Genomic DNA, 68,597 nt, shown 5'->3' with positions numbered 1-68,597 from the left:
TTCTCATCGCCTGTCTTTTTTCCTTGATTTCCCTTTTTTCCATGAACTCTCTCTTCCCCTGCTTTTCCCTCGCCTGTCTCTCTTCCCTGGTTTTCCTCTATGCACTTGCATGTGTGTTTCCCCTCTTTTCATCGTTTGTCTCTTTTATCTCTTTCCCCCTCGCCTGTCTCTTTACCTTAGATTCCCTTTTTACCATGAACTCTCTCTGCCCCTGGTTGTCCCTCGCCTGCCTCTTTCCCCTGGTTTCCCTCTTCTCCATGAACTCTTCCTTTCCCTTCTTTTCCCTCTACTGCCTCTTTTCCCTGCCTTCCCTCTTCTGCATTAACTCTCTCTTTTACCTCTTTCCCCCTCGCCTATCCCTTTTCCCTGGTTCCCTTTTTTCCATTAACTCTCTCTTCCCATTTTTTTCCCTTGCCTATCTCTTTTCCCTGGTTTCCCTCTTTTCCATGAACTCTCCCTTCCAGTCTTTTTCCTCGCCTGCCTCTTTTCCCTGGTTTCCCTCTACTGCATTAATTCTCTCTTTTACCTCTTTCACCCTCGACTGTCTCTTTTCCCTGGTTTCCCCCTTTTCAATTAACACTCTCTTTCCAATCGACTCTCTCTTGTCCCTAATTTTCGCCTTTGCCCTCGCATGACTCTTTCCCCAGTTTTTCCGTGAACTGTCTCTTCTCCATCGTTTCTCATCGCCTATTTTCCCTGCTTTCCCTTTTTTCCATAAATTCTCTCTTTCCCCTCTTTTTCCTCGCCTCTTTTCACTGGTTTCCCTTTTTTCCATGAACCCTCTCTTTCCCCTCTTTTTCCTCGCCTGTCTCTTTTCCCTGGTTTCCCTCTTTTCCATGAACTCTCCCTTCCACTCTTTTTCCTCGCCTGCCTCTTTTCCCTGGTTTCCCTCTACTGCATTAATTCTCTCTTTTACCTCTTTCCCCCTCGACTGTGTCTTTTCCCTGGTTTCCCCCTTTTCAATTAACACTCTCTTTCCAATCGACTCTCTCTTGTCCCTGATTTTCGCCTTTGCCCTCGCATGACTCTTTCCCCAGTTTTTCCGTGAACTGTCTCTTCTCCATCATTTCTCATGGCCTGTCTTTTTTCCTTGATTTCCCTTTTTTCCATGAACTCTCTCTTCCCCTGCTTTTCCCTCGCCTGTCTCTTTTCACTGGTTTCCCTCTTTTCCATGAAGTCTCGCTTTCCCATATTTTCGGTCGCGAGTCTCTTTTCCTCGGTTCCCCGCTTTTTCCATGAACTCTCTCTTTACCTTCTTTTCCCTCGCGTGTTTCTTTTCCCTTCTTTTCCCTCGCATGTCACTTTTCCCTGGTTTTCCTCTATGCCCTCGCCTGTCTCTTTCCCCTCTTTTCATCGTTTGACTCTTTTATCTCTATTCGCCTCGCCTGTCTCTCTTATCATCTTTACCTCTTCTGCATTAACTCTCTCTTTTACCTCTTTCCCCCTCGCCTCTTTTCCCAGGATTCACTTTTTACCATGAAATCTCTCTTCCCCTGCTTTTCCCTCACCTGTCTCTTTTCACTGGTTTCCCTCTTTTCCATGAAGTCTCTCTTTCCCTTCTTTTCCCTCGCCTGCCTCTTCTCCTTGCTTTTCCTCTTTTCCATGAACTCTTCCTTTCCCTTCTTTTCCCGCTCCTGCCTCTTTTCCCTGCCTTCCCTCTTCTGCATTCACTCTCTCTTTTACCTCTTTCCCCGTCGCCTGTCCCTTTTCCCTGGTTTCCCTTTTTTCCATTAACTCTCTCTTCCCATTCTTTTCCCTTGCCTATCTCTTTTCCCTGGTTTCCCTCTTTTCCATGAACTCTCCCTTCCACTCTTTTTCCTCGCCTGCCTCTTTTCCCTGGTTTCCCTCTACTGCATTAATTCTCTCTTTTACCTCTTTCCCCCTCGACTGTCTCTTTTCCCTGGTTTCCCCCTTTTCAATTAACACTCTCTTTCCAATCGACTCTCTCTTGTCCCTGCTTTTCGCCTTTGCCCTCGCATGATTCTTTCCCCAGTTTTTCCGTGAACTGTCTCTTCTCCATCGTTTCTCATCGCCTATTTTCCCTGCTTTCCCTTTTTTCCATAAATTCTCTCTTTCCCCTCTTTTTCCTCGCCTCTTTTCACTGGTTTCCCTTTTTTCCATGAACTCTCTCTTTCCCCTCTTTTTCCTCGCCTGTCTCTTTTCACTGGTTTCCCTCTTTTCCATGAAGTCTCGCTTTCCCATATTTTCGGTCGCGAGTCTCTTTTCCTCTGTTCCCCGCTTTTTCCATGAACTCTCTCTTTCCCTTCTTTTCCCTCGCGTGTTTCTTTTCCCTTCTTTTCCCTCGCGTGTCACTTTTCCCTGGTTTTCCTCTATGCCCTCGCCTGTCTCTTTCCCCTCTTTTCATCGTTTGACTCTTTTATCTCTATTCGCCTCGCCTGTCTCTCTTATCATCTTTACCTCTTCTGCATTAACTCTCTCTTTTACCTCTTTCCCCCTCGCCTATCCCTTTTCCCTGGTTTCCCTTTTTTCCATTAACTCTCTCTTCCCATTCTTTTCCCTTGCCTATCTCTTTTCCCTGGTTTCCCTCTTTTCCATGAACTCTCCCTTCCACTCTTTTTCCTCGCCTGCCTCTTTTCCCTGGTTTCCCTCTACTGCATTAATTCTCTCTTTTACCTCTTTCCCCCTCGACTGTCTCTTTTCCCTGGTTTCCCCCTTTTCAATTAACACTCTCTTTCCAATCGACTCTCTCTTGTCCCTGCTTTTCGCCTTTGCCCTCGCATGATTCTTTCCCCAGTTTTTCCGTGAACTGTCTCTTCTCCATCGTTTCTCATCGCCTATTTTCCCTGCTTTCCCTTTTTTCCATAAATTCTCTCTTTCCCCTCTTTTTCCTCGCCTCTTTTCACTGGTTTCCCTTTTTTCCATGAACTCTCTCTTTCCCCTCTTTTTCCTCGCCTGTCTCTTTTCACTGGTTTCCCTCTTTTCCATGAAGTCTCGCTTTCCCATATTTTCGGTCGCGAGTCTCTTTTCCTCTGTTCCCCGCTTTTTCCATGAACTCTCTCTTTCCCTTCTTTTCCCTCGCGTGTTTCTTTTCCCTTCTTTTCCCTCGCGTGTCACTTTTCCCTGGTTTTCCTCTATGCCCTCGCCTGTCTCTTTCCCCTCTTTTCATCGTTTGACTCTTTTATCTCTATTCGCCTCGCCTGTCTCTCTTATCATCTTTACCTCTTCTGCATTAACTCTCTCTTTTACCTCTTTCCCCCTCGCCTCTTTCCCCTGGTTTCCCTCTTCTCCATGAACTCTTCCTTTCCCTTCTTTTCCCTCTACTGCCTCTTTTCCCTGCCTTCCCTCTTCTGCATTAACTCTCTCTTTTACCTCTTTCCCCCTCGCCTATCCCTTTTCCCTGGTTCCCTTTTTTCCATTAACTCTCTCTTCCCATTTTTTTCCCTTGCCTATCTCTTTTCCCTGGTTTCCCTCTTCTCCATGAACTCTCCCTTCCACTCTTTTTCCTCGCCTGCCTCTTTTCCCTGGTTTCCCTCTACTGCATTAATTCTTTCTTTTACCTCTTTCCCCCTCGACTGTCTCTTTTCCCTGGTTTCCCCCTTTTCAATTAACACTCTCTTTCCAATCGACTCTGTCTTGTCCCTAATTTTCGCCTTTGCCCTCGCATGACTCTTTCCCCAGTTTTTCCGTGAACTGTCTCTTCTCCATCGTTTCTCATCGCCTATTTTCCCTGCTTTCCCTTTTTTCCATAAATTCTCTCTTTCCCCTCTTTTCCCTCGCCTCTTTTCACTGGTTTCCCTTTTTTCCATGAACTCTCTCTTTCCCCTCTTTTTCCTCGCCTGTCTCTTTTCACTGGTTTCCCTCTTTTCCATGAAGTCTCGCTTTCCCATATTTTCGGTCGCGAGTCTCTTTTCCTCGGTTCCCTGCTTTTTCCATGAACTCTCTCTTTCCCTTCTTTTCCCTCGCGTGTTTCTTTTCCCTTCTTTTCCCTCGCATGTCACTTTTCCCTGGTTTTCCTCTATGCCCTCGCCTGTCTCTTTCCCCTCTTTTCATCGTTTGACTCTTTTATCTCTATTCGCCTCGCCTGTCTCTCTTATCATCTTTACCTCTTCTGCATTAACTCTCTCTTTTACCTCTTTCCCCCTCGCCTCTTTTCCCAGGATTCCCTTTTTACCATGAAATCTCTCTTCCCCTGCTTTTCCCTCACCTGTCTCTTTTCACTGGTTTCCCTCTTTTCCATGAAGTCTCTCTTTCCCTTCTTTTCCCTCGCCTGCCTCTTCTCCTTGCTTTTCCTCTTTTCCATGAACTCTTCCTTTCCCTTCTTTTCCCGCTCCTGCCTCTTTTCCCTGCCTTCCCTCTTCTGCATTCACTCTCTCTTTTACCTCTTTCCCCGTCGCCTGTCCCTTTTCCCTGGTTTCCCTCGTTTCCATGAACTCTCCCTTCCACTCTTTTTCCTCGCCTGCCTCTTTTCCCTGGTTTCCCTCTACTGCATTAATTCTCTCTTTTACCTCTTTCCCCCTCGACTGTCTCTTTTCCCTGGTTTCCCCCTTTTCAATTAACACTCTCTTTCCAATAGACTCTGTCTTGTCCCTGCTTTTCGCCTTTGCCCTCGCATGACTCTTTCCACAGTGTTTCCATGAGCTGTCTCTTTTCCATCATTTCTCATCGCCTATTTTCCCTGCTTTCCCTTTTTTCCATAAATTCTCTCTTTCCCCTCTTTTTCCTCGCCTGTTTTCACTGGTTTCCCTTTTTTCCATGAACTCTCTCTTTCCCCTCTTTTTCCTCGCCTGTCTCTTTTCACTGGTTTCCCTCTTTTCCATGAAGTCTCGCTTTCCCATATTTTCGGTCGCGAGTCTCTTTTCCTCGGTTCCCCGCTTTTTCCATGAACTCTCTCTTTCCCTTCTTTTCCCTCGCGTGTCACTTTTCCCTGGTTTTCCTCTATGCCCTCGCCTGTCTCTTTCCCCTCTTTTCATCGTTTGACTCTTTTATCTCTATTCGCCTCGCCTGTCTCTCTTATCATCTTTACCTCTTCTGCATTAACTCTCTCTTTTACCTCTTTCCCCCTCGCCTCTTTTCCCAGGATTCCCTTTTTACCATGAAATCTCTCTTCCCCTGCTTTTCCCTCACCTGTCTCTTTTCACTGGTTTCCCTCTTTTCCATGAAGTCTCTCTTTCCCTTCTTTTCCCTCGCCTGCCTCTTCTCCTTGCTTTTCCTCTTTTCCATGAACTCTTCCTTTCCCTTCTTTTCCCGCTCCTGCCTCTTTTCCCTGCCTTCCCTCTTCTGCATTCACTCTCTCTTTTACCTCTTTCCCCCTCGCTTATCCCTTTTCCCTGGTTTCCCTCGTTTCCATGAACTCTCCCTTCCACTCTTTTTCCTCGCCTGCCTCTTTTCCCTGGTTTCCCTCTACTGCATTAATTCTCTCTTTTACCTCTTTCCCCCTCGACTGTCTCTTTTCCCTGGTTTCCCCCTTTTCAATTAACACTCTCTTTCCAATAGACTCTCTCTTGTCCCTGCTTTTCGCCTTTACCCTCGCATGACTCTTTCCACAGTGTTTCCATGAGCTGTCTCTTTTCCATCATTTCTCATCGCCTGTCTTTTTTCCTTGATTTCCCTTTTTTCCATGAACTCTCTCTTCCCCTGCTTTTCCCTCGCCTGTCTCTCTTCCCTGGTTTTCCTCTATGCACTTGCATGTGTGTTTCCCCTCTTTTCATCGTTTGTCTCTTTTATCTCTTTTCGCCTCGCCTGTCTCTTTTCTCTTCCTTCTCTCTTCTGCATTGACTCTCTCTTTTACCTCTTTCCCCCTCGCCTGTCTCTTTACCTTAGATTCCCTTTTTACCATGAACTCTCTCTGCCCCTGGTTGTCCCTCGCCTGCCTCTTTCCCCTGGTTTCCCTCTTCTCCATGAACTCTTCCTTTCCCTTCTTTTCCCTCTACTGCCTCTTTTCCCTGCCTTCCCTCTTCTGCATTAACTCTCTCTTTTACCTCTTTCCCCCTCGCCTATCCCTTTTCCCTGGTTTCCCTTTTTTCCATTAACTCTCTCTTCCCATTCTTTTCCCTTGCCTATCTCTTTTCCCTGGTTTCCCTCTTTTCCATGAACTCTCCCTTCCACTCTTTTTCCTCGCCTGCCTCTTTTCCCTGGTTTCCCTCTACTGCATTAATTCTCTCTTTTACCTCTTTCCCCCTCGACTGTCTCTTTTCCCTGGTTTCCCCCTTTTCAATTAACACTCTCTTTCCAATCGACTCTCTCTTGTCCCTGCTTTTCGCCTTTGCCCTCGCATGATTCTTTCCCCAGTTTTTCCGTGAACTGTCTCTTCTCCATCGTTTCTCATCGCCTATTTTCCCTGCTTTCCCTTTTTTCCATAAATTCTCTCTTTCCCCTCTTTTTCCTCGCCTCTTTTCACTGGTTTCCCTTTTTTCCATGAACTCTCTCTTTCCCCTCTTTTTCCTCGCCTGTCTCTTTTCACTGGTTTCCCTCTTTTCCATGAAGTCTCGCTTTCCCATATTTTCGGTCGCGAGTCTCTTTTCCTCTGTTCCCCGCTTTTTCCATGAACTCTCTCTTTCCCTTCTTTTCCCTCGCGTGTTTCTTTTCCCTTCTTTTCCCTCGCGTGTCACTTTTCCCTGGTTTTCCTCTATGCCCTCGCCTGTCTCTTTCCCCTCTTTTCATCGTTTGACTCTTTTATCTCTATTCGCCTCGCCTGTCTCTCTTATCATCTTTACCTCTTCTGCATTAACTCTCTCTTTTACCTCTTTCCCCCTCGCCTATCCCTTTTCCCTGGTTTCCCTTTTTTCCATTCACTCTCTCTTCCCATTCTTTTCCCTTGCCTATCTCTTTTCCCTGGTTTCCCTCTTTTCCATGAACTCTCCCTTCCACTCTTTTTCCTCGCCTGCCTCTTTTCCCTGGTTTCCCTCTACTGCATTAATTCTCTCTTTTACCTCTTTCCCCCTCGACTGTCTCTTTTCCCTGGTTTCCCCCTTTTCAATTAACACTCTCTTTCCAATCGACTCTCTCTTGTCCCTGCTTTTCGCCTTTGCCCTCGCATGATTCTTTCCCCAGTTTTTCCGTGAACTCTCTCTTCTCCATCGTTTCTCATCGCCTATTTTCCCTGCTTTCCCTTTTTTCCATAAATTCTCTCTTTCCCCTCTTTTTCCTCGCCTCTTTTCACTGGTTTCCCTTTTTTCCATGAACTCTCTCTTTCCCCTCTTTTTCCTCGCCTGTCTCTTTTCACTGGTTTCCCTCTTTTCCATGAAGTCTCGCTTTCCCATATTTTCGGTCGCGAGTCTCTTTTCCTCTGTTCCCCGCTTTTTCCATGAACTCTCTCTTTCCCTTCTTTTCCCTCGCGTGTTTCTTTTCCCTTCTTTTCCCTCGCGTGTCACTTTTCCCTGGTTTTCCTCTATGCCCTCGCCTGTCTCTTTCCCCTCTTTTCATCGTTTGACTCTTTTATCTCTATTCGCCTCGCCTGTCTCTCTTATCATCTTTACCTCTTCTGCATTAACTCTCTCTTTTACCTCTTTCCCCCTCGCCTCTTTTCCCAGGATTCCCTTTTTACCATGAAATCTCTCTTCCCCTGCTTTTCCCTCACCTGTCTCTTTTCCCTGCCTTCCCTCTTCTGCATTCACTCTCTCTTTTACCTCTTTCCCCGTCGCCTGTCCCTTTTCCCTGGTTTCCCTCTACTGCATTAATTCTCTCTTTTACCTCTTTCCCCCTCGACTGTCTCTTTTCCCTGGTTTCCCCCTTTTCAATTAACACTCTCTTTCCAATAGACTCTGTCTTGTCCCTGCTTTTCGCCTTTGCCCTCGCATGACTCTTTCCACAGTGTTTCCATGAGCTGTCTCTTTTCCATCATTTCTCATCGCCTGTCTTTTTTCCTTGATTTCCTTTTTTTCCATGAACTCTCTCTTCCCCTGCTTTTCCCTCGCCTGTCTCTCTTCCCTGGTTTTCCTCTATGCACTTGCATGTGTGTTTCCCCTCTTTTCATCGTTTGTCTCTTTTATCTCTTTTCGCCTCGCCTGTCTCTTTTCTCTTCCTTCTCTCTTCTGCATTGACTCTCTCTTTTACCTCTTTCCCCCTCGCCTGTCTCTTTACCTTAGATTCCCTTTTTACCATGAACTCTCTCTGCCCCTGGTTGTCCCTCGCCTGCCTCTTTCCCCTGGTTTCCCTCTTCTCCATGAACTCTCCCTTCCACTCTTTTTCCTCGCCTGCCTCTTTTCCCTGCCTTCCCTCTTCTGCATTAACTCTCTCTTTTACCTCTTTCCCCCTCGCCTATCCCTTTTCCCTGGTTTCCCTTTTTTCCATTAACTCTCTCTTCCCATTCTTTTCCCTTGCCTATCTCTTTTCCCTGGTTTCCCTCTTTTCCATGAACTCTCCCTTCCACTCTTTTTCCTCGCCTGCCTCTTTTCCCTGGTTTCCCTCTACTGCATTAATTCTCTCTTTTACCTCTTTCCCCCTCGACTGTCTCTTTTCCCTGGTTTCCCCCTTTTCAATTAACACTCTCTTTCCAATCGACTCTCTCTTGTCCCTGCTTTTCGCCTTTGCCCTCGCATGATTCTTTCCCCAGTTTTTCCGTGAACTGTCTCTTCTCCATCGTTTCTCATCGCCTATTTTCCCTGCTTTCCCTTTTTTCCATAAATTCTCTCTTTCCCCTCTTTTTCCTCGCCTCTTTTCACTGGTTTCCCTTTTTTCCATGAACTCTCTCTTTCCCCTCTTTTTCCTCGCCTGTCTCTTTTCACTGGTTTCCCTCTTTTCCATGAAGTCTCGCTTTCCCATATTTTCGGTCGCGAGTCTCTTTTCCTCTGTTCCCCGCTTTTTCCATGAACTCTCTCTTTCCCTTCTTTTCCCTCGCGTGTTTCTTTTCCCTTCTTTTCCCTCGCGTGTCACTTTTCCCTGGTTTTCCTCTATGCCCTCGCCTGTCTCTTTCCCCTCTTTTCATCGTTTGACTCTTTTATCTCTATTCGCCTCGCCTGTCTCTCTTATCATCTTTACCTCTTCTGCATTAACTCTCTCTTTTACCTCTTTCCCCCTCGCCTATCCCTTTTCCCTGGTTTCCCTTTTTTCCATTAACTCTCTCTTCCCATTCTTTTCCCTTGCCTATCTCTTTTCCCTGGTTTCCCTCTTTTCCATGAACTCTCCCTTCCACTCTTTTTCCTCGCCTGCCTCTTTTCCCTGGTTTCCCTCTACTGCATTAATTCTCTCTTTTACCTCTTTCCCCCTCGACTGTCTCTTTTCCCTGGTTTCCCCCTTTTCAATTAACACTCTCTTTCCAATCGACTCTCTCTTGTCCCTGCTTTTCGCCTTTGCCCTCGCATGACTCTTTCCCCAGTTTTTCCGTGAACTGTCTCTTCTCCATCGTTTCTCATCGCCTATTTTCCCTGCTTTCCCTTTTTTCCATAAATTCTCTCTTTCCCCTCTTTTTCCTCGCCTCTTTTCACTGGTTTCCCTTTTTTCCATGAACTCTCTCTTTCCCCTCTTTTTCCTCGCCTGTCTCTTTTCACTGGTTTCCCTCTTTTCCATGAAGTCTCGCTTTCCCATATTTTCGGTCGCGAGTCTCTTTTCCTCTGTTCCCCGCTTTTTCCATGAACTCTCTCTTTCCCTTCTTTTCCCTCGCGTGTTTCTTTTCCCTTCTTTTCCCTCGCGTGTCACTTTTCCCTGGTTTTCCTCTATGCCCTCGCCTGTCTCTTTCCCCTCTTTTCATCGTTTGACTCTTTTATCTCTATTCGCCTCGCCTGTCTCTCTTATCATCTTTACCTCTTCTGCATTAACTCTCTCTTTTACCTCTTTCCCCCTCGCCTCTTTCCCCTGGTTTCCCTCTTCTCCATGAACTCTTCCTTTCCCTTCTTTTCCCTCTACTGCCTCTTTTCCCTGCCTTCCCTCTTCTGCATTAACTCTCTCTTTTACCTCTTTCCCCCTCGCCTATCCCTTTTCCCTGGTTCCCTTTTTTCCATTAACTCTCTCTTCCCATTTTTTTCGCTTGCCTATCTCTTTTCCCTGGTTTCCCTCTTCTCCATGAACTCTCCCTTCCACTCTTTTTCCTCGCCTGCCTCTTTTCCCTGGTTTCCCTCTACTGCATTAATTCTTTCTTTTACCTCTTTCCCCCTCGACTGTCTCTTTTCCCTGGTTTCCCCCTTTTCAATTAACACTCTCTTTCCAATCGACTCTGTCTTGTCCCTAATTTTCGCCTTTGCCCTCGCATGACTCTTTCCCCAGTTTTTCCGTGAACTGTCTCTTCTCCATCGTTTCTCATCGCCTATTTTCCCTGCTTTCCCTTTTTTCCATAAATTCTCTCTTTCCCCTCTTTTTCCTCGCCTCTTTTCACTGGTTTCCCTTTTTTCCATGAACCCTCTCTTTCCCCTCTTTTTCCTCGCCTGTCTCTTTTCACTGGTTTCCCTCTTTTCCATGAAGTCTCGCTTTCCCATATTTTCGGTCGCGAGTCTCTTTTCCTCGGTTCCCCGCTTTTTCCATGAACTCTCTCTTTCCCTTCTTTTCCCTCGCGTGTTTCTTTTCCCTTCTTTTCCCTCGCATGTCACTTTTCCCTGGTTTTCCTCTATGCCCTCGCCTGTCTCTTTCCCCTCTTTTCATCGTTTGACTCTTTTATCTCTATTCGCCTCGCCTGTCTCTCTTATCATCTTTACCTCTTCTGCATTAACTCTCTCTTTTACCTCTTTCCCCCTCGCCTCTTTTCCCAGGATTCCCTTTTTACCATGAAATCTCTCTTCCCCTGCTTTTCCCTCACCTGTCTCTTTTCACTGGTTTCCCTCTTTTCCATGAAGTCTCTCTTTCCCTTCTTTTCCCTCGCCTGCCTCTTCTCCTTGCTTTTCCTCTTTTCCATGAACTCTTCCTTTCCCTTCTTTTCCCGCTCCTGCCTCTTTTCCCTGCCTTCCCTCTTCTGCATTCACTCTCTCTTTTACCTCTTTCCCCGTCGCCTGTCCCTTTTCCCTGGTTTCCCTCGTTTCCATGAACTCTCCCTTCCACTCTTTTTCCTCGCCTGCCTCTTTTCCCTGGTTTCCCTCTACTGCATTAATTCTCTCTTTTACCTCTTTCCCCCTCGACTGTCTCTTTTCCCTGGTTTCCCCCTTTTCAATTAACACTCTCTTTCCAATAGACTCTGTCTTGTCCCTGCTTTTCGCCTTTGCCCTCGCATGACTCTTTCCACAGTGTTTCCATGAGCTGTCTCTTTTCCATCATTTCTCATCGCCTGTCTTTTTTCCTTGATTTCCCTTTTTTCCATGAACTCTCTCTTCCCCTGCTTTTCCCTCGCCTGTCTCTCTTCCCTGGTTTTCCTCTATGCACTTGCATGTGTGTTTCCCCTCTTTTCATCGTTTGTCTCTTTTATCTCTTTTCGCCTCGCCTGTCTCTTTTCTCTTCCTTCTCTCTTCTGCATTGACTCTCTCTTTTACCTCTTTCCCCCTCGCCTGTCTCTTTACCTTAGATTCCCTTTTTACCATGAACTCTCTCTGCCCCTGGTTGTCCCTCGCCTGCCTCTTTCCCCTGGTTTCCCTCTTCTCCATGAACTCTTCCTTTCCCTTCTTTTCCCTCTACTGCCTCTTTTCCCTGCCTTCCCTCTTCTGCATTAACTCTCTCTTTTACCTCTTTCCCCCTCGCCTATCCCTTTTCCCTGGTTTCCCTTTTTTCCATTAACTCTCTCTTCCCATTCTTTTCCCTTGCCTCTTTTCCCTGGTTTCCCTCTTTTCCATGAACTCTCCCTTCCACTTCTTTTCCTCACCTGCCTCTTTTCCCTGGTTTCCCTCTACTGCATTAATTCTCTCTTTTACCTCTTTCCCCCTCGACTGTCTCTGCACTGGTTTCCCCCTTTTCAATTAACACTCTCTTTCCAATCGACTCTGTCTTGTCCCTGCTTTTCGCCTTTGCCCTCGCATGACTCTTTCCACAGTGTTTCCATGAGCTGTCTCTTTTCCATCATTTCTCATCGCCTGTCTTTTTTCCTTGATTTCCCTTTTTTCCATGAACTCTCTCTTCCCCTGCTTTTCCCTCGCCTGTCTCTCTTCCCTGGTTTTCCTCTATGCACTTGCATGTGTGTTTCCCCTCTTTTCATCGTTTGTCTCTTTTATCTCTTTCCCCCTCGCCTGTCTCTTTACCTTAGATTCCCTTTTTACCATGAACTCTCTCTGCCCCTGGTTGTCCCTCGCCTGCCTCTTTCCCCTGGTTTCCCTCTTCTCCATGAACTCTTCCTTTCCCTTCTTTTCCCTCTACTGCCTCTTTTCCCTGCCTTCCCTCTTCTGCATTAACTCTCTCTTTTACCTCTTTCCCCCTCGCCTATCCCTTTTCCCTGGTTCCCTTTTTTCCATTAACTCTCTCTTCCCATTTTTTTCCCTTGCCTATCTCTTTTCCCTGGTTTCCCTCTTTTCCATGAACTCTCCCTTCCAGTCTTTTTCCTCGCCTGCCTCTTTTCCCTGGTTTCCCTCTACTGCATTAATTCTCTCTTTTACCTCTTTCACCCTCGACTGTCTCTTTTCCCTGGTTTCCCCCTTTTCAATTAACACTCTCTTTCCAATCGACTCTCTCTTGTCCCTAATTTTCGCCTTTGCCCTCGCATGACTCTTTCCCCAGTTTTTCCGTGAACTGTCTCTTCTCCATCGTTTCTCATCGCCTATTTTCCCTGCTTTCCCTTTTTTCCATAAATTCTCTCTTTCCCCTCTTTTTCCTCGCCTCTTTTCACTGGTTTCCCTTTTTTCCATGAACCCTCTCTTTCCCCTCTTTTTCCTCGCCTGTCTCTTTTCCCTGGTTTCCCTCTTTTCCATGAACTCTCCCTTCCACTCTTTTTCCTCGCCTGCCTCTTTTCCCTGGTTTCCCTCTACTGCATTAATTCTCTCTTTTACCTCTTTCCCCCTCGACTGTGTCTTTTCCCTGGTTTCCCCCTTTTCAATTAACACTCTCTTTCCAATCGACTCTCTCTTGTCCCTGATTTTCGCCTTTGCCCTCGCATGACTCTTTCCCCAGTTTTTCCGTGAACTGTCTCTTCTCCATCATTTCTCATGGCCTGTCTTTTTTCCTTGATTTCCCTTTTTTCCATGAACTCTCTCTTCCCCTGCTTTTCCCTCGCCTGTCTCTTTTCACTGGTTTCCCTCTTTTCCATGAAGTCTCGCTTTCCCATATTTTCGGTCGCGAGTCTCTTTTCCTCGGTTCCCCGCTTTTTCCATGAACTCTCTCTTTACCTTCTTTTCCCTCGCGTGTTTCTTTTCCCTTCTTTTCCCTCGCATGTCACTTTTCCCTGGTTTTCCTCTATGCCCTCGCCTGTCTCTTTCCCCTCTTTTCATCGTTTGACTCTTTTATCTCTATTCGCCTCGCCTGTCTCTCTTATCATCTTTACCTCTTCTGCATTAACTCTCTCTTTTACCTCTTTCCCCCTCGCCTCTTTTCCCAGGATTCACTTTTTACCATGAAATCTCTCTTCCCCTGCTTTTCCCTCACCTGTCTCTTTTCACTGGTTTCCCTCTTTTCCATGAAGTCTCTCTTTCCCTTCTTTTCCCTCGCCTGCCTCTTCTCCTTGCTTTTCCTCTTTTCCATGAACTCTTCCTTTCCCTTCTTTTCCCGCTCCTGCCTCTTTTCCCTGCCTTCCCTCTTCTGCATTCACTCTCTCTTTTACCTCTTTCCCCGTCGCCTGTCCCTTTTCCCTGGTTTCCCTTTTTTCCATTAACTCTCTCTTCCCATTCTTTTCCCTTGCCTATCTCTTTTCCCTGGTTTCCCTCTTTTCCATGAACTCTCCCTTCCACTCTTTTTCCTCGCCTGCCTCTTTTCCCTGGTTTCCCTCTACTGCATTAATTCTCTCTTTTACCTCTTTCCCCCTCGACTGTCTCTTTTCCCTGGTTTCCCCCTTTTCAATTAACACTCTCTTTCCAATCGACTCTCTCTTGTCCCTGCTTTTCGCCTTTGCCCTCGCATGATTCTTTCCCCAGTTTTTCCGTGAACTGTCTCTTCTCCATCGTTTCTCATCGCCTATTTTCCCTGCTTTCCCTTTTTTCCATAAATTCTCTCTTTCCCCTCTTTTTCCTCGCCTGTCTCTTTTCACTGGTTTCCCTCTTTTCCATGAAGTCTCGCTTTCCCATATTTTCGGTCGCGAGTCTCTTTTCCTCTGTTCCCCGCTTTTTCCATGAACTCTCTCTTTCCCTTCTTTTCCCTCGCGTGTTTCTTTTCCCTTCTTTTCCCTCGCGTGTCACTTTTCCCTGGTTTTCCTCTATGCCCTCGCCTGTCTCTTTCCCCTCTTTTCATCGTTTGACTCTTTTATCTCTATTCGCCTCGCCTGTCTCTCTTATCATCTTTACCTCTTCTGCATTAACTCTCTCTTTTACCTCTTTCCCCCTCGCCTATCCCTTTTCCCTGGTTTCCCTTTTTTCCATTAACTCTCTCTTCCCATTCTTTTCCCTTGCCTATCTCTTTTCCCTGGTTTCCCTCTTTTCCATGAACTCTCCCTTCCACTCTTTTTCCTCGCCTGCCTCTTTTCCCTGGTTTCCCTCTACTGCATTAATTCTCTCTTTTACCTCTTTCCCCCTCGACTGTCTCTTTTCCCTGGTTTCCCCCTTTTCAATTAACACTCTCTTTCCAATCGACTCTCTCTTGTCCCTGCTTTTCGCCTTTGCCCTCGCATGATTCTTTCCCCAGTTTTTCCGTGAACTGTCTCTTCTCCATCGTTTCTCATCGCCTATTTTCCCTGCTTTCCCTTTTTTCCATAAATTCTCTCTTTCCCCTCTTTTTCCTCGCCTCTTTTCACTGGTTTCCCTTTTTTCCATGAACTCTCTCTTTCCCCTCTTTTTCCTCGCCTGTCTCTTTTCACTGGTTTCCCTCTTTTCCATGAAGTCTCGCTTTCCCATATTTTCGGTCGCGAGTCTCTTTTCCTCTGTTCCCCGCTTTTTCCATGAACTCTCTCTTTCCCTTCTTTTCCCTCGCGTGTTTCTTTTCCCTTCTTTTCCCTCGCGTGTCACTTTTCCCTGGTTTTCCTCTATGCCCTCGCCTGTCTCTTTCCCCTCTTTTCATCGTTTGACTCTTTTATCTCTATTCGCCTCGCCTGTCTCTCTTATCATCTTTACCTCTTCTGCATTAACTCTCTCTTTTACCTCTTTCCCCCTCGCCTATCCCTTTTCCCTGGTTTCCCTTTTTTCCATTAACTCTCTCTTCCCATTCTTTTCCCTTGCCTATCTCTTTTCCCTGGTTTCCCTCTTTTCCATGAACTCTCCCTTCCACTCTTTTTCCTCGCCTGCCTCTTTTCCCTGGTTTCCCTCTACTGCATTAATTCTCTCTTTTACCTCTTTCCCCCTCGACTGTCTCTTTTCCCTGGTTTCCCCCTTTTCAATTAACACTCTCTTTCCAATCGACTCTCTCTTGTCCCTGCTTTTCGCCTTTGCCCTCGCATGATTCTTTCCCCAGTTTTTCCGTGAACTGTCTCTTCTCCATCGTTTCTCATCGCCTATTTTCCCTGCTTTCCCTTTTTTCCATAAATTCTCTCTTTCCCCTCTTTTTCCTCGCCTCTTTTCACTGGTTTCCCTTTTTTCCATGAACTCTCTCTTTCCCCTCTTTTTCCTCGCCTGTCTCTTTTCACTGGTTTCCCTCTTTTCCATGAAGTCTCGCTTTCCCATATTTTCGGTCGCGAGTCTCTTTTCCTCTGTTCCCCGCTTTTTCCATGAACTCTCTCTTTCCCTTCTTTTCCCTCGCGTGTTTCTTTTCCCTTCTTTTCCCTCGCGTGTCACTTTTCCCTGGTTTTCCTCTATGCCCTCGCCTGTCTCTTTCCCCTCTTTTCATCGTTTGACTCTTTTATCTCTATTCGCCTCGCCTGTCTCTCTTATCATCTTTACCTCTTCTGCATTAACTCTCTCTTTTACCTCTTTCCCCCTCGCCTCTTTTCCCAGGATTCCCTTTTTACCATGAAATCTCTCTTCCCCTGCTTTTCCCTCACCTGTCTCTTTTCACTGGTTTCCCTCTTTTCCATGAAGTCTCTCTTTCCCTTCTTTTCCCTCGCCTGCCTCTTCTCCTTGCTTTTCCTCTTTTCCATGAACTCTTCCTTTCCCTTCTTTTCCCGCTCCTGCCTCTTTTCCCTGCCTTCCCTCTTCTGCATTCACTCTCTCTTTTACCTCTTTCCCCGTCGCCTGTCCCTTTTCCCTGGTTTCCCTCGTTTCCATGAACTCTCCCTTCCACTCTTTTTCCTCGCCTGCCTCTTTTCCCTGGTTTCCCTCTACTGCATTAATTCTCTCTTTTACCTCTTTCCCCCTCGACTGTCTCTTTTCCCTGGTTTCCCCCTTTTCAATTAACACTCTCTTTCCAATAGACTCTGTCTTGTCCCTGCTTTTCGCCTTTGCCCTCGCATGACTCTTTCCACAGTGTTTCCATGAGCTGTCTCTTTTCCATCATTTCTCATCGCCTGTCTTTTTTCCTTGATTTCCCTTTTTTCCATGAACTCTCTCTTCCCCTGCTTTTCCCTCGCCTGTCTCTCTTCCCTGGTTTTCCTCTATGCACTTGCATGTGTGTTTCCCCTCTTTTCATCGTTTGTCTCTTTTATCTCTTTTCGCCTCGCCTGTCTCTTTTCTCTTCCTTCTCTCTTCTGCATTGACTCTCTCTTTTACCTCTTTCCCCCTCGCCTGTCTCTTTACCTTAGATTCCCTTTTTACCATGAACTCTCTCTGCCCCTGGTTGTCCCTCGCCTGCCTCTTTCCCCTGGTTTCCCTCTTCTCCATGAACTCTTCCTTTCCCTTCTTTTCCCTCTACTGCCTCTTTTCCCTGCCTTCCCTCTTCTGCATTAACTCTCTCTTTTACCTCTTTCCCCCTCGCCTATCCCTTTTCCCTGGTTTCCCTTTTTTCCATTAACTCTCTCTTCCCATTCTTTTCCCTTGCCTCTTTTCCCTGGTTTCCCTCTTTTCCATGAACTCTCCCTTCCACTTCTTTTCCTCACCTGCCTCTTTTCCCTGGTTTCCCTCTACTGCATTAATTCTCTCTTTTACCTCTTTCCCCCTCGACTGTCTCTGCACTGGTTTCCCCCTTTTCAATTAACACTCTCTTTCCAATCGACTCTGTCTTGTCCCTGCTTTTCGCCTTTGCCCTCGCATGACTCTTTCCACAGTGTTTCCATGAGCTGTCTCTTTTCCATCATTTCTCATCGCCTGTCTTTTTTCCTTGATTTCCCTTTTTTCCATGAACTCTCTCTTCCCCTGCTTTTCCCTCGCCTGTCTCTCTTCCCTGGTTTTCCTCTATGCACTTGCATGTGTGTTTCCCCTCTTTTCATCGTTTGTCTCTTTTATCTCTTTCCCCCTCGCCTGTCTCTTTACCTTAGATTCCCTTTTTACCATGAACTCTCTCTGCCCCTGGTTGTCCCTCGCCTGCCTCTTTCCCCTGGTTTCCCTCTTCTCCATGAACTCTTCCTTTCCCTTCTTTTCCCTCGCCTGCCTCTTTTCCCTGCCTTCCCTCTTCTGCATTAACTCTCTCTTTTACCTCTTTCCCCCTCGCCTATCCCTTTTCCCTGGTTCCCTTTTTTCCATTAACTCTCTCTTCCCATTCTTTTCCCTTGCCTATCTCTTTTCCCTGGTTTCCCTCTTTTCCATGAACTCTCCCTTCCAGTCTTTTTCCTCGCCTGCCTCTTTTCCCTGGTTTCCCTCTACTGCATTAATTCTCTCTTTTACCTCTTTCCCCCTCGACTGTCTCTTTTCCCTGGTTTCCCCCTTTTCAATTAACACTCTCTTTCCAATCGACTCTCTCTTGTCCCTGCTTTTCGCCTTTGCCCTCGCATGACTCTTTCCACAGTGTTTCCATGAGCTGTCTCTTTTCCATCATTTCTCATCGCCTGTCTTTTTTCCTTGATTTCCCTTTTTTCCATGAACTCTCTCTTCCCCTGCTTTTCCCTCGCCTGTCTCTCTTCCCTGGTTTTCCTCTATGCACTTGCATGTGTGTTTCCCCTCTTTTCATCGTTTGTCTCTTTTATCTCTTTTCGCCTCGCCTGTCTCTTTTCTCTTCCTTCTCTCTTCTGCATTGACTCTCTCTTTTACCTCTTTCCCCCTCGCCTGTCTCTTTACCTTAGATTCCCTTTTTACCATGAACTCTCTCTGCCCCTGGTTGTCCCTCGCCTGCCTCTTTCCCCTGGTTTCCCTCTTCTCCATGAACTCTTCCTTTCCCTTCTTTTCCCTCTACTGCCTCTTTTCCCTGCCTTCCCTCTTCTGCATTAACTCTCTCTTTTACCTCTTTCCCCCTCGCCTATCCCTTTTCCCTGGTTTCCCTTTTTTCCATTAACTCTCTCTTCCCATTCTTTTCCCTTGCCTATCTCTTTTCCCTGGTTTCCCTCTTTTCCATGAACTCTCCCTTCCACTCTTTTTCCTCGCCTGCCTCTTTTCCCTGGTTTCCCTCTACTGCATTAATTCTCTCTTTTACCTCTTTCCCCCTCGACTGTCTCTTTTCCCTGGTTTCCCCCTTTTCAATTAACACTCTCTTTCCAATCGACTCTCTCTTGTCCCTAATTTTCGCCTTTGCCCTCGCATGACTCTTTCCCCAGTTTTTCCGTGAACTGTCTCTTCTCCATCGTTTCTCATCGCCTATTTTCCCTGCTTTCCCTTTTTTCCATAAATTCTCTCTTTCCCCTCTTTTTCCTCGCCTCTTTTCACTGGTTTCCCTTTTTTCCATGAACTCTCTCTTTCCCCTCTTTTTCCTCGCCTGTCTCTTTTCACTGGTTTCCCTCTTTTCCATGAAGTCTCGCTTTCCCATATTTTCGGTCGCGAGTCTCTTTTCCTCGGTTCCCCGCTTTTTCCATGAACTCTCTCTTTCCCTTCTTTTCCCTCGCGTGTTTCTTTTCCCTTCTTTTCCCTCGCGTGTCACTTTTCCCTGGTTTTCCTCTATGCCCTCGCCTGTCTCTTTCCCCTCTTTTCATCGTTTGACTCTTTTATCTCTATTCGCCTCGCCTGTCTCTCTTATCATCTTTACCTCTTCTGCATTAACTCTCTCTTTTACCTCTTTCCCCCTCGCCTCTTTTCCCAGGATTCCCTTTTTACCATGAAATCTCTCTTCCCCTGCTTTTCCCTCACCTGTCTCTTTTCACTGGTTTCCCTCTTTTCCATGAGGTCTCTCTTTCCCTTCTTTTCCCTCGCCTGCCTCTTCTCCTTGCTTTTCCTCTTTTCCATGAACTCTTCCTTTCCCTTCTTTTCCCGCTCCTGCCTCTTTTCCCTGCCTTCCCTCTTCTGCATTCACTCTCTCTTTTACCTCTTTCCCCGTCGCCTGTCCCTTTTCCCTGGTTTCCCTCGTTTCCATGAACTCTCCCTTCCACTCTTTTTCCTCGCCTGCCTCTTTTCCCTGGTTTCCCTCTACTGCATTAATTCTCTCTTTTACCTCTTTCCCCCTCGACTGTCTCTTTTCCCTGGTTTCCCCCTTTTCAATTAACACTCTCTTTCCAATCGACTCTGTCTTGTCCCTGCTTTTCGCCTTTGCCCTCGCATGACTCTTTCCACAGTGTTTCCATGAGCTGTCTCTTTTCCATCATTTCTCATCGCCTATTTTCCCTGCTTTCCCTTTTTTCCATAAATTCTCTCTTTCCCCTCTTTTTCCTCGCCTCTTTTCACTGGTTTCCCTTTTTTCCATGAACTCTCTCTTTCCCCTCTTTTTCCTCGCCTGTCTCTTTTCACTGGTTTCCCTCTTTTCCATGAAGTCTCGCTTTCCCATATTTTCGGTCGCGAGTCTCTTTTCCTCTGTTCCCCGCTTTTTCCATGAACTCTCTCTTTCCCTTCTTTTCCCTCGCGTGTTTCTTTTCCCTTCTTTTCCCTCGCGTGTCACTTTTCCCTGGTTTTCCTCTATGCCCTCGCCTGTCTCTTTCCCCTCTTTTCATCGTTTGACTCTTTTATCTCTATTCGCCTCGCCTGTCTCTCTTATCATCTTTACCTCTTCTGCATTAACTCTCTCTTTTACCTCTTTCCCCCTCGCCTCTTTTCCCAGGATTCCCTTTTTACCATGAAATCTCTCTTCCCCTGCTTTTCCCTCACCTGTCTCTTTTCACTGGTTTCCCTCTTTTCCATGAAGTCTCTCTTTCCCTTCTTTTCCCTCGCCTGCCTCTTCTCCTTGCTTTTCCTCTTTTCCATGAACTCTTCCTTTCCCTTCTTTTCCCGCTCCTGCCTCTTTTCCCTGCCTTCCCTCTTCTGCATTAACTCTCTCTTTTACCTCTTTCCCCCTCGCTTATCCCTTTTCCCTGGTTTCCCTCGTTTCCATGAACTCTCCCTTCCACTCTTTTTCCTCGCCTGCCTCTTTTCCCTGGTTTCCCTCTACTGCATTAATTCTCTCTTTTACCTCTTTCCCCCTCGACTGTCTCTTTTCCCTGGTTTCCCCCTTTTCAATTAACACTCTCTTTCCAATAGACTCTGTCTTGTCCCTGCTTTTCGCCTTTACCCTCGCATGACTCTTTCCACAGTGTTTCCATGAGCTGTCTCTTTTCCATCATTTCTCATCGCCTGTCTTTTTTCCTTGATTTCCCTTTTTTCCATGAACTCTCTCTTCCCCTGCTTTTCCCTCGCCTGTCTCTCTTCCCTGGTTTTCCTCTATGCACTTGCATGTGTGTTTCCCCTCTTTTCATCGTTTGTCTCTTTTATCTCTTTTCGCCTCGCCTGTCTCTTTTCTCTTCCTTCTCTCTTCTGCATTGACTCTCTCTTTTACCTCTTTCCCCCTCGCCTGTCTCTTTACCTTAGATTCCCTTTTTACCATGAACTCTCTCTGCCCCTGGTTGTCCCTCGCCTGCCTCTTTCCCCTGGTTTCCCTCTTCTCCATGAACTCTCCCTTCCACTCTTTTTCCTCGCCTGCCTCTTTTCCCTGCCTTCCCTCTTCTGCATTAACTCTCTCTTTTACCTCTTTCCCCCTCGCCTATCCCTTTTCCCTGGTTTCCCTTTTTTCCATTAACTCTCTCTTCCCATTCTTTTCCCTTGCCTATCTCTTTTCCCTGGTTTCCCTCTTTTCCATGAACTCTCCCTTGCACTCTTTTTCCTCGCCTGCCTCTTTTCCCTGGTTTCCCTCTACTGCATTAATTCTCTCTTTTACCTCTTTCCCCCTCGACTGTCTCTTTTCCCTGGTTTCCCCCTTTTCAATTAACACTCTCTTTCCAATCGACTCTCTCTTGTCCCTGCTTTTCGCCTTTGCCCTCGCATGATTCTTTCCCCAGTTTTTCCGTGAACTGTCTCTTCTCCATCGTTTCTCATCGCCTATTTTCCCTGCTTTCCCTTTTTTCCATAAATTCTCTCTTTCCCCTCTTTTTCCTCGCCTCTTTTCACTGGTTTCCCTTTTTTCCATGAACTCTCTCTTTCCCCTCTTTTTCCTCGCCTGTCTCTTTTCACTGGTTTCCCTCTTTTCCATGAAGTCTCGCTTTCCCATATTTTCGGTCGCGAGTCTCTTTTCCTCGGTTCCCCGCTTTTTCCATGAACTCTCTCTTTCCCTTCTTTTCCCTCGCGTGTTTCTTTTCCCTTCTTTTCCCTCGCGTGTCACTTTTCCCTGGTTTTCCTCTATGCCCTCGCCTGTCTCTTTCCCCTCTTTTCATCGTTTGACTCTTTTATCTCTATTCGCCTCGCCTGTCTCTCTTATCATCTTTACCTCTTCTGCATTAACTCTCTCTTTTACCTCTTTCCCCCTCGCCTCTTTTCCCAAGATTCCCTTTTTACCATGAAATCTCTCTTCCCCTGCTTTTCCCTCACCTGTCTCTTTTCCCTGCCTTCCCTCTTCTGCATTCACTCTCTCTTTTACCTCTTTCCCCGTCGCCTGTCCCTTTTCCCTGGTTTCCCTCTACTGCATTAATTCTCTCTTTTACCTCTTTCCCCCTCGACTGTCTCTTTTCCCTGGTTTCCCCCTTTTCAATTAACACTCTCTTTCCAATAGACTCTGTCTTGTCCCTGCTTTTCGCCTTTGCCCTCGCATGACTCTTTCCACAGTGTTTCCATGAGCTGTCTCTTTTCCATCATTTCTCATCGCCTGTCTTTTTTCCTTGATTTCCCTTTTTTCCATGAACTCTCTCTTCCCCTGCTTTTCCCTCGCCTGTCTCTCTTCCCTGGTTTTCCTCTATGCACTTGCATGTGTGTTTCCCCTCTTTTCATCGTTTGTCTCTTTTATCTCTTTTCGCCTCGCCTGTCTCTTTTCTCTTCCTTCTCTCTTCTGCATTGACTCTCTCTTTTACCTCTTTCCCCCTCGCCTGTCTCTTTACCTTAGATTCCCTTTTTACCATGAACTCTCTCTGCCCCTGGTTGTCCCTCGCCTGCCTCTTTCCCCTGGTTTCCCTCTTCTCCATGAACTCTTCCTTTCCCTTCTTTTCCCTCTACTGCCTCTTTTCCCTGCCTTCCCTCTTCTGCATTAACTCTCTCTTTTACCTCTTTCCCCCTCGCCTATCCCTTTTCCCTGGTTTCCCTTTTTTCCATTAACTCTCTCTTCCCATTCTTTTCCCTTGCCTATCTCTTTTCCCTGGTTTCCCTCTTCTCCATGAACTCTCCCTTCCACTCTTTTTCCTCGCCTGCCTCTTTTTCCCTGGTTTCCCTCTACTGCATTAATTCTCTCTTTTACCTCTTTCCCCCTCGACTGTCTCTTTTCCCTGGTTTCCCCCTTTTCAATTAACACTCTCTTTCCAATCGACTCTCTCTTGTCCCTAATTTTCGCCTTTGCCCTCGCATGACTCTTTCCCCAGTTTTTCCGTGAACTGTCTCTTCTCCATCGTTTCTCATCGCCTATTTTCCCTGCTTTCCCTTTTTTCCATAAATTCTCTCTTTCCCCTCTTTTTCCCTCGCCTCTTTTCACTGGTTTCCCTTTTTTCCATGAACTCTCTCTTTCCCCTCTTTTTCCTCGCCTGTCTCTTTTCACTGGTTTCCCTCTTTTCCATGAAGTCTCGCTTTCCCATATTTTCGGTCGCGAGTCTCTTTTCCTCGGTTCCCCGCTTTTTCCATGAACTCTCTCTTTCCCTTCTTTTCCCTCGCGTGTTTCTTTTCCCTTCTTTTCCCTCGCATGTCACTTTTCCCTGGTTTTCCTCTATGCCCTCGCCTGTCTCTTTCCCCTCTTTTCATCGTTTGACTCTTTTATCTCTATTCGCCTCGCCTGTCTCTCTTATCATCTTTACCTCTTCTGCATTAACTCTCTCTTTTACCTCTTTCCCCCTCGCCTCTTTTCCCAGGATTCCCTTTTTACCATGAAATCTCTCTTCCCCTGCTTTTCCCTCACCTGTCTCTTTTCACTGGTTTCACTCTTTTCCATGAAGTCTCTCTTTCCCTTCTTTTCCCTCGCCTGCCTCTTCTCTTTGCTTTTCCTCTTTTCCATGAACTCTTCCTTTCCCTTCTTTTCCCGCTCCTGCCTCTTTTCCCTGCCTTCCCTCTTCTGCATTCACTCTCTCTTTTACCTCTTTCCCCGTCGCCTGTCCCTTTTCCCTGGTTTCCCTCGTTTCCATGAACTCTCCCTTCCACTCTTTTTCCTCGCCTGCCTCTTTTCCCTGGTTTCCCTCTACTGCATTAATTCTCTCTTTTACCTCTTTCCCCCTCGACTGTCTCTTTTCCCTGGTTTCCCCCTTTTCAATTAACACTCTCTTTCCAATAGACTCTCTCTTGTCCCTGCTTTTCGCCTTTGCCCTCGCATGACTCTTTCCACAGTGTTTCCATGAGCTGTCTCTTTTCCATCATTTCTCATCGCCTGTCTTTTTTCCTTGATTTCCCTTTTTTCCATGAACTCTCTCTTCCCCTGCTTTTCCCTCGCCTGTCTCTCTTCCCTGGTTTTCCTCTATGCACTTGCATGTGTGTTTCCCCTCTTTTCATCGTTTGTCTCTTTTATCTCTTTTCGCCTCGCCTGTCTCTCTTCAATTCCTTCTCTCTTCTGCATTGACTCTCTCTTTTACCTCTTTCCCCCTCGCCTGTCTCTTTACCTTAGATTCCCTTTTTACCATGAACTCTCTCTGCCCCTGGTTGTCCCTCGCCTGCCTCTTTCCCCTGGTTTCCCTCTTCTCCATGAACTCTTCGTTTCCCTTCTTTTCCCTCGCCTGCCTCTTTTCCCTGCCTTCCCTCTTCTGCATTAACTCTCTCTTTTACCTCTTTCCCCCTCGCCTATCCCTTTTCCCTGGTTTCCCTTTTTTCCATTAACTCTCTCTTCCCATTCTTTTCCCTTGCCTATCTCTTTTCCCTGGTTTCCCTCTTTTCCATGAACTCTCCCTTCCACTCTTTTTCCTCGCCTGCCTCTTTTCCCTGGTTTCCCTCTACTGCATTAATTCTCTCTTTTACCTCTTTCCCCCTCGACTGTCTCTTTTCCCTGGTTTCCCCCTTTTCAATTAACACTCTCTTTCCAATAGACTCTCTCTTGTCCCTGCTTTTCGCCTTTGCCCTCGCATGACTCTTTCCACAGTGTTTCCATGAGCTGTCTCTTTTCCATCATTTCTCATCGCCTGTCTTTTTTCCTTGATTTCCCTTTTTTCCATGAACTCTCTCTTCCCCTGCTTTTCCCTCGCCTGTCTCTCTTCCCTGGTTTTCCTCTATGCACTTGCATGTGTGTTTCCCCTCTTTTCATCGTTTGTCTCTTTTATCTCTTTTCGCCTCGCCTGTCTCTCTTCAATTCCTTCTCTCTTCTGCATTGACTCTCTCTTTTACCTCTTTCCCCCTCGCCTGTCTCTTTACCTTAGATTCCCTTTTTACCATGAACTCTCTCTGCCCCTGGTTGTCCCTCGCCTGCCTCTTTCCCCTGGTTTCCCTCTTCTCCATGAACTCTTCCTTTCCCTTCTTTTCCCTCGCCTGCCTCTTTTCCCTGCCTTCCCTCTTCTGCATTAACTCTCTCTTTTACCTCTTTCCCCCTCGCCTATCCCTTTTCCCTGGTTTCCCTTTTTTCCATTAACTCTCTCTTCCCATTCTTTTCCCTTGCCTATCTCTTTTCCCTGGTTTCCCTCTTTTCCATGAACTCTCCCTTCCACTCTTTTTCCTCGCCTGCCTCTTTTCCCTGGTTTCCCTCTACTGCATTAATTCTCTCTTTTACCTCTTTCCCCCTCGACTGTCTCTTTTCCCTGGTTTCCCCCTTTTCAATTAACACTCTCTTTCCAATAGACTCTCTCTTGTCCCTGCTTTTCGCCTTTGCCCTCGCATGACTCTTTCCACAGTGTTTCCATGAGCTGTCTCTTTTCCATCATTTCTCATCGCCTGTCTTTTTTCCTTGATTTCCCTTTTTTCCATGAACTCTCTCTTCCCCTGCTTTTCCCTCGCCTGTCTCTCTTCCCTGGTTTTCCTCTATGCACTTGCATGTGTGTTTCCCCTCTTTTCATCGTTTGTCTCTTTTATCTCTTTTCGCCTCGCCTGTCTCTCTTCAATTCCTTCTCTCTTCTGCATTGACTCTCTCTTTTACCTCTTTCCCCCTCGCCTGTCTCTTTACCTTAGATTCCCTTTTTACCATGAACTCTCTCTGCCCCTGGTTGTCCCTCGCCTGCCTCTTTCCCCTGGTTTCCCTCTTCTCCATGAACTCTTCCTTTCCCTTCTTTTCCCTCGCCTGCCTCTTTTCCCTGCCTTCCCTCTTCTGCATTAACTCTCTCTTTTACCTCTTTCCCCCTCGCCTATCCCTTTTCCCTGGTTTCCCTTTTTTCCATTAACTCTCTCTTCCCATTCTTTTCCCTTGCCTATCTCTTTTCCCTGGTTTCCCTCTTCTCCATGAACTCTCCCTTCCACTCTTTTTCCTCGCCTGCCTCTTTTCCCTGGTTTCCCTCTACTGCATTAATTCTCTCTTTTACCTCTTTCCCCCTCGACTGTCTCTTTTCCCTGGTTTCCCCCTTTTCAATTAACACTCTCTTTCCAATCGACTCTCTCTTGTCCCTGCTTTTCGCCTTTGCCCTCGCATGACTCTTTCCACAGTGTTTCCATGAGCTGTCTCTTTTCCATCATTTCTCATCGCCTATTTTCCCTGCTTTCCCTTTTTTCCATAAATTCTCTCTTTCCCCTCTTTTTCCTCGCCTCTTTTCACTGGTTTCCCTTTTTTCCATGAACTCTCTCTTTCCCCTCTTTTTCCTCGCCTGTCTCTTTTCACTGGTTTCCCTCTTTTCCATGAAGTCTCGCTTTCCCATATTTTCGGTCGCGAGTCTCTTTTCCTCGGTTCCCCGCTTTTTCCATGAACTCTCTCTTTCCCTTCTTTTCCCTCGCGTGTCACTTTTCCCTGGTTTTCCTCTATGCCCTCGCCTGTCTCTTTCCCCTCTTTTCATCGTTTGACTCTTTTATCTCTATTCGCCTCGCCTGTCTCTCTTATCATCTTTACCTCTTCTGCATTAACTCTCTCTTTTACCTCTTTCCCCCTCGCCTCTTTTCCCAGGATTCCCTTTTTACCATGAAATCTCTCTTCCCCTGCTTTTCCCTCACCTGTCTCTTTTCACTGGTTTCACTCTTTTCCATGAAGTCTCTCTTTCCCTTCTTTTCCCTCGCCTGCCTCTTCTCCTTGCTTTTCCTCTTTTCCATGAACTCTTCCTTTCCCTTCTTTTCCCGCTCCTGCCTCTTTTCCCTGCCTTCCCTCTTCTGCATTCACTCTCTCTTTTACCTCTTTCCCCGTCGCCTGTCCCTTTTCCCTGGTTTCCCTCGTTTCCATGAACTCTCCCTTCCACTCTTTTTCCTCGCCTGCCTCTTTTCCCTGGTTTCCCTCTACTGCATTAATTCTCTCTTTTACCTCTTTCCCCCTCGACTGTCTCTGCACTGGTTTCCCCCTTTTCAATTAACACTCTCTTTCCAATAGACTCTGTCTTGTCCCTGCTTTTCGCCTTTGCCCTCGCATGACTCTTTCCACAGTGTTTCCATGAGCTGTCTCTTTTCCATCATTTCTCATCGCCTGTCTTTTTTCCTTGATTTCCCTTTTTTCCATGAACTCTCTCTTCCCCTGCTTTTCCCTCGCCTGTCTCTCTTCCCTGGTTTTCCTCTATGCACTTGCATGTGTGTTTCCCCTCTTTTCATCGTTTGTCTCTTTTATCTCTTTTCGCCTCGCCTGTCTCTTTTCTCTTCCTTCTCTCTTCTGCATTGACTCTCTCTTTTACCTCTTTCCCCCTCGCCTGTCTCTTTACCTTAGATTCCCTTTTTACCATGAACACTCTCTGCCCCTGGTTGTCCCTCGCCTGCCTCTTTCCCCTGGTTTCCCTCTTCTCCATGAACTCTTCCTTTCCCTTCTTTTCCCTCTACTGCCTCTTTTCCCTGCCTTCCCTCTTCTGCATTAACTCTCTCTTTTACCTCTTTCCCCCTCGCCTATCCCTTTTCCCTGGTTTCCCTTTTTTCCATTAACTCTCTCTTCCCATTCTTTTCCCTTGCCTATCTCTTTTCCCTGGTTTCCCTCTTCTCCATGAACTCTCCCTTCCACTCTTTTTCCTCGCCTGCCTCTTTTCCCTGGTTTCCCTCTACTGCATTAATTCTCTCTTTTACCTCTTTCCCCCTCGACTGTCTCTTTTCCCTGGTTTCCCCCTTGTGAATGAACACTCTCTTTCCCTTCGACTCTCTCTTGTCCCTGATTTTCGCCTTTGCCCTCGCATGACTCTTTCCCCAGTTTTTCCGTGAACTGTCTCTTCTCCATCGTTTCTCATCGCCTATTTTCCCTGCTTTCCCTTTTTTCCATAAATTCTCTCTTTCCCCTCTTTTTCCTCGCCTCTTTTCACTGGTTTCCCTTTTTTCCATGAACTCTCTCTTTCCCCTCTTTTTCCTCGCCTGTCTCTTTTCACTGGTTTCCCTCTTTTCCATGAAGTCTCGCTTTCCCATATTTTCGGTCGCGAGTCTCTTTTCCTCGGTTCCCCGCTTTTTCCATGAACTCTCTCTTTCCCTTCTTTTCCCTCGCGTGTTTCTTTTCCCTTCTTTTCCCTCGCGTGTCACTTTTCCCTGGTTTTCCTCTATGCCCTCGCCTGTCTCTTTCCCCTCTTTTCATCGTTTGACTCTTTTATCTCTATTCGCCTCGCCTGTCTCTCTTATCATCTTTACCTCTTCTGCATTAACTCTCTCTTTTACCTCTTTCCCCCTCGCCTCTTTTCCCAGGATTCCCTTTTTACCATGAAATCTCTCTTCCCCTGCTTTTCCCTCACCTGTCTCTTTTCACTGGTTTCCCTCTTTTCCATGAAGTCTCTCTTTCCCTTCTTTTCCCTCGCCTGCCTCTTCTCCTTGCTTTTCCTCTTTTCCATGAACTCTTCCTTTCCCTTCTTTTCCCGCTCCTGCCTCTTTTCCCTGCCTTCCCTCTTCTGCATTCACTCTCTCTTTTACCTCTTTCCCCGTCGCCTGTCCCTTTTCCCTGGTTTCCCTCGTTTCCATGAACTCTCCCTTCCACTCTTTTTCCTCGCCTGCCTCTTTTCCCTGGTTTCCCTCTACTGCATTAATTCTCTCTTTTACCTCTTTCCCCCTCGACTGTCTCTGCACTGGTTTCCCCCTTTTCAATTAACACTCTCTTTCCAATAGACTCTGTCTTGTCCCTGCTTTTCGCCTTTGCCCTCGCATGACTCTTTCCACAGTGTTTCCATGAGCTGTCTCTTTTCCATCATTTCTCATCGCCTGTCTTTTTTCCTTGATTTCCCTTTTTTCCATGAACTCTCTCTTCCCCTGCTTTTCCCTCGCCTGTCTCTCTTCCCTGGTTTTCCTCTATGCACTTGCATGTGTGTTTCCCCTCTTTTCATCGTTTGTCTCTTTTATCTCTTTCCCCCTCGCCTGTCTCTTTTCTCTTCCTTCTCTCTTTTGCATTGACTCTCTCTTTTACCTCTTTCCCCCTCGCCTGTCTCTTTACCTTAGATTCCCTTTTTACCATGAACTCTCTCTGCCCCTGGTTGTCCCTCGCCTGCCTCTTTCCCCTGGTTTCCCTCTTTTCCATGAACTCTCCCTTCCACTCTTTTTCCTCGCCTGCCTCTTTTCCCTGCCTTCCCTCTTCTGCATTAACTCTCTCTTTTACCTCTTTCCCCCTCGCCTATCCCTTTTCCCTGGTTTCCCTTTTTTCCATTCACTCTCTCTTCCCATTCTTTTCCCTTGCCTATCTCTTTTCCCTGGTTTCCCTCTTTTCCATGAACTCTCCCTTCCACTCTTTTTCCTCGCCTGCCTCTTTTCCCTGGTTTCCCTCTACTGCATTAATTCTCTCTTTTACCTCTTTCCCCCTCGACTGTCTCTTTTCCCTGGTTTCCCCCTTTTCAATTAACACTCTCTTTCCAATAGACTCTCTCTTGTCCCTGCTTTTCGCCTTTGCCCTCGCATGACTCTTTCCCCAGTTTTTCCGTGAACTGTCTCTTCTCCATCGTTTCTCATCGCCTATTTTCCCTGCTTTCCCTTTTTTCCATAAATTCTCTCTTTCCCCTCTTTTTCCTCGCCTCTTTTCACTGGTTTCCCTTTTTTCCATGAACCCTCTCTTTCCCCTCTTTTTCCTCGCCTGTCTCTTTTCACTGGTTTCCCTCTTTTCCATGAAGTCTCGCTTTCCCATATTTTCGGTCGCGAGTCTCTTTTCCTCGGTTCCCCGCTTTTTCCATGAACTCTCTCTTTCCCTTCTTTTCCCTCGCGTGTTTCTTTTCCCTTCTTTTCCCTCGCGTGTCACTTTTCCCTGGTTTTCCTCTATGCCCTCGCCTGTCTCTTTCCCCTCTTTTCATCGTTTGACTCTTTTATCTCTATTCGCCTCGCCTGTCTCTCTTATCATCTTTACCTCTTCTGCATTAACTCTCTCTTTTACCTCTTTCCCCCTCGCCTCTTTTCCCAGGATTCCCTTTTTACCATGAAATCTCTCTTCCCCTGCTTTTCCCTCACCTGTCTCTTTTCACTGGTTTCCCTCTTTTCCATGAAGTCTCTCTTTCCCTTCTTTTCCCTCGCCTGCCTCTTCTCCTTGCTTTTCCTCTTTTCCATGAACTCTTCCTTTCCCTTCTTTTCCCGCTCCTGCCTCTTTTCCCTGCCTTCCCTCTTCTGCATTCACTCTCTCTTTTACCTCTTTCCCCCTCGCCTGTCCCTTTTCCCTGGTTTCCCTCGTTTCCATGAACTCTCCCTTCCACTCTTTTTCCTCGCCTGCCTCTTTTCCCTGGTTTCCCTCTACTGCATTAATTCTCTCTTTTACCTCTTTCCCCCTCGACTGTCTCTGCACTGGTTTCCCCCTTTTCAATTAACACTCTCTTTCCAATAGACTCTGTCTTGTCCCTGCTTTTCGCCTTTGCCCTCGCATGACTCTTTCCACAGTGTTTCCATGAGCTGTCTCTTTTCCATCATTTCTCATCGCCTGTCTTTTTTCCTTGATTTCCCTTTTTTCCATGAACTCTCTCTTCCCCTGCTTTTCCCTCGCCTGTCTCTCTTCCCTGGTTTTCCTCTATGCACTTGCATGTGTGTTTCCCCTCTTTTCATCGTTTGTCTCTTTTATCTCTTTTCGCCTCGCCTGTCTCTTTTCTCTTCCTTCTCTCTTCTGCATTGACTCTCTCTTTTACCTCTTTCCCCCTCGCCTGTCTCTTTACCTTAGATTCCCTTTTTACCATGAACACTCTCTGCCCCTGGTTGTCCCTCGCCTGCCTCTTTCCCCTGGTTTCCCTCTTTTCCATGAACTCTCCCTTCCACTCTTTTTCCTCGCCTGCCTCTTTTCCCTGGTTTCCCTCTACTGCATTAATTCTCTCTTTTACCTCTTTCCCCCTCGACTGTCTCTTTTCCCTGGTTTCCCCCTTTTCAATTAACACTCTCTTTCCAATCGACTCTGTCTTGTCCCTGCTTTTCGCCTTTGCCCTCGCATGACTCTTTCCACAGTGTTTCCATGAGCTGTCTCTTTTCCATCATTTCTCATCGCCTGTCTTTTTTCCTTGATTTCCCTTTTTTCCATGAACTCTCTCTTTCCCCTCTTTTTCCTCGCCTCTTTTCACTGGTTTCCCTTTTTTCCATGAACTCTCTCTTTCCCCTCTTTTTCCTCGCCTGTCTCTTTTCACTGGTTTCCCTCTTTTCCATGAAGTCTCGCTTTCCCATATTTTCGGTCGCGAGTCTCTTTTCCTCGGTTCCCCGCTTTTTCCATGAACTCTCTCTTTCCCTTCTTTTCCCTCGCGTGTTTCTTTTCCCTTCTTTTCCCTCGCATGTCACTTTTCCCTGGTTTTCCTCTATGCCCTCGCCTGTCTCTTTCCCCTCTTTTCATCGTTTGACTCTTTTATCTCTATTCGCCTCGCCTGTCTCTCTTATCATCTTTACCTCTTCTGCATTAACTCTCTCTTTTACCTCTTTCCCCCTCGCCTCTTTTCCCAGGATTCCCTTTTTACCATGAAATCTCTCTTCCCCTGCTTTTCCCTCACCTGTCTCTTTTCACTGGTTTCCCTCTTTTCCATGAAGTCTCTCTTTCCCTTCTTTTCCCTCGCCTGCCTCTTCTCCTTGCTTTTCCTCTTTTCCATGAACTCTTCCTTTCCCTTCTTTTCCCGCTCCTGCCTCTTTTCCCTGCCTTCCCTCTTCTGCATTCACTCTCTCTTTTACCTCTTTCCCCGTCGCCTGTCCCTTTTCCCTGGTTTCCCTCGTTTCCATGAACTCTCCCTTCCACTCTTTTTCCTCGCCTGCCTCTTTTCCCTGGTTTCCCTCTACTGCATTAATTCTCTCTTTTACCTCTTTCCCCCTCGACTGTCTCTTTTCCCTGGTTTCCCCCTTGTGAATGAACACTCTCTTTCCCTTCGACTCTCTCTTGTCCCTGATTTTCGCCTTTGCCCTCGCATGACTCTTTCCCCAGTTTTTCCGTGAACTGTCTCTTCTCCATCGTTTCTCATCGCCTATTTTCCCTGCTTTCCCTTTTTTCCATAAATTCTCTCTTTCCCCTCTTTTTCCTCGCCTCTTTTCACTGGTTTCCCTTTTTTCCATGAACTCTCTCTTTCCCCTCTTTTTCCTCGCCTGTCTCTTTTCACTGGTTTCCCTCTTTTCCATGAAGTCTCGCTTTCCCATATTTTCGGTCGCGAGTCTCTTTTCCTCGGTTCCCCGCTTTTTCCATGAACTCTCTCTTTCCCTTCTTTTCCCTCGCGTGTCACTTTTCCCTGGTTTTCCTCTATGCCCTCGCCTGTCTCTTTCCCCTCTTTTCATCGTTTGACTCTTTTATCTCTATTCGCCTCGCCTGTCTCTCTTATCATCTTTACCTCTTCTGCATTAACTCTCTCTTTTACCTCTTTCCCCCTCGCCTCTTTTCCCAGGATTCCCTTTTTACCATGAAATCTCTCTTCCCCTGCTTTTCCCTCACCTGTCTCTTTTCACTGGTTTCCCTCTTTTCCATGAAGTCTCTCTTTCCCTTCTTTTCCCTCGCCTGCCTCTTCTCCTTGCTTTTCCTCTTTTCCATGAACTCTTCCTTTCCCTTCTTTTCCCGCTCCTGCCTCTTTTCCCTGCCTTCCCTCTTCTGCATTCACTCTCTCTTTTACCTCTTTCCCCCTCGCCTGTCCCTTTTCCCTGGTTTCCCTCGTTTCCATGAACTCTCCCTTCCACTCTTTTTCCTCGCCTGCCTCTTTTCCCTGGTTTCCCTCTACTGCATTAATTCTCTCTTTTACCTCTTTCCCCCTCGACTGTCTCTTTTCCCTGGTTTCCCCCTTTTCAATTAACACTCTCTTTCCAATAGACTCTGTCTTGTCCCTGCTTTTCGCCTTTGCCCTCGCATGACTCTTTCCACAGTGTTTCCATGAGCTGTCTCTTTTCCATCATTTCTCATCGCCTGTCTTTTTTCCTTGATTTCCCTTTTTTCCATGAACTCTCTCTTCCCCTGCTTTTCCCTCGCCTGTCTCTCTTCCCTGGTTTTCCTCTATGCACTTGCATGTGTGTTTCCCCTCTTTTCATCGTTTGTCTCTTTTATCTCTTTCCCCCTCGCCTGTCTCTTTTCTCTTCCTTCTCTCTTCTGCATTGACTCTCTCTTTTACCTCTTTCCCCCTCGCCTGTCTCTTTACCTTAGATTCCCTTTTTACCATGAACTCTCTCTGCCCCTGGTTGTCCCTCGCCTGCCTCTTTCCCCTGGTTTCCCTCTTTTCCATGAACTCTCCCTTCCACTCTTTTTCCTCGCCTGCCTCTTTTCCCTGCCTTCCCTCTTCTGCATTAACTCTCTCTTTTACCTCTTTCCCCCTCGCCTATCCCTTTTCCCTGGTTTCCCTTTTTTCCATTCACTCTCTCTTCCCATTCTTTTCCCTTGCCTATCTCTTTTCCCTGGTTTCCCTCTTTTCCATGAACTCTCCCTTCCACTCTTTTTCCTCGCCTGCCTCTTTTCCCTGGTTTCCCTCTACTGCATTAATTCTCTCTTTTACCTCTTTCCCCCTCGACTGTCTCTTTTCCCTGGTTTCCCCCTTTTCAATTAACACTCTCTTTCCAATAGACTCTCTCTTGTCCCTGCTTTTCGCCTTTGCCCTCGCATGACTCTTTCCCCAGTTTTTCCGTGAACTGTCTCTTCTCCATCGTTTCTCATCGCCTATTTTCCCTGCTTTCCCTTTTTTCCATAAATTCTCTCTTTCCCCTCTTTTTCCTCGCCTCTTTTCACTGGTTTCCCTTTTTTCCATGAACTCTCTCTTTCCCCTCTTTTTCCTCGCCTGTCTCTTTTCACTGGTTTCCCTCTTTTCCATGAAGTCTCGCTTTCCCATATTTTCGGTCGCGAGTCTCTTTTCCTCGGTTCCCCGCTTTTTCCATGAACTCTCTCTTTCCCTTCTTTTCCCTCGCGTGTTTCTTTTCCCTTCTTTTCCCTCGCGTGTCACTTTTCCCTGGTTTTCCTCTATGCCCTCGCCTGTCTCTTTCCCCTCTTTTCATCGTTTGACTCTTTTATCTCTATTCGCCTCGCCTGTCTCTCTTATCATCTTTACCTCTTCTGCATTAACTCTCTCTTTTACCTCTTTCCCCCTCGCCTCTTTTCCCAGGATTCCCTTTTTACCATGAAATCTCTCTTCCCCTGCTTTTCCCTCACCTGTCTCTTTTCACTGGTTTCCCTCTTTTCCATGAAGTCTCTCTTTCCCTTCTTTTCCCTCGCCTGCCTCTTCTCCTTGCTTTTCCTCTTTTCCATGAACTCTTCCTTTCCCTTCTTTTCCCGCTCCTGCCTCTTTTCCCTGCCTTCCCTCTTCTGCATTCACTCTCTCTTTTACCTCTTTCCCCCTCGCCTGTCCCTTTTCCCTGGTTTCCCTCGTTTCCATGAACTCTCCCTTCCACTCTTTTTCCTCGCCTGCCTCTTTTCCCTGGTTTCCCTCTACTGCATTAATTCTCTCTTTTACCTCTTTCCCCCTCGACTGTCTCTTTTCCCTGGTTTCCCCCTTTTCAATTAACACTCTCTTTCCAATAGACTCTGTCTTGTCCCTGCTTTTCGCCTTTGCCCTCGCATGACTCTTTCCACAGTGTTTCCATGAGCTGTCTCTTTTCCATCATTTCTCATCGCCTGTCTGTTTTCCTTGATTTCCCTTTTTTCCATGAACTCTCTCTTCCCCTGCTTTTCCCTCGCCTGTCTCTCTTCCCTGGTTTTCCTCTATGCACTTGCATGTGTGTTTCCCCTCTTTTCATCGTTTGTCTCTTTTATCTCTTTCCCCCTCGCCTGTCTCTTTTCTCTTCCTTCTCTCTTCTGCATTGACTCTCTCTTTTACCTCTTTCCCCCTCGCCTGTCTCTTTACCTTAGATTCCCTTTTTACCATGAACTCTCTCTGCCCCTGGTTGTCCCTCGCCTGCCTCTTTCCCCTGGTTTCCCTCTTCTCCATGAACTCTTCCTTTCCCTTCTTTTCCCTCTACTGCCTCTTTTCCCTGCCTTCCCTCTTCTGCATTAACTCTCTCTTTTACCTCTTTCCCCCTCGCCTATCCCTTTTCCCTGGTTTCCCTTTTTTCCATTAACTCTCTCTTCCCATTCTTTTCCCTTGCCTATCTCTTTTCCCTGGTTTCCCTCTTTTCCATGAACTCTCCCTTCCACTCTTTTTCCTCGCCTGCCTCTTTTCCCTGGTTTCCCTGTACTGCATTAATTCTCTCTTTTACCTCTTTCCCCCTCGACTGTCTCTGCACTGGTTTCCCCCTTTTCAATTAACACTCTCTTTCCAATAGACTCTGTCTTGTCCCTGCTTTTCGCCTTTGCCCTCGCATGACTCTTTCCACAGTGTTTCCATGAGCTGTCTCTTTTCCATCATTTCTCATCGCCTGTCTGTTTTCCTTGATTTCCCTTTTTTCCATGAACTCTCTCTTCCCCTGCTTTTCCCTCGCCTGTCTCTCTTCCCTGGTTTTCCTCTATGCACTTGCATGTGTGTTTCCCCTCTTTTCATCGTTTGTCTCTTTTATCTCTTTCCCCCTCGCCTGTCTCTTTACCTTAGATTCCCTTTTTACCATGAACTCTCTCTGCCCCTGGTTGTCCCTCGCCTGCCTCTTTCCCCTAGTTTCCCTCTTCTCCATGAACTCTTCCTTTCCCTTCTTTTCCCTCTACTGCCTCTTTTCCCTGCCTTCCCTCTTCTGCATTAACTCTCTCTTTTACCTCTTTCCCCCTCGCCTATACCTTTTCCCTGGTTTCCCTTTTTTCCATTAACTCTCTCTTCCCATTCTTTTCCCTTGCCTATCTCTTTTCCCTGGTTTCCCTCTTTTCCATGAACTCTCCCTTCCACTCTTTTTCCTCGCCTGCCTCTTTTCACTGGTTTCCCTCTTTTCCATGAAGTCTCGCTTTCCCATATTTTCGGTCGCGAGTCTCTTCCTCGGTTCCCCGCTTTTTCCATGAACTCTCTCTTTACCTTCTTTTCCCTCGCGTGTTTCTTTTCCCTTCTTTTCCCTCGCATGTCACTTTTCCCTGGTTTTCCTCTATGCCCTCGCCTGTCTCTTTCCCCTCTTTTCATCGTTTGACTCTTTTATCTCTATTCGCCTCGCCTGTCTCTCTTATCATCTTTACCTCTTCTGCATTAACTCTCTCTTTTACCTCTTTCCCCCTCGCCTCTTTTCCCAGGATTCCCTTTTTACCATGAAATCTCTCTTCCCCTGCTTTTCCCTCACCTGTCTCTTTTCACTGGTTTCCCTCTTTTCCATGAAGTCTCTCTTTCCCTTCTTTTCCCTCGCCTGCCTCTTCTCCTTGCTTTTCCTCTTTTCCATGAACTCTTCCTTTCCCTTCTTTTCCAGCTCCTGCCTCTTTTCCCTGCCTTCCCTCTTCTGCATTCACTCTCTCTTTTACCTCTTTCCCCGTCGCCTGTCCCTTTTCCCTGGTTTCCCTCTACTGCATTAATTCTCTCTTTTACCTCTTTCCCCCTCGACTGTCTCTTTTCCCTGGTTTCCCCCTTTTCAATTAACACTCTCTTTCCAATAGACTCTGTCTTGTCCCTGCTTTTCGCCTTTGCCCTCGCATGACTCTTTCCACAGTGTTTCCATGAGCTGTCTCTTTTCCATCATTTCTCATCGCCTGTCTTTTTTCCTTGATTTCCCTTTTTTCCATGAACTCTCTCTTCCCCTGCTTTTCCCTCGCCTGTCTCTCTTCCCTGGTTTTCCTCTATGCACTTGCATGTGTGTTTCCCCTCTTTTCATCGTTTGTCTCTTTTATCTCTTTCCCCCTCGCCTGTCTCTTTTCTCTTCCTTCTCTCTTCTGCATTGACTCTCTCTTTTACCTCTTTCCCCCTCGCCTGTCTCTTTACCTTAGATTCCCTTTTTACCATGAACTCTCTCTGCCCCTGGTTGTCCCTCGCCTGCCTCTTTCCCCTAGTTTCCCTCTTCTCCATGAACTCTTCCTTTCCCTTCTTTTCCCTCTACTGCCTCTTTTCCCTGCCTTCCCTCTTCTGCATTCACTCTCTCTTTTACCTCTTTCCCCCTCGCCTATCCCTTTTCCCTGGTTTCCCTTTTTTCCATTAACTCTCTCTTCCCATTCTTTTCCCTTGCCTATCTCTTTTCCCTGCTTTCCCTCTTTTCCATGAACTCTCCCTTCCACTCTTTTTCCTCGCCTGCCTCTTTTCCCTGGTTTCCCTCTACTGCATTAATTCTCTCTTTTACCTCTTTCCCCCTCGACTGTCTCTGCACTGGTTTCCCCCTTTTCAATTAACACTCTCTTTCCAATAGACTCTGTCTTGTCCCTGCTTTTCGCCTTTGCCCTCGCATGACTCTTTCCACAGTGTTTCCATGAGCTGTCTCTTTTCCATCATTTCTCATCGCCTGTCTGTTTTCCTTGATTTCCCTTTTTTCCATGAACTCTCTCTTCCCCTGCTTTTCCCTCGCCTGTCTCTCTTCCCTGGTTTTCCTCTATGCACTTGCATGTGTGTTTCCCCTCTTTTCATCGTTTGTCTCTTTTATCTCTTTCCCCCTCGCCTGTCTCTTTACCTTAGATTCCCTTTTTACCATGAACTCTCTCTGCCCCTGGTTGTCCCTCGCCTGCCTCTTTCCCCTAGTTTCCCTCTTCTCCATGAACTCTTCCTTTCCCTTCTTTTCCCTCTACTGCCTCTTTTCCCTGCCTTCCCTCTTCTGCATTAACTCTCTCTTTTACCTCTTTCCCCCTCGCCTATACCTTTTCCCTGGTTTCCCTTTTTTCCATTAACTCTCTCTTCCCATTCTTTTCCCTTGCCTATCTCTTTTCCCTGGTTTCCCTCTTTTCCATGAACTCTCCCTTCCACTCTTTTTCCTCGCCTGCCTCTTTTCACTGGTTTCCCTCTTTTCCATGAAGTCTCGCTTTCCCATATTTTCGGTCGCGAGTCTCTTCCTCGGTTCCCCGCTTTTTCCATGAACTCTCTCTTTACCTTCTTTTCCCTCGCGTGTTTCTTTTCCCTTCTTTTCCCTCGCATGTCACTTTTCCCTGGTTTTCCTCTATGCCCTCGCCTGTCTCTTTCCCCTCTTTTCATCGTTTGACTCTTTTATCTCTATTCGCCTCGCCTGTCTCTCTTATCATCTTTACCTCTTCTGCATTAACTCTCTCTTTTACCTCTTTCCCCCTCGCCTCTTTTCCCAGGATTCCCTTTTTACCATGAAATCTCTCTTCCCCTGCTTTTCCCTCACCTGTCTCTTTTCACTGGTTTCCCTCTTTTCCATGAAGTCTCTCTTTCCCTTCTTTTCCCTCGCCTGCCTCTTCTCCTTGCTTTTCCTCTTTTCCATGAACTCTTCCTTTCCCTTCTTTTCCAGCTCCTGCCTCTTTTCCCTGCCTTCCCTCTTCTGCATTCACTCTCTCTTTTACCTCTTTCCCCGTCGCCTGTCCCTTTTCCCTGGTTTCCCTCTACTGCATTAATTCTCTCTTTTACCTCTTTCCCCCTCGACTGTCTCTTTTCCCTGGTTTCCCCCTTTTCAATTAACACTCTCTTTCCAATAGACTCTGTCTTGTCCCTGCTTTTCGCCTTTGCCCTCGCATGACTCTTTCCACAGTGTTTCCATGAGCTGTCTCTTTTCCATCATTTCTCATCGCCTGTCTTTTTTCCTTGATTTCCCTTTTTTCCATGAACTCTCTCTTCCCCTGCTTTTCCCTCGCCTGTCTCTCTTCCCTGGTTTTCCTCTATGCACTTGCATGTGTGTTTCCCCTCTTTTCATCGTTTGTCTCTTTTATCTCTTTCCCCCTCGCCTGTCTCTTTTCTCTTCCTTCTCTCTTCTGCATTGACTCTCTCTTTTACCTCTTTCCCCCTCGCCTGTCTCTTTACCTTAGATTCCCTTTTTACCATGAACTCTCTCTGCCCCTGGTTGTCCCTCGCCTTCCTCTTTCCCCTGGTTTCCCTCTTCTCCATGAACTCTTCCTTTCCCTTCTTTTCCCTCTACTGCCTCTTTTCCCTGCCTTCCCTCTTCTGCATTAACTCTCTCTTTTACCTCTTTCCCCCTCGCCTATCCCTTTTCCCTGGTTTCCCTTTTTTCCATTAACTCTCTCTTCCCATTCTTTTCCCTTGCCTATCTCTTTTCCCTGGTTTCCCTCTTTTCCATGAACTCTCCCTTCCACTCTTTTTCCTCGCCTGCCTCTTTTCCCTGGTTTCCCTGTACTGCATTAATTCTTTCTTTTACCTCTTTCCCCCTCGACTGTCTCTTTTCCCTGGTTTCCCCCTTTTCAATTAACACTCTCTTTCCAATAGACTCTGTCTTGTCCCTGCTTTTCGCCTTGGCCCTCGCATGACTCTTTCCACAGTGTTTCCATGAGCTGTCTCTTTTCCATCATTTCTCATCGCCTGTCTGTTTTCCTTGATTTCCCTTTTTTCCATGAACTCTCTCTTCCCCTGCTTTTCCCTCGCCTGTCTCTCTTCCCTGGTTTTCCTCTATGCACTTGCATGTGTGTTTCCCCTCTTTTCATCGTTTGTCTCTTTTATCTCTTTCCCCCTCGCCTGTCTCTTTACCTTAGATTCCCTTTTTACCATGAACTCTCTCTGCCCCTGGTTGTCCCTCGCCTGCCTCTTTCCCCTAGTTTCCCTCTTCTCCATGAACTCTTCCTTTCCCTTCTTTTCCCTCTACTGCCTCTTTTCCCTGCCTTCCCTCTTCTGCATTAACTCTCTCTTTTACCTCTTTCCCCCTCGCCTATCCCTTTTCCCTGGTTTCCCTTTTTTCCATTAACTCTCTCTTCCCATTCTTTTCCCTTGCCTATCTCTTTTCCCTGCTTTCCCTCTTTTCCATGAACTCTCCCTTCCACTCTTTTTCCTCGCCTGCCTCTTTTCCCTGGTTTCCCTCTACTGCATTAATTCTCTCTTTTACCTCTTTCCCCCTCGACTGTCTCTTTTCCCTGGTTTCCCCCTTTTCAATTAACACTCTCTTTCCTATCGACTCTCTCTTGTCCCTAATTTTCGCCTTTGCCCTCGCATGACTCTTTCCCCAGTTTTTCCGTGAACTGTCTCTTCTCCATCGTTTCTCATCGCCTATTTTCCCTGCTTTCCCTTTTTTCCATAAATTCTCTCTTTCCCCTCTTTTTCCTCGCCTCTTTTCACTGGTTTCCCTTTTTTCCATGAACCCTCTCTTTCCCCTCTTTTTCCTCGCCTGTCTCTTTTCACTGGTTTCCCTCTTTTCCATGAAGTCTCGCTTTCCCATATTTTCGGTCGCGAGTCTCTTTTCCTCGGTTCCCCGCTTTTTCCATGAACTCTCTCTTTCCCTTCTTTTCCCTCGCGTGTTTCTTTTCCCTTCTTTTCCCTCGCATGTCACTTTTCCCTGGTTTTCCTCTATGCCCTCGCCTGTCTCTTTCCCCTCTTTTCATCGTTTGACTCTTTTATCTCTATTCGCCTCGCCTGTCTCTCTTATCATCTTTACCTCTTCTGCATTAACTCTCTCTTTTACCTCTTTCCCCCTCGCCTCTTTTCCCAGGATTCCCTTTTTACCATGAAATCTCTCTTCCCCTGCTTTTCCCTCACCTGTCTCTTTTCACTGGTTTCCCTCTTTTCCATGAAGTCTCTCTTTCCCTTCTTTTCCCTCGCCTGCCTCTTCTCCTTGCTTTTCCTCTTTTCCATGAACTCTTCCTTTCCCTTCTTTTCCCGCTCCTGCCTCTTTTCCCTGCCTTCCCTCTTCTGCATTCACTCTCTCTTTTACCTCTTTCCCCGTCGCCTGTCCCTTTTCCCTGGTTTCCCTCGTTTCCATGAACTCTCCCTTCCACTCTTTTTCCTCGCCTGCCTCTTTTCCCTGGTTTCCCTCTACTGCATTAATTCTCTCTTTTACCTCTTTCCCCCTCGACTGTCTCTTTTCCCTGGTTTCCCCCTTTTCAATTAACACTCTCTTTCCAATAGACTCTGTCTTGTCCCTGCTTTTTGCCTTTGCCCTCGCATGACTCTTTCCACAATGTTTCCATGAGCTGTCTCTTTTCCATCATTTCTCATCGCCTGTCTTTTTTCCTTGATTTCCCTTTTTTCCATGAACTCTCTCTTCCCCTGCTTTTCCCTCGCCTGTCTCTCTTCCCTGGTTTTCCTCTATGCACTTGCATGTGTGTTTCCCCTCTTTTCATCGTTTGTCTCTTTTATCTCTTTCCCCCTCGCCTGTCTTTTTACCTTAGATTCCCTTTTTACCATGAACTCTCTCTTCCCATTCTTTTACCTTGCCTATCTCTTTTCCCTGGTTTCCCTCTTTTCCATGAACTCTCCCTTCCACTCTTTTTCCTCGCCTGCCTCTTTTCCCTGGTTTCCCTCTACTGCATTAATTCTCTCTTTTACCTCTTTCCCCCTCGACTGTCTCTTTTCCCTGGTTTCCCCCTTTTCAATTAACACTCTCTTTCCTATCGACTCTCTCTTGTCCCTAATTTTCGCCTTTGCCCTCGCATGACTCTTTCCCCAGTTTTTCCGTGAACTGTCTCTTCTCCATCGTTTCTCATCGCCTATTTTCCCTGCTTTCCCTTTTTTCCATAAATTCTCTCTTTCCCCTCTTTTTCCTCGCCTCTTTTCACTGGTTTCCCTTTTTTCCATGAACCCTCTCTTTCCCCTCTTTTTCCTCGCCTGTCTCTTTTCACTGGTTTCCCTCTTTTCCATGAAGTCTCGCTTTCCCATATTTTCGGTCGCGAGTCTCTTTTCCTCGGTTCCCCGCTTTTTCCATGAACTCTCTCTTTCCCTTCTTTTCCCTCGCGTGTTTCTTTTCCCTTCTTTTCCCTCGCATGTCACTTTTCCCTGGTTTTCCTCTATGCCCTCGCCTGTCTCTTTCCCCTCTTTTCATCGTTTGACTCTTTTATCTCTATTCGCCTCGCCTGTCTCTCTTATCATCTTTACCTCTTCTGCATTAACTCTCTCTTTTACCTCTTTCCCCCTCGCCTCTTTTCCCAGGATTCCCTTTTTACCATGAAATCTCTCTTCCCCTGCTTTTCCCTCACCTGTCTCTTTTCACTGGTTTCCCTCTTTTCCATGAAGTCTCTCTTTCCCTTCTTTTCCCTCGCCTGCCTCTTCTCCTTGCTTTTCCTCTTTTCCATGAACTCTTCCTTTCCCTTCTTTTCCAGCTCCTGCCTCTTTTCCCTGCCTTCCCTCTTCTGCATTCACTCTCTCTTTTACCTCTTTCCCCGTCGCCTGTCCCTTTTCCCTGGTTTCCCTCTACTGCATTAATTCTCTCTTTTACCTCTTTCCCCCTCGACTGTCTCTTTTCCCTGGTTTCCCCCTTTTCAATTAACACTCTCTTTCCAATAGACTCTCTCTTGTCCCTGCTTTTCGCCTTTGCCCTCGCATGACTCTTTCCACAGTGTTTCCATGAGCTGTCTCTTTTCCATCATTTCTCATCGCCTGTCTTTTTTCCTTGATTTCCCTTTTTTCCATGAACTCTCTCTTCCCCTGCTTTTCCCTCGCCTGTCTCTCTTCCCTGGTTTTCCTCTATGCACTTGCATGTGTGTTTCCCCTCTTTTCATCGTTTGTCTCTTTTATCTCTTTCCCCCTCGCCTGTCTCTTTTCTCTTCCTTCTCTCTTCTGCATTGACTCTCTCTTTTACCTCTTTCCCCCTCGCCTGTCTCTTTACCTTAGATTCCCTTTTTACCATGAACTCTCTCTGCCCCTGGTTGTCCCTCGCCTTCCTCTTTCCCCTGGTTTCCCTCTTCTCCATGAACTCTTCCTTTCCCTTCTTTTCCCTCTACTGCCTCTTTTCCCTGCCTTCCCTCTTCTGCATTAACTCTCTCTTTTACCTCTTTCCCCCTCGCCTATCCCTTTTCCCTGGTTTCCCTTTTTTCCATTAACTCTCTCTTCCCATTCTTTTCCCTTGCCTATCTCTTTTCCCTGGTTTCCCTCTTTTCCATGAACTCTCCCTTCCACTCTTTTTCCTCGCCTGCCTCTTTTCCCTGGTTTCCCTGTACTGCATTAATTCTCTCTTTTACCTCTTTCCCCCTCGACTGTCTCTTTTCCCTGGTTTCCCCCTTTTCAATTAACACTCTCTTTCCAATAGACTCTGTCTTGTCCCTGCTTTTCGCCTTTGCCCTCGCATGACTCTTTCCACAGTGTTTCCATGAGCTGTCTCTTTTCCATCATTTCTCATCGCCTGTCTGTTTTCCTTGATTTCCCTTTTTTCCATGAACTCTCTCTTCCCCTGCTTTTCCCTCGCCTGTCTCTCTTCCCTGGTTTTCCTCTATGCACTTGCATGTGTGTTTCCCCTCTTTTCATCGTTTGTCTCTTTTATCTCTTTCCCCCTCGCCTGTCTCTTTACCTTAGATTCCCTTTTTACCATGAACTCTCTCTGCCCCTGGTTGTCCCTCGCCTGCCTCTTTCCCCTAGTTTCCCTCTTCTCCATGAACTCTTCCTTTCCCTTCTTTTCCCTCTACTGCCTCTTTTCCCTGCCTTCCCTCTTCTGCATTCACTCTCTCTTTTACCTCTTTCCCCCTCGCCTATCCCTTTTCCCTGGTTTCCCTTTTTTCCATTAACTCTCTCTTCCCATTCTTTTCCCTTGCCTATCTCTTTTCCCTGGTTTCCCTCTTTTCCATGAACTCTCCCTTCCACTCTTTTTCCTCGCCTGCCTCTTTTCCCTGGTTTCCCTCTACTGCATTAATTCTCTCTTTTACCTCTTTCCCCCTCGACTGTCTCTTTTCCCTGGTTTCCCCCTTTTCAATTAACACTCTCTTTCCTATCGACTCTCTCTTGTCCCTAATTTTCGCCTTTGCCCTCGCATGACTCTTTCCCCAGTTTTTCCGTGAACTGTCTCTTCTCCATCGTTTCTCATCGCCTATTTTCCCTGCTTTCCCTTTTTTCCATAAATTCTCTCTTTCCCCTCTTTTTCCTCGCCTCTTTTCACTGGTTTCCCTTTTTTCCATGAACCCTCTCTTTCCCCTCTTTTTCCTCGCCTGTCTCTTTTCACTGGTTTCCCTCTTTTCCATGAAGTCTCGCTTTCCCATATTTTCGGTCGCGAGTCTCTTTTCCTCGGTTCCCCGCTTTTTCCATGAACTCTCTCTTTCCCTTCTTTTCCCTCGCGTGTTTCTTTTCCCTTCTTTTCCCTCGCATGTCACTTTTCCCTGGTTTTCCTCTATGCCCTCGCCTGTCTCTTTCCCCTCTTTTCATCGTTTGACTCTTTTATCTCTATTCGCCTCGCCTGTCTCTCTTATCATCTTTACCTCTTCTGCATTAACTCTCTCTTTTACCTCTTTCCCCCTCGCCTCTTTTCCCAGGATTCCCTTTTTACCATGAAATCTCTCTTCCCCTGCTTTTCCCTCACCTGTCTCTTTTCACTGGTTTCCCTCTTTTCCATGAAGTCTCTCTTTCCCTTCTTTTCCCTCGCCTGCCTCTTCTCCTTGCTTTTCCTCTTTTCCATGAACTCTTCCTTTCCCTTCTTTTCCCGCTCCTGCCTCTTTTCCCTGCCTTCCCTCTTCTGCATTCACTCTCTCTTTTACCTCTTTCCCCGTCGCCTGTCCCTTTTCCCTGGTTTCCCTCGTTTCCATGAACTCTCCCTTCCACTCTTTTTCCTCGCCTGCCTCTTTTCCCTGGTTTCCCTCTACTGCATTAATTCTCTCTTTTACCTCTTTCCCCCTCGACTGTCTCTTTTCCCTGGTTTCCCCCTTTTCAATTAACACTCTCTTTCCAATAGACTCTGTCTTGTCCCTGCTTTTCGCCTTTGCCCTCGCATGACTCTTTCCACAATGTTTCCATGAGCTGTCTCTTTTCCATCATTTCTCATCGCCTGTCTTTTTTCCTTGATTTCCCTTTTTTCCATGAACTCTCTCTTCCCCTGCTTTTCCCTCGCCTGTCTCTCTTCCCTGGTTTTCCTCTATGCACTTGCATGTGTGTTTCCCCTCTTTTCATCGTTTGTCTCTTTTATCTCTTTCCCCCTCGCCTGTCTCTTTACCTTAGATTCCCTTTTTACCATGAACTCTCTCTGCCCCTGGTTGTCCCTCGCCTGCCTCTTTCCCCTGGTTTCCCTCTTCTCCATGAACTCTCCCTTCCACTCTTTTTCCTCGCCTGCCTCTTTTCCCTGGTTTCCCTCTACTGCATTAATTCTCTCTTTTACCTCTTTCCCCCTCGACTGTCTCTTTTCCCTGGTTTCCCCCTTGTCAATGAACACTCTCTTTCCCTTCGACTCTCTCTTGTCCCTGATTTTCGCCTTTGCCCTCGCATGACTCTTTCCCCAGTTTTTCCGTGAACTGTCTCTTCTCCATCATTTCTCATCGCCTGTCTTTTTTCCTTGATTTCCCTTTTTTCCATGAACTCTCTCTTCCCCTGCTTTTCCCTCGCCTGTCTCTCTTCCCTGGTTTTCCTCTATGCACTTGCATGTGTGTTTCCCCTCTTTTCATCGTTTGTCTCTTTTATCTCTTTCCCCCTCGCCTGTCTCTTTTCTCTTCCTTCTCTCTTCTGCATTGACTCTCTCTTTTACCTCTTTCCCCCTCGCCTGTCTCTTTACCTTAGATTCCCTTTTTACCATGAACTCTCTCTGCCCCTGGTTGTCCCTCGCCTGCCTCTTTCCCCTGGTTTCCCTCTTCTCCATGAACTCTTCCTTTCCCTTCTTTTCCCTCTACTGCCTCTTTTCCCTGCCTTCCCTCTTCTGCATTAACTCTCTCTTTTACCTCTTTCCCCCTCGCCTATCCCTTTTCCCTGGTTTCCCTTTTTTCCATTAACTCTCTCTTCCCATTCTTTTCCCTTGCCTATCTCTTTTCCCTGGTTTCCCTCTTTTCCATGAACTCTCCCTTCCACTCTTTTTCCTCGCCTGCCTCTTTTCACTGGTTTCCCTCTTTTCCATGAAGTCTCGCTTTCCCATATTTTCGGTCGCGAGTCTCTTCCTCGGTTCCCCGCTTTTTCCATGAACTCTCTCTTTACCTTCTTTTCCCTCGCGTGTTTCTTTTCCCTTCTTTTCCCTCGCATGTCACTTTTCCCTGGTTTTCCTCTATGCCCTCGCCTGTCTCTTTCCCCTCTTTTCATCGTTTGACTCTTTTATCTCTATTCGCCTCGCCTGTCTCTCTTATCATCTTTACCTCTTCTGCATTAACTCTCTCTTTTACCTCTTTCCCCCTCGCCTCTTTTCCCAGGATTCCCTTTTTACCATGAAATCTCTCTTCCCCTGCTTTTCCCTCACCTGTCTCTTTTCACTGGTTTCCCTCTTTTCCATGAAGTCTCTCTTTCCCTTCTTTTCCCTCGCCTGCCTCTTCTCCTTGCTTTTCCTCTTTTCCATGAACTCTTCCTTTCCCTTCTTTTCCCGCTCCTGCCTCTTTTCCCTGCCTTCCCTCTTCTGCATTCACTCTCTCTTTTACCTCTTTCCCCGTCGCCTGTCCCTTTTCCCTGGTTTCCCTCGTTTCCATGAACTCTCCCTTCCACTCTTTTTCCTCGCCTGCCTCTTTTCCCTGGTTTCCCTCTACTGCATTAATTCTCTCTTTTACCTCTTTCCCCCTCGACTGTCTCTTTTCCCTGGTTTCCCCCTTTTCAATTAACACTCTCTTTCCAATCGACTCTCTCTTGTCCCTGCTTTTCGCCTTTGCCCTCGCATGACTCTTTCCCCAGTTTTTCCGTGAACTGTCTCTTCTCCATCGTTTCTCATCGCCTATTTTCCCTGCTTTCCCTTTTTTCCATAAATTCTCTCTTTCCCCTCTTTTTCCTCGCCTCTTTTCACTGGTTTCCCTTTTTTCCATGAACCCTCTCTTTCCCCTCTTTTTCCTCGCCTGTCTCTTTTCACTGGTTTCCCTCTTTTCCATGAAGTCTCGCTTTCCCATATTTTCGGTCGCGAGTCTCTTTTCCTCGGTTCCCCGCTTTTTCCATGAACTCTCTCTTTCCCTTCTTTTCCCTCGCGTGTTTCTTTTCCCTTCTTTTCCCTCGCATGTCACTTTTCCCTGGTTTTCCTCTATGCCCTCGCCTGTCTCTTTCCCCTCTTTTCATCGTTTGACTCTTTTATCTCTATTCGCCTCGCCTGTCTCTCTTATCATCTTTACCTCTTCTGCATTAACTCTCTCTTTTACCTCTTTCCCCCTCGCCTCTTTTCCCAGGATTCCCTTTTTACCATGAAATCTCTCTTCCCCTGCTTTTCCCTCACCTGTCTCTTTTCACTGGTTTCCCTCTTTTCCATGAAGTCTCTCTTTCCCTTCTTTTCCCTCGCCTGCCTCTTCTCCTTGCTTTTCCTCTTTTCCATGAACTCTTCCTTTCCCTTCTTTTCCCGCTCCTGCCTCTTTTCCCTGCCTTCCCTCTTCTGCATTCACTCTCTCTTTTACCTCTTTCCCCCTCGCCTGTCCCTTTTCCCTGGTTTCCCTCGTTTCCATGAACTCTCCCTTCCACTCTTTTTCCTCGCCTGCCTCTTTTCCCTGGTTTCCCTCTACTGCATTAATTCTCTCTTTTACCTCTTTCCCCCTCGACTGTCTCTGCACTGGTTTCCCCCTTTTCAATTAACACTCTCTTTCCAATAGACTCTGTCTTGTCCCTGCTTTTCGCCTTTGCCCTCGCATGACTCTTTCCACAGTGTTTCCATGAGCTGTCTCTTTTCCATCATTTCTCATCGCCTGTCTTTTTTCCTTGATTTCCCTTTTTTCCATGAACTCTCTCTTCCCCTGCTTTTCCCTCGCCTGTCTCTCTTCCCTGGTTTTCCTCTATGCACTTGCATGTGTGTTTCCCCTCTTTTCATCGTTTGTCTCTTTTATCTCTTTCCCCCTCGCCTGTCTCTTTACCTTAGATTCCCTTTTTACCATGAACTCTCTCTGCCCCTGGTTGTCCCTCGCCTGCCTCTTTCCCCTGGTTTCCCTCTTCTCCATGAACTCTCCCTTCCACTCTTTTTCCTCGCCTGCCTCTTTTCCCTGGTTTCCCTCTACTGCATTAATTCTCTCTTTTACCTCTTTCCCCCTCGACTGTCTCTTTTCCCTGGTTTCCCCCTTGTCAATGAACACTCTCTTTCCCTTCGACTCTCTCTTGTCCCTGATTTTCGCCTTTGCCCTCGCATGACTCTTTCCCCAGTTTTTCCGTGAACTGTCTCTTCTCCATCATTTCTCATCGCCTGTCTTTTTTCCTTGATTTCCCTTTTTTCCATGAACTCTCTCTTCCCCTGCTTTTCCCTCGCCTGTCTCTCTTCCCTGGTTTTCCTCTATGCACTTGCATGTGTGTTTCCCCTCTTTTCATCGTTTGTCTTTTATCTCTTTTCGCCTCGCCTGTCTCTTTTCTCTTCCTTCTCCCTTCTGCATTGACTCTCTCTTTTACCTCTTTCCCCCTCGCCTGTCTCTTTACCTTAGATTCCCTTTTTACCATGAACTCTCTCTGCCCCTGGTTGTCCCTCGTCTGCCTCTTTCCCCTGGTTTCCCTCTTCTCCATGAACTCTTCCTTTCCCTTCTTTTCCCTCTACTGCCTCTTTTCCCTGCCTTCCCTCTTCTGCATTAACTCTCTCTTTTACCTCTTTCCCCCTCGCCTGTCACTTTTCCCTGGTTTCCCCCTTTTCAATTAACACTCTCTTTCCAATAGACTCTGTCTTGTCCCTGCTTTTCGCCTTTGCCCTCGCATGACTCTTTCCACAGTGTTTCCATGAGCTGTCTCTTTTCCATCATTTCTCATCGCCTGTCTGTTTTCCTTGATTTCCCTTTTTTCCATGAACTCTCTCTTCCCCTGCTTTTCCCTCGCCTGTCTCTCTTCCCTGGTTTTCCTCTATGCACTTGCATGTGTGTTTCCCCTCTTTTCATCGTTTGTCTCTTTTATCTCTTTCCCCCTCGCCTCTTTTCCCAGGATTCCCTTTTTACCATGAAATCTCTCTTCCCCTGCTTTTCCCTCACCTGTCTCTTTTCACTGGTTTCCCTCTTTTCCATGAAGTCTCTCTTTCCCTTCTTTTCCCTCGCCTGCCTCTTCTCCTTGCTTTTCCTCTTTTCCATGAACTCTTCCTTTCCCTTCTTTTCCCGCTCCTGCCTCTTTTCCCTGCCTTCCCTCTTCTGCATTCACTCTCTCTTTTACCTCTTTCCCCGTCGCCTGTCCCTTTTCCCTGGTTTCCCTCGTTTCCATGAACTCTCCCTTCCACTCTTTTTCCTCGCCTGCCTCTTTTCCCTGGTTTCCCTCTTCTGCATTAATTCTCTCTTTTACCTCTTTCCCCCTCGACTGTCTCTGCACTGGTTTCCCCCTTTTCAATTAACACTCTCTTTCCAGTAGACTCTGTCTTGTCCCTAATTTTCGCCTTTGCCCTCGCATGACTCTTTCCACAGTGTTTCCATGAGCTGTCTCTTTTCCATCATTTCTCATCGCCTGTCTTTTTTCCTTGATTTCCCTTTTTTCCATGAACTCTCTCTTCCCCTGCTTTTCCCTCGCCTGTCTCTCTTCCCTGGTTTTCCTCTATGCACTTGCATGTGTGTTTCCCCTCTTTTCATCGTTCGTCTCTTTTATCTCTTTCCCCCTCGCCTGTCTCTTTACCTTAGATTCCCTTTTTACCATGAACTCTCTCTGCCCCTGGTTGTCCCTCGCCTGCCTCTTTCCCCTGGTTTCCCTCTTCTCCATGAACTCTCCCTTCCACTCTTTTTCCTCGCCTGCCTCTTTTCCCTGGTTTCCCTCTACTGCATTAATTCTCTCTTTTACCTCTTTCCCCCTCGACTGTCTCTTTTCCCTGGTTTCCCCCTTGTCAATGAACACTCTCTTTCCCTTCGACTCTCTCTTGTCCCTGATTTTCGCCTTTGCCCTCGCATGACTCTTTCCCCAGTTTTTCCGTGAACTGTCTCTTCTCCATCATTTCTCATCGCCTGTCTTTTTTCCTTGATTTCCCTTTTTTCCATGAACTCTCTCTTCCCCTGCTTTTCCCTCGCCTGTCTCTCTTCCCTGGTTTTCCTCTATGCACTTGCATGTGTGTTTCCCCTCTTTTCATCGTTTGTCTTTTATCTCTTTTCGCCTCGCCTGTCTCTTTTCTCTTCCTTCTCCCTTCTGCATTGACTCTCTCTTTTACCTCTTTCCCCCTCGCCTGTCTCTTTACCTTAGATTCCCTTTTTACCATGAACTCTCTCTGCCCCTGGTTGTCCCTCGTCTGCCTCTTTCCCCTGGTTTCCCTCTTCTCCATGAACTCTTCCTTTCCCTTCTTTTCCCTCTACTGCCTCTTTTCCCTGCCTTCCCTCTTCTGCATTAACTCTCTCTTTTACCTCTTTCCCCCTCGCCTATCCCTTTTCCCTGGTTTCCCTTTTTTCCATTAACTCTCTCTTCCCATTCTTTTCCCTTGCCTATCTCTTTTCCCTGGTTTCCCTCTTTTCCATGAACTCTCCCTTCCACTCTTTTTCCTCGCCTGCCTCTTTTCACTGGTTTCCCTCTTTTCCATGAAGTCTCGCTTTCCCATATTTTCGGTCGCGAGTCTCTTCCTCGGTTCCCCGCTTTTTCCATGAACTCTCTCTTTACCTTCTTTTCCCTCGCGTGTTTCTTTTCCCTTCTTTTCCCTCGCATGTCACTTTTCCCTGGTTTTCCTCTATGCCCTCGCCTGTCTCTTTCCCCTCTTTTCATCGTTTGACTCTTTTATCTCTATTCGCCTCGCCTGTCTCTCTTATCATCTTTACCTCTTCTGCATTAACTCTCTCTTTTACCTCTTTCCCCCTCGCCTCTTTTCCCAGGATTCCCTTTTTACCATGAAATCTCTCTTCCCCTGCTTTTCCCTCACCTGTCTCTTTTCACTGGTTTCCCTCTTTTCCATGAAGTCTCTCTTTCCCTTCTTTTCCCTCGCCTGCCTCTTCTCCTTGCTTTTCCTCTTTTCCATGAACTCTTCCTTTCCCTTCTTTTCCCGCTCCTGCCTCTTTTCCCTGCCTTCCCTCTTCTGCATTCACTCTCTCTTTTACCTCTTTCCCCGTCGCCTGTCCCTTTTCCCTGGTTTCCCTCGTTTCCATGAACTCTCCCTTCCACTCTTTTTCCTCGCCTGCCTCTTTTCCCTGGTTTCCCTCTACTGCATTAATTCTCTCTTTTACCTCTTTCCCCCTCGACTGTCTCTTTTCCCTGGTTTCCCCCTTTTCAATTAACACTCTCTTTCCAATAGACTCTGTCTTGTCCCTGCTTTTCGCCTTTGCCCTCGCATGACTCTTTCCACAGTGTTTCCATGAGCTGTCTCTTTTCCATCATTTCTCATCGCCTGTCTTTTTTCCTTGATTTCCCTTTTTTCCATGAACTCTCTCTTCCCCTGCTTTTCCCTCGCCTGTCTCTCTTCCCTGGTTTTCCTCTATGCACTTGCATGTGTGTTTCCCCTCTTTTCATCGTTTGTCTCTTTTATCTCTTTCCCCCTCGCCTGTCTCTTTTCTCTTCCTTCTCTCTTCTGCATTGACTCTCTCTTTTACCTCTTTCCCCCTCGCCTGTCTCTTTACCTTAGATTCCCTTTTTACCATGAACTCTCTCTGCCCCTGGTTGTCCCTCGCCTGCCTCTTTCCCCTGGTTTCCCTCTTCTCCATGAACTCTTCCTTTCCCTTCTTTTCCCTCTACTGCCTCTTTTCCCTGCCTTCCCTCTTCTGCATTAACTCTCTCTTTTACCTCTTTCCCCCTCGCCTATCCCTTTTCCCTGGTTTCCCTTTTTTCCATTAACTCTCTCTTCCCATTCTTTTCCCTTGCCTATCTCTTTTCCCTGGTTTCCCTCTTTTCCATGAACTCTCCCTTCCACTCTTTTTCCTCGCCTGCCTCTTTTCCCTGGTTTCCCTGTACTGCATTAATTCTCTCTTTTACCTCTTTCCCCCTCGACTGTCTCTGCACTGGTTTCCCCCTTTTCAATTAACACTCTCTTTCCAATAGACTCTGTCTTGTCCCTGCTTTTCGCCTTTGCCCTCGCATGACTCTTTCCCCAGTTTTTCCGTGAACTGTCTCTTTTCCATCATTTCTCATCGCCTGTCTGTTTTCCTTGATTTCCCTTTTTTCCATGAACTCTCTCTTCCCCTGCTTTTCCCTCGCCTGTCTCTCTTCCCTGGTTTTCCTCTATGCACTTGCATGTGTGTTTCCCCTCTTTTCATCGTTTGTCTCTTTTATCTCTTTCCCCCTCGCCTGTCTCTTTACCTTAGATTCCCTTTTTTTACCATGAACTCTCTCTGCCCCTGGTTGTCCCTCGCCTGCCTCTTTCCCCTAGTTTCCCTCTTCTCCATGAACTCTTCCTTTCCCTTCTTTTCCCTCTACTGCCTCTTTTCCCTGCCTTCCCTCTTCTGCATTAACTCTCTCTTTTACCTCTTTCCCCCTCGCCTATCCCTTTTCCCTGGTTTCCCTTTTTTCCATTAACTCTCTCTTCCCATTCTTTTCCCTTGCCTATCTCTTTTCCCTGGTTTCCCTCTTTTCCATGAACTCTCCCTTCCACTCTTTTTCCTCGCCTGCCTCTTTTCACTGGTTTCCCTCTTTTCCATGAAGTCTCGCTTTCCCATATTTTCGGTCGCGAGTCTCTTCCTCGGTTCCCCGCTTTTTCCATGAACTCTCTCTTTACCTTCTTTTCCCTCGCGTGTTTCTTTTCCCTTCTTTTCCCTCGCATGTCACTTTTCCCTGGTTTTCCTCTATGCCCTCGCCTGTCTCTTTCCCCTCTTTTCATCGTTTGACTCTTTTATCTCTATTCGCCTCGCCTGTCTCTCTTATCATCTTTACCTCTTCTGCATTAACTCTCTCTTTTACCTCTTTCCCCCTCGCCTCTTTTCCCAGGATTCCCTTTTTACCATGAAATCTCTCTTCCCCTGCTTTTCCCTCACCTGTCTCTTTTCACTGGTTTCCCTCTTTTCCATGAAGTCTCTCTTTCCCTTCTTTTCCCTCGCCTGCCTCTTCTCCTTGCTTTTCCTCTTTTCCATGAACTCTTCCTTTCCCTTCTTTTCCCGCTCCTGCCTCTTTTCCCTGCCTTCCCTCTTCTGCATTCACTCTCTCTTTTACCTCTTTCCCCGTCGCCTGTCCCTTTTCCCTGGTTTCCCTCGTTTCCATGAACTCTCCCTTCCACTCTTTTTCCTCGCCTGCCTCTTTTCCCTGGTTTCCCTCTACTGCATTAATTCTCTCTTTTACCTCTTTCCCCCTCGACTGTCTCTTTTCCCTGGTTTCCCCCTTTTCAATTAACACTCTCTTTCCAATAGACTCTGTCTTGTCCCTGCTTTTCGCCTTTGCCCTCGCATGACTCTTTCCACAGTGTTTCCATGAGCTGTCTCTTTTCCATCATTTCTCATCGCCTGTCTTTTTTCCTTGATTTCCCTTTTTTCCATGAACTCTCTCTTCCCCTGCTTTTCCCTCGCCTGTCTCTCTTCCCTGGTTTTCCTCTATGCACTTGCATGTGTGTTTCCCCTCTTTTCATCGTTTGTCTCTTTTATCTCTTTCCCCCTCGCCTGTCTCTTTTCTCTTCCTTCTCTCTTCTGCATTGACTCTCTCTTTTACCTCTTTCCCCCTCGCCTGTCTCTTTACCTTAGATTCCCTTTTTACCATGAACTCTCTCTGCCCCTGGTTGTCCCTCGCCTGCCTCTTTCCCCTGGTTTCCCTCTTCTCCATGAACTCTTCCTTTCCCTTCTTTTCCCTCTACTGCCTCTTTTCCCTGCCTTCCCTCTTCTGCATTAACTCTCTCTTTTACCTCTTTCCCCCTCGCCTATCCCTTTTCCCTGGTTTCCCTTTTTTCCATTAACTCTCTCTTCCCATTCTTTTCCCTTGCCTATCTCTTTTCCCTGGTTTCCCTCTTTTCCATGAACTCTCCCTTCCACTCTTTTTCCTCGCCTGCCTCTTTTCACTGGTTTCCCTCTTTTCCATGAAGTCTCGCTTTCCCATATTTTCGGTCGCGAGTCTCTTCCTCGGTTCCCCGCTTTTTCCATGAACTCTCTCTTTACCTTCTTTTCCCTCGCGTGTTTCTTTTCCCTTCTTTTCCCTCGCATGTCACTTTTCCCTGGTTTTCCTCTATGCCCTCGCCTGTCTCTTTCCCCTCTTTTCATCGTTTGACTCTTTTATCTCTATTCGCCTCGCCTGTCTCTCTTATCATCTTTACCTCTTCTGCATTAACTCTCTCTTTTACCTCTTTCCCCCTCGCCTCTTTTCCCAGGATTCCCTTTTTACCATGAAATCTCTCTTCCCCTGCTTTTCCCTCACCTGTCTCTTTTCACTGGTTTCCCTCTTTTCCATGAAGTCTCTCTTTCCCTTCTTTTCCCTCGCCTGCCTCTTCTCCTTGCTTTTCCTCTTTTCCATGAACTCTTCCTTTCCCTTCTTTTCCCGCTCCTGCCTCTTTTCCCTGCCTTCCCTCTTCTGCATTCACTCTCTCTTTTACCTCTTTCCCCGTCGCCTGTCCCTTTTCCCTGGTTTCCCTCGTTTCCATGAACTCTCCCTTCCACTCTTTTTCCTCGCCTGCCTCTTTTCCCTGGTTTCCCTCTACTGCATTAATTCTCTCTTTTACCTCTTTCCCCCTCGACTGTCTCTTTTCCCTGGTTTCCCCCTTTTCAATTAACACTCTCTTTCCAATAGACTCTGTCTTGTCCCTGCTTTTCGCCTTTGCCCTCGCATGACTCTTTCCACAATGTTTCCATGAGCTGTCTCTTTTCCATCATTTCTCATCGCCTGTCTTTTTTCCTTGATTTCCCTTTTTTCCATGAACTCTCTCTTCCCCTGCTTTTCCCTCGCCTGTCTCTCTTCCCTGGTTTTCCTCTATGCACTTGCATGTGTGTTTCCCCTCTTTTCATCGTTTGTCTCTTTTATCTCTTTCCCCCTCGCCTGTCTCTTTACCTTAGATTCCCTTTTTACCATGAACTCTCTCTGCCCCTGGTTGTCCCTCGCCTGCCTCTTTCCCCTGGTTTCCCTCTTCTCCATGAACTCTCCCTTCCACTCTTTTTCCTCGCCTGCCTCTTTTCCCTGGTTTCCCTCTACTGCATTAATTCTCTCTTTTACCTCTTTCCCCCTCGACTGTCTCTTTTCCCTGGTTTCCCCCTTGTCAATGAACACTCTCTTTCCCTTCGACTCTCTCTTGTCCCTGATTTTCGCCTTTGCCCTCGCATGACTCTTTCCACAGTTTTTCCGTGAACTGTCTCTTCTCCATCATTTCTCATCGCCTGTCTTTTTTCCTTGATTTCCCTTTTTTCCATGAACTCTCTCTTCCCCTGCTTTTCCCTCGCCTGTCTCTCTTCCCTGGTTTTCCTCTATGCACTTGCATGTGTGTTTCCCCTCTTTTCATCGTTTGTCTCTTTTATCTCTTTTTGCCTCGCCTGTCTCTTTTCTCTTCCTTCTCTCTTCTGCATTGACTCTCTCTTTTACCTCTTTCCCCCTCGCCTGTCTCTTTACCTTAGATTCCCTTTTTACCATGAACTCTCTCTGCCCCTGGTTGTCCCTCGCCTGCCTCTTTCCCCTGGTTTCCCTCTTCTCCATGAACTCTTCCTTTCCCTTCTTTTCCCTCTACTGCCTCTTTTCCCTGCCTTCCCTCTTCTGCATTAACTCTCTCTTTTACCTCTTTCCCCCTCGCCTATCCCTTTTCCCTGGTTTCCCTTTTTTCCATTAACTCTCTCTTCCCATTCTTTTCCCTTGCCTATCTCTTTTCCCTGGTTTCCCTCTTTTCCATGAACTCTCCCTTCCACTCTTTTTCCTCGCCTGCCTCTTTTCACTGGTTTCCCTCTTTTCCATGAAGTCTCGCTTTCCCATATTTTCGGTCGCGAGTCTCTTCCTCGGTTCCCCGCTTTTTCCATGAACTCTCTCTTTCCCTTCTTTTCCCTCGCGTGTTTCTTTTCCCTTCTTTTCCCTCGCATGTCACTTTTCCCTGGTTTTCCTCTATGCCCTCGCCTGTCTCTTTCCCCTCTTTTCATCGTTTGACTCTTTTATCTCTATTCGCCTCGCCTGTCTCTCATATCATCTTTACCTCTTCTGCATTAACTCTCTCTTTTACCTCTTTCCCCCTCGCCTCTTTTCCCAGGATTCCCTTTTTACCATGAAATCTCTCTTCCCCTGCTTTTCCCTCACCTGTCTCTTTTCACTGGTTTCCCTCTTTTCCATGAAGTCTCTCTTTCCCTTCTTTTCCCTCGCCTGCCTCTTCTCCTTGCTTTTCCTCTTTTCCATGAACTCTTCCTTTCCCTTCTTTTCCCGCTCCTGCCTCTTTTCCCTGCCTTCCCTCTTCTGCATTCACTCTCTCTTTTACCTCTTTCCCCGTCGCCTGTCCCTTTTCCCTGGTTTCCCTCGTTTCCATGAACTCTCCCTTCCACTCTTTTTCCTCGCCTGCCTCTTTTCCCTGGTTTCCCTCTACTGCATTAATTCTCTCTTTTACCTCTTTCCCCCTCGACTGTCTCTTTTCCCTGGTTTCCCCCTTTTCAATTAACACTCTCTTTCCAATAGACTCTGTCTTGTCCCTGCTTTTCGCCTTTGCCCTCGCATGACTCTTTCCACAGTGTTTCCATGAGCTGTCTCTTTTCCATCATTTCTCATCGCCTGTCTTTTTTCCTTGATTTCCCTTTTTTCCATGAACTCTCTCTTCCCCTGCTTTTCCCTCGCCTGTCTCTCTTCCCTGGTTTTCCTCTATGCACTTGCATGTGTGTTTCCCCTCTTTTCATCGTTTGTCTCTTTTATCTCTTTTCGCCTCGCCTGTCTCTTTTCTCTTCCTTCTCTCTTCTGCATTGACTCTCTCTTTTACCTCTTTCCCCCTCGCCTGTCTCTTTACCTTAGATTCCCTTTTTACCATGAACTCTCTCTGCCCCTGGTTGTCCCTCGCCTGCCTCTTTCCCCTGGTTTCCCTCTTCTCCATGAACTCTTCCTTTCCCTTCTTTTCCCTCTACTGCCTCTTTTCCCTGCCTTCCCTCTTCTGCATTAACTCTCTCTTTTACCTCTTTCCCCCTCGCCTATCCCTTTTCCCTGGTTTCCCTTTTTTCCATTAACTCTCTCTTCCCATTCTTTTCCCTTGCCTATCTCTTTTCCCTGGTTTCCCTCTTTTCCATGAACTCTCCCTTCCACTCTTTTTCCTCGCCTGCCTCTTTTCACTGGTTTCCCTCTTTTCCATGAAGTCTCGCTTTCCCATATTTTCGGTCGCGAGTCTCTTCCTCGGTTCCCCGCTTTTTCCATGAACTCTCTCTTTACCTTCTTTTCCCTCGCGTGTTTCTTTTCCCTTCTTTTCCCTCGCATGTCACTTTTCCCTGGTTTTCCTCTATGCCCTCGCCTGTCTCTTTCCCCTCTTTTCATCGTTTGACTCTTTTATCTCTATTCGCCTCGCCTGTCTCTCTTATCATCTTTACCTCTTCTGCATTAACTCTCTCTTTTACCTCTTTCCCCCTCGCCTCTTTTCCCAGGATTCCCTTTTTACCATGAAATCTCTCTTCCCCTGCTTTTCCCTCACCTGTCTCTTTTCACTGGTTTCCCTCTTTTCCATGAAGTCTCTCTTTCCCTTCTTTTCCCTCGCCTGCCTCTTCTCCTTGCTTTTCCTCTTTTCCATGAACTCTTCCTTTCCCTTCTTTTCCCGCTCCTGCCTCTTTTCCCTGCCTTCCCTCTTCTGCATTCACTCTCTCTTTTACCTCTTTCCCCGTCGCCTGTCCCTTTTCCCTGGTTTCCCTCGTTTCCATGAACTCTCCCTTCCACTCTTTTTCCTCGCCTGCCTCTTTTCCCTGGTTTCCCTCTACTGCATTAATTCTCTCTTTTACCTCTTTCCCCCTCGACTGTCTCTTTTCCCTGGTTTCCCCCTTTTCAATTAACACTCTCTTTCCAATAGACTCTGTCTTGTCCCTGCTTTTCGCCTTTGCCCTCGCATGACTCTTTCCACAGTGTTTCCATGAGCTGTCTCTTTTCCATCATTTCTCATCGCCTGTCTTTTTTCCTTGATTTCCCTTTTTTCCATGAACTCTCTCTTCCCCTGCTTTTCCCTCGCCTGTCTCTCTTCCCTGGTTTTCCTCTATGCACTTGCATGTGTGTTTCCCCTCTTTTCATCGTTTGTCTCTTTTATCTCTTTCCCCCTCGCCTGTCTCTTTTCTCTTCCTTCTCTCTTCTGCATTGACTCTCTCTTTTACCTCTTTCCCCCTCGCCTGTCTCTTTACCTTAGATTCCCTTTTTACCATGAACTCTCTCTGCCCCTGGTTGTCCCTCGCCTGCCTCTTTCCCCTGGTTTCCCTCTTCTCCATGAACTCTTCCTTTCCCTTCTTTTCCCTCTACTGCCTCTTTTCCCTGCCTTCCCTCTTCTGCATTAACTCTCTCTTTTACCTCTTTCCCCCTCGCCTATCCCTTTTCCCTGGTTTCCCTTTTTTCCATTAACTCTCTCTTCCCATTCTTTTCCCTTGCCTATCTCTTTTCCCTGGTTTCCCTCTTTTCCATGAACTCTCCCTTCCACTCTTTTTCCTCGCCTGCCTCTTTTCCCTGGTTTCCCTGTACTGCATTAATTCTCTCTTTTACCTCTTTCCCCCTCGACTGTCTCTGCACTGGTTTCCCCCTTTTCAATTAACACTCTCTTTCCAATAGACTCTGTCTTGTCCCTGCTTTTCGCCTTTGCCCTCGCATGACTCTTTCCACAGTGTTTCCATGAGCTGTCTCTTTTCCATCATTTCTCATCGCCTGTCTGTTTTCCTTGATTTCCCTTTTTTCCATGAACTCTCTCTTCCCCTGCTTTTCCCTCGCCTGTCTCTCTTCCCTGGTTTTCCTCTATGCACTTGCATGTGTGTTTCCCCTCTTTTCATCGTTTGTCTCTTTTATCTCTTTCCCCCTCGCCTGTCTCTTTACCTTAGATTCCCTTTTTACCATGAACTCTCTCTGCCCCTGGTTGTCCCTCGCCTGCCTCTTTCCCCTAGTTTCCCTCTTCTCCATGAACTCTTCCTTTCCCTTCTTTTCCCTCTACTGCCTCTTTTCCCTGCCTTCCCTCTTCTGCATTCACTCTCTCTTTTACCTCTTTCCCCGTCGCCTGTCCCTTTTCCCTGGTTTCCCTCGTTTCCATGAACTCTCCCTTCCACTCTTTTTCCTCGCCTGCCTCTTTTCCCTGGTTTCCCTCTACTGCATTAATTCTCTCTTTTACCTCTTTCCCCCTCGACTGTCTCTTTTCCCTGGTTTCCCCCTTTTCAATTAACACTCTCTTTCCAATAGACTCTGTCTTGTCCCTGCTTTTCGCCTTTGCCCTCGCATGACTCTTTCCACAGTGTTTCCATGAGCTGTCTCTTTTCCATCATTTCTCATCGCCTGTCTTTTTTCCTTGATTTCCCTTTTTTCCATGAACTCTCTCTTCCCCTGCTTTTCCCTCGCCTGTCTCTCTTCCCTGGTTTTCCTCTATGCACTTGCATGTGTGTTTCCCCTCTTTTCATCGTTTGTCTCTTTTATCTCTTTCCCCCTCGCCTGTCTCTTTTCTCTTCCTTCTCTCTTCTGCATTGACTCTCTCTTTTACCTCTTTCCCCCTCGCCTGTCTCTTTACCTTAGATTCCCTTTTTACCATGAACTCTCTCTGCCCCTGGTTGTCCCTCGCCTGCCTCTTTCCCCTGGTTTCCCTCTTCTCCATGAACTCTTCCTTTCCCTTCTTTTCCCTCTACTGCCTCTTTTCCCTGCCTTCCCTCTTCTGCATTAACTCTCTCTTTTACCTCTTTCCCCCTCGCCTATCCCTTTTCCCTGGTTTCCCTTTTTTCCATTAACTCTCTCTTCCCATTCTTTTCCCTTGCCTATCTCTTTTCCCTGGTTTCCCTCTTTTCCATGAACTCTCCCTTCCACTCTTTTTCCTCGCCTGCCTCTTTTCACTGGTTTCCCTCTTTTCCAGGAAGTCTCGCTTTCCCATATTTTCGGTCGCGAGTCTCTTCCTCGGTTCCCCGCTTTTTCCATGAACTCTCTCTTTACCTTCTTTTCCCTCGCGTGTTTCTTTTCCCTTCTTTTCCCTCGCATGTCACTTTTCCCTGGTTTTCCTCTATGCCCTCGCCTGTCTCTTTCCCCTCTTTTCATCGTTTGACTCTTTTATCTCTATTCGCCTCGCCTGTCTCTCTTATCATCTTTACCTCTTCTGCATTAACTCTCTCTTTTACCTCTTTCCCCCTCGCCTCTTTTCCCAGGATTCCCTTTTTACCATGAAATCTCTCTTCCCCTGCTTTTCCCTCACCTGTCTCTTTTCACTGGTTTCCCTCTTTTCCATGAAGTCTCTCTTTCCCTTCTTTTCCCTCGCCTGCCTCTTCTCCTTGCTTTTCCTCTTTTCCATGAACTCTTCCTTTCCCTTCTTTTCCCGCTCCTGCCTCTTTTCCCTGCCTTCCCTCTTCTGCATTCACTCTCTCTTTTACCTCTTTCCCCGTCGCCTGTCCCTTTTCCCTGGTTTCCCTCGTTTCCATGAACTCTCCCTTCCACTCTTTTTCCTCGCCTGCCTCTTTTCCCTGGTTTCCCTCTACTGCATTAATTCTCTCTTTTACCTCTTTCCCCCTCGACTGTCTCTTTTCCCTGGTTTCCCCCTTTTCAATTAACACTCTCTTTCCAATAGACTCTGTCTTGTCCCTGCTTTTCGCCTTTGCCCTCGCATGACTCTTTCCACAGTGTTTCCATGAGCTGTCTCTTTTCCATCATTTCTCATCGCCTGTCTTTTTTCCTTGATTTCCCTTTTTTCCATGAACTCTCTCTTCCCCTGCTTTTCCCTCGCCTGTCTCTCTTCCCTGGTTTTCCTCTATGCACTTGCATGTGTGTTTCCCCTCTTTTCATCGTTTGTCTCTTTTATCTCTTTCCCCCTCGCCTGTCTCTTTTCTCTTCCTTCTCTCTTCTGCATTGACTCTCTCTTTTACCTCTTTCCCCCTCGCCTGTCTCTTTACCTTAGATTCCCTTTTTACCATGAACTCTCTCTGCCCCTGGTTGTCCCTCGCCTGCCTCTTTCCCCTGGTTTCCCTCTTCTCCATGAACTCTTCCTTTCCCTTCTTTTCCCTCTACTGCCTCTTTTCCCTGCCTTCCCTCTTCTGCATTAACTCTCTCTTTTACCTCTTTCCCCCTCGCCTATCCCTTTTCCCTGGTTTCCCTTTTTTCCATTAACTCTCTCTTCCCATTCTTTTCCCTTGCCTATCTCTTTTCCCTGGTTTCCCTCTTTTCCATGAACTCTCCCTTCCACTCTTTTTCCTCGCCTGCCTCTTTTCCCTGGTTTCCCTGTACTGCATTAATTCTCTCTTTTACCTCTTTCCCCCTCGACTGTCTCTGCACTGGTTTCCCCCTTTTCAATTAACACTCTCTTTCCAATAGACTCTGTCTTGTCCCTGCTTTTCGCCTTTGCCCTCGCATGACTCTTTCCACAGTGTTTCCATGAGCTGTCTCTTTTCCATCATTTCTCATCGCCTGTCTGTTTTCCTTGATTTCCCTTTTTTCCATGAACTCTCTCTTCCCCTGCTTTTCCCTCGCCTGTCTCTCTTCCCTGGTTTTCCTCTATGCACTTGCATGTGTGTTTCCCCTCTTTTCATCGTTTGTCTCTTTTATCTCTTTCCCCCTCGCCTGTCTCTTTACCTTAGATTCCCTTTTTACCATGAACTCTCTCTGCCCCTGGTTGTCCCTCGCCTGCCTCTTTCCCCTAGTTTCCCTCTTCTCCATGAACTCTTCCTTTCCCTTCTTTTCCCTCTACTGCCTCTTTTCCCTGCCTTCCCTCTTCTGCATTCACTCTCTCTTTTACCTCTTTCCCCGTCGCCTGTCCCTTTTCCCTGGTTTCCCTCGTTTCCATGAACTCTCCCTTCCACTCTTTTTCCTCGCCTGCCTCTTTTCCCTGGTTTCCCTCTACTGCATTAATTCTCTCTTTTACCTCTTTCCCCCTCGACTGTCTCTTTTCCCTGGTTTCCCCCTTTTCAATTAACACTCTCTTTCCAATAGACTCTGTCTTGTCCCTGCTTTTCGCCTTTGCCCTCGCATGACTCTTTCCACAGTGTTTCCATGAGCTGTCTCTTTTCCATCATTTCTCATCGCCTGTCTTTTTTCCTTGATTTCCCTTTTTTCCATGAACTCTCTCTTCCCCTGCTTTTCCCTCGCCTGTCTCTCTTCCCTGGTTTTCCTCTATGCACTTGCATGTGTGTTTCCCCTCTTTTCATCGTTTGTCTCTTTTATCTCTTTCCCCCTCGCCTGTCTCTTTTCTCTTCCTTCTCTCTTCTGCATTGACTCTCTCTTTTACCTCTTTCCCCCTCGCCTGTCTCTTTACCTTAGATTCCCTTTTTACCATGAACTCTCTCTGCCCCTGGTTGTCCCTCGCCTGCCTCTTTCCCCTGGTTTCCCTCTTCTCCATGAACTCTTCCTTTCCCTTCTTTTCCCTCTACTGCCTCTTTTCCCTGCCTTCCCTCTTCTGCATTAACTCTCTCTTTTACCTCTTTCCCCCTCGCCTATCCCTTTTCCCTGGTTTCCCTTTTTTCCATTAACTCTCTCTTCCCATTCTTTTCCCTTGCCTATCTCTTTTCCCTGGTTTCCCTCTTTTCCATGAACTCTCCCTTCCACTCTTTTTCCTCGCCTGCCTCTTTTCACTGGTTTCCCTCTTTTCCAGGAAGTCTCGCTTTCCCATATTTTCGGTCGCGAGTCTCTTCCTCGGTTCCCCGCTTTTTCCATGAACTCTCTCTTTACCTTCTTTTCCCTCGCGTGTTTCTTTTCCCTTCTTTTCCCTCGCATGTCACTTTTCCCTGGTTTTCCTCTATGCCCTCGCCTGTCTCTTTCCCCTCTTTTCATCGTTTGACTCTTTTATCTCTATTCGCCTCGCCTGTCTCTCTTATCATCTTTACCTCTTCTGCATTAACTCTCTCTTTTACCTCTTTCCCCCTCGCCTCTTTTCCCAGGATTCCCTTTTTACCATGAAATCTCTCTTCCCCTGCTTTTCCCTCACCTGTCTCTTTTCACTGGTTTCCCTCTTTTCCATGAAGTCTCTCTTTCCCTTCTTTTCCCTCGCCTGCCTCTTCTCCTTGCTTTTCCTCTTTTCCATGAACTCTTCCTTTCCCTTCTTTTCCCGCTCCTGCCTCTTTTCCCTGCCTTCCCTCTTCTGCATTCACTCTCTCTTTTACCTCTTTCCCCGTCGCCTGTCCCTTTTCCCTGGTTTCCCTCGTTTCCATGAACTCTCCCTTCCACTCTTTTTCCTCGCCTGCCTCTTTTCCCTGGTTTCCCTCTACTGCATTAATTCTCTCTTTTACCTCTTTCCCCCTCGACTGTCTCTGCACTGGTTTCCCCCTTGTCAATGAACACTCTCTTTCCCTTCGACTCTCTCTTGTCCCTGCTTTTCGCCTTTGCCCTCGCATGACTCTTTCCACAGTGTTTCCATGAGCTGTCTCTTTTCCATCATTTCTCATCGCCTGTCTTTTTTCCTTGATTTCCCTTTTTTCCATGAACTTTCTCTTCCCCTGCTTTTCCCTCGCCTGTCTCTCTTCCCTGGTTTTCCTCTATGCACTTGCATGTGTGTTTCCCCTCTTTTCATCGTTTGTCTCTTTTATCTCTTTCCCCCTCGCCTCTTTTCCCAGGATTCCCTTTTTACCATGAAATCTCTCTTCCCCTGCTTTTCCCTCACCTGTCTCTTTTCACTGGTTTCCCTCTTTTCCATGAAGTCTCTCTTTCCCTTCTTTTCCCTCGCCTGCCTCTTCTCCTTGCTTTTCCTCTTTTCCATGAACTCTTCCTTTCCCTTCTTTTCCCGCTCCTGCCTCTTTTCCCTGCCTTCCCTCTTCTGCATTCACTCTCTCTTTTACCTCTTTCCCCGTCGCCTGTCCCTTTTCCCTGGTTTCCCTCGTTTCCATGAACTCTCCCTTCCACTCTTTTTCCTCGCCTGCCTCTTTTCCCTGGTTTCCCTCTACTGCATTAATTCTCTCTTTTACCTCTTTCCCCCTCGACTGTCTCTTTTCCCTGGTTTCCCCCTTTTCAATTAACACTCTCTTTCCAATCGACTCTCTCTTGTCCCTGCTTTTCGCCTTTGCCCTCGCATGACTCTTTCCCCAGTTTTTCCGTGAACTGTCTCTTCTCCATCGTTTCTCATCGCCTATTTTCCCTGCTTTCCCTTTTTTCCATAAATTCTCTCTTTCCCCTCTTTTTCCTCGCCTCTTTTCACTGGTTTCCCTTTTTTCCATGAACCCTCTCTTTCCCCTCTTTTTCCTCGCCTGTCTCTTTTCACTGGTTTCCCTCTTTTCCATGAAGTCTCGCTTTCCCATATTTTCGGTCGCGAGTCTCTTTTCCTCGGTTCCCCGCTTTTTCCATGAACTCTCTCTTTCCCTTCTTTTCCCTCGCGTGTTTCTTTTCCCTTCTTTTCCCTCGCATGTCACTTTTCCCTGGTTTTCCTCTATGCCCTCGCCTGTCTCTTTCCCCTCTTTTCATCGTTTGACTCTTTTATCTCTATTCGCCTCGCCTGTCTCTCTTATCATCTTTACCTCTTCTGCATTAACTCTCTCTTTTACCTCTTTCCCCCTCGCCTCTTTTCCCAGGATTCCCTTTTTACCATGAAATCTCTCTTCCCCTGCTTTTCCCTCACCTGTCTCTTTTCACTGGTTTCCCTCTTTTCCATGAAGTCTCTCTTTCCCTTCTTTTCCCTCGCCTGCCTCTTCTCCTTGCTTTTCCTCTTTTCCATGAACTCTTCCTTTCCCTTCTTTTCCCGCTCCTGCCTCTTTTCCCTGCCTTCCCTCTTCTGCATTCACTCTCTCTTTTACCTCTTTCCCCGTCGCCTGTCCCTTTTCCCTGGTTTCCCTCGTTTCCATGAACTCTCCCTTCCACTCTTTTTCCTCGCCTGCCTCTTTTCCCTGGTTTCCCTCTACTGCATTAATTCTCTCTTTTACCTCTTTCCCCCTCGACTGTCTCTTTTCCCTGGTTTCCCCCTTTTCAATTAACACTCTCTTTCCAATAGACTCTGTCTTGTCCCTGCTTTTCGCCTTTGCCCTCGCATGACTCTTTCCACAGTGTTTCCATGAGCTGTCTCTTTTCCATCATTTCTCATCGCCTGTCTTTTTTCCTTGATTTCCCTTTTTTCCATGAACTCTCTCTTCCCCTGCTTTTCCCTCGCCTGTCTCTCTTCCCTGGTTTTCCTCTATGCACTTGCATGTGTGTTTCCCCTCTTTTCATCGTTTGTCTCTTTTATCTCTTTCCCCCTCGCCTCTTTTCCCAGGATTCCCTTTTTACCATGAAATCTCTCTTCCCCTGCTTTTCCCTCACCTGTCTCTTTTCACTGGTTTCCCTCTTTTCCATGAAGTCTCTCTTTCCCTTCTTTTCCCTCGCCTGCCTCTTCTCCTTGCTTTTCCTCTTTTCCATGAACTCTTCCTTTCCCTTCTTTTCCCGCTCCTGCCTCTTTTCCCTGCCTTCCCTCTTCTGCATTCACTCTCTCTTTTACCTCTTTCCCCGTCGCCTGTCCCTTTTCCCTGGTTTCCCTCGTTTCCATGAACTCTCCCTTCCACTCTTTTTCCTCGCCTGCCTCTTTTCCCTGGTTTCCCTCTACTGCATTAATTCTCTCTTTTACCTCTTTCCCCCTCGACTGTCTCTTTTCCCTGGTTTCCCCCTTTTCAATTAACACTCTCTTTCCAATCGACTCTCTCTTGTCCCTGCTTTTCGCCTTTGCCCTCGCATGACTCTTTCCCCAGTTTTTCCGTGAACTGTATCTTCTCCATCGTTTCTCATCGCCTATTTTCCCTGCTTTCCCTTTTTTCCATAAATTCTCTCTTTCCCCTCTTTTTCCTCGCCTCTTTTCACTGGTTTCCCTTTTTTCCATGAACCCTCTCTTTCCCCTCTTTTTCCTCGCCTGTCTCTTTTCACTGGTTTCCCTCTTTTCCATGAAGTCTCGCTTTCCCATATTTTCGGTCGCGAGTCTCTTTTCCTCGGTTCCCCGCTTTTTCCATGAACTCTCTCTTTCCCTTCTTTTCCCTCGCGTGTTTCTTTTCCCTTCTTTTCCCTCGCATGTCACTTTTCCCTGGTTTTCCTCTATGCCCTCGCCTGTCTCTTTCCCCTCTTTTCATCGTTTGACTCTTTTATCTCTATTCGCCTCGCCTGTCTCTCTTATCATCTTTACCTCTTCTGCATTAACTCTCTCTTTTACCTCTTTCCCCCTCGCCTCTTTTCCCAGGATTCCCTTTTTACCATGAAATCTCTCTTCCCCTGCTTTTCCCTCACCTGTCTCTTTTCACTGGTTTCCCTCTTTTCCATGAAGTCTCTCTTTCCCTTCTTTTCCCTCGCCTGCCTCTTCTCCTTGCTTTTCCTCTTTTCCATGAACTCTTCCTTTCCCTTCTTTTCCCGCTCCTGCCTCTTTTCCCTGCCTTCCCTCTTCTGCATTCACTCTCTCTTTTACCTCTTTCCCCGTCGCCTGTCCCTTTTCCCTGGTTTCCCTCGTTTCCATGAACTCTCCCTTCCACTCTTTTTCCTCGCCTGCCTCTTTTCCCTGGTTTCCCTCTTCTGCATTAATTCTCTCTTTTACCTCTTTCCCCCTCGACTGTCTCTGCACTGGTTTCCCCCTTTTCAATTAACACTCTCTTTCCAGTAGACTCTGTCTTGTCCCTAATTTTCGCCTTTGCCCTCGCATGACTCTTTCCACAGTGTTTCCATGAGCTGTCTCTTTTCCATCATTTCTCATCGCCTGTCTTTTTTCCTTGATTTCCCTTTTTTCCATGAACTCTCTCTTCCCCTGCTTTTCCCTCGCCTGTCTCTCTTCCCTGGTTTTCCTCTATGCACTTGCATGTGTGTTTCCCCTCTTTTCATCGTTTGTCTCTTTTATCTCTTTTCGCCTCGCCTGTCTCTTTTCTCTTCCTTCTCTCTTCTGCATTGACTCTCTCTTTTACCTCTTTCCCCCTCGCCTGTCTCTTTACCTTAGATTCCCTTTTTACCATGAACTCTCTCTGCCCCTGGTTGTCCCTCGCCTGCCTCTTTCCCCTGGTTTCCCTCTTCTCCATGAACTCTTCCTTTCCCTTCTTTTCCCTCGCCTGCCTCTTTTCCCTGCCTTCCCTCTTCTGCATTAACTCTCTCTTTTACCTCTTTACCCTCGCCTATCCCTTTTCCCTGGTTTCCCTTTTTTCCATTAACTCTCTCTTCCCATTCTTTTCCCTTGCCTATCTCTTTTCCCTGGTTTCCCTCTTTTCCATGAACTCTCCCTTCCACTCTTTTTCCTCGCCTGCCTCTTTTCACTGGTTTCCCTCTTTTCCATGAAGTCTCGCTTTCCCATATTTTCGGTCGCGAGTCTCTTCCTCGGTTCCCCGCTTTTTCCATGAACTCTCTCTTTCCCTTCTTTTCCCTCGCGTGTTTCTTTTCCCTTCTTTTCCCTCGCATGTTACTTTTCCCTGGTTTTCCTCTATGCCCTCGCCTGTCTCTTTCCCCTCTTTTCATCGTTTGACTCTTTTATCTCTATTCGCCTCGCCTGTCTCTCTTATCATCTTTACCTCTTCTGCATTAACTCTCTCTTTTACCTCTTTCCCCCTCGCCTCTTTTCCCAGGATTCCCTTTTTACCATGAAATCTCTCTTCCCCTGCTTTTCCCTCACCTGTCTCTTTTCACTGGTTTCCCTCTTTTCCATGAAGTCTCTCTTTCCCTTCTTTTCCCTCGCCTGCCTCTTCTCCTTGCTTTTCCTCTTTTCCATGAACTCTTCCTTTCCCTTCTTTTCCCGCTCCTGCCTCTTTTCCCTGCCTTCCCTCTTCTGCATTCACTCTCTCTTTTACCTCTTTCCCCGTCGCCTGTCCCTTTTCCCTGGTTTCCCTCGTTTCCATGAACTCTCCCTTCCACTCTTTTTCCTCGCCTGCCTCTTTTCCCTGGTTTCCCTCTACTGCATTAATTCTCTCTTTTACCTCTTTCCCCCTCGACTGTCTCTTTTCCCTGGTTTCCCCCTTTTCAATTAACACTCTCTTTCCAATAGACTCTGTCTTGTCCCTGCTTTTCGCCTTTGCCCTCGCATGACTCTTTCCACAGTGTTTCCATGAGCTGTCTCTTTTCCATCATTTCTCATCGCCTGTCTTTTTTCCTTGATTTCCCTTTTTTCCATGAACTCTCTCTTCCCCTGCTTTTCCCTCGCCTGTCTCTCTTCCCTGGTTTTCCTCTATGCACTTGCATGTGTGTTTCCCCTCTTTTCATCGTTTGTCTCTTTTATCTCTTTCCCCCTCGCCTGTCTCTTTTCTCTTCCTTCTCTCTTCTGCATTGACTCTCTCTTTTACCTCTTTCCCCCTCGCCTGTCTCTTTACCTTAGATTCCCTTTTTACCATGAACTCTCTCTGCCCCTGGTTGTCCCTCGCCTGCCTCTTTCCCCTGGTTTCCCTCTTCTCCATGAACTCTTCCTTTCCCTTCTTTTCCCTCTACTGCCTCTTTTCCCTGCCTTCCCTCTTCTGCATTAACTCTCTCTTTTACCTCTTTCCCCCTCGCCTATCCCTTTTCCCTGGTTTCCCTTTTTTCCATTAACTCTCTCTTCCCATTCTTTTCCCTTGCCTATCTCTTTTCCCTGGTTTCCCTCTTTTCCATGAACTCTCCCTTCCACTCTTTTTCCTCGCCTGCCTCTTTTCCCTGGTTTCCCTGTACTGCATTAATTCTCTCTTTTACCTCTTTCCCCCTCGACTGTCTCTTTTCCCTGGTTTCCCCCTTTTCAATTAACACTCTCTTTCCAATAGACTCTGTCTTGTCCCTGCTTTTCGCCTTGGCCCTCGCATGACTCTTTCCACAGTGTTTCCATGAGCTGTCTCTTTTCCATCATTTCTCATCGCCTGTCTGTTTTCCTTGATTTCCCTTTTTTCCATGAACTCTCTCTTCCCCTGCTTTTCCCTCGCCTGTCTCTCTTCCCTGGTTTTCCTCTATGCACTTGCATGTGTGTTTCCCCTCTTTTCATCGTTTGTCTCTTTTATCTCTTTCCCCCTCGCCTGTCTCTTTACCTTAGATTCCCTTTTTACCATGAACTCTCTCTGCCCCTGGTTGTCCCTCGCCTGCCTCTTTCCCCTAGTTTCCCTCTTCTCCATGAACTCTTCCTTTCCCTTCTTTTCCCTCTACTGCCTCTTTTCCCTGCCTTCCCTCTTCTGCATTAACTCTCTCTTTTACCTCTTTCCCCCTCGCCTATCCCTTTTCCCTGGTTTCCCTTTTTTCCATTAACTCTCTCTTCCCATTCTTTTCCCTTGCCTATCTCTTTTCCCTGGTTTCCCTCTTTTCCATGAACTCTCCCTTCCACTCTTTTTCCTCGCCTGCCTCTTTTCCCTGGTTTCCCTCTACTGCATTAATTCTCTCTTTTACCTCTTTCCCCCTCGACTGTCTCTTTTCCCTGGTTTCCCCCTTTTCAATTAACACTCTCTTTCCAATCGACTCTCTCTTGTCCCTGCTTTTCGCCTTTGCC

Source organism: Harpia harpyja, chromosome W (assembly GCF_026419915.1).
Source record: "Harpia harpyja isolate bHarHar1 chromosome W, bHarHar1 primary haplotype, whole genome shotgun sequence".
NCBI lineage: Eukaryota > Metazoa > Chordata > Aves > Accipitriformes > Accipitridae > Harpia > Harpia harpyja.
The sequence above is the reverse complement of the archived record's forward strand: the minus strand, read 5'-3'. Positions refer to the sequence as shown.